Genomic DNA, 72089 nt, shown 5'->3' on the forward strand with positions numbered 1-72089 from the left:
ATATCCACTAAAGAAATAGAAGCAGTCATTAATAGTCTCCCAACCAAAAAAAGCCCAAGACCAGATGGGTTTAGTGCAGAGTTCTATCAGACCTTTAAAGAAGATCTAATCACAGTTCTTCACAAACTATTCCACAAAATAGAAATAGAAGGTACTCTACGCAACTCATTCTATGAAGCCAAAACTACTCTGATACCTAAACCACAAAAGACCCAACAAGATAGAGAACTTCATACCAATTTCCTTTATGATTAGCGATGCAAAAATCTTCAATAAAGTTCTCGCTAACCGAATCCAAAAACACATCCAAACAATCATCCAACCTGACCAAGTATGTTTCATCCCAGGCATGCAGGGATAGTTCAATATTCGGAAATCCATCAACGTAATCTAGTATATAAACAAACTCAAAGACAAAACCCACATGATCATCTCGTTAGATGCGGAGAATGCATTTGACAAAATCCAACACCCATTCATGATACAAGTCTTGGAAACATCAGGAATTCAAGGCCCATACCTAAACATGATAAAAGCAATCTACAGCCAACCTGTAGCCAACATCAAAGTAAATGGTGAGAAGCTGGAAACAATCCCACTAAAATCAGGGACTAGACAAGACTGCCCACTTTCTCCCTACTTTTTCAACATAGTACTTGAAGTCCTGGCCAGAGCAATTAGACAACAAAAGGAGATCAAGGGGATACAAATTGGAAAAGAGGAAGTCAAAATATCACTTTTTGCAGATGATATGATAGTATATATAAGTGACCCTAAAAATTCCACCAGAGAACACCTAAACCTGATAAACAGCTTCGGTGGATATAAAATTAACTCAAACAAGTCAATGGCCTTTCTCTACACAAAGAATAAACAGGCTGAGAAAGAAATTAGGGAAACAACACCCTTCTCAATAGTCACAAATAATATAAAATACCTTGGCGTGACTCTAACTAAGGAAGTAAAAGATCTGTATGATGAGAACTTCAAGTCTCTGAAGAAAGAAATTATAGAAGATCTCAGAAGATGGAAAGATCTCCCATGCTCATGGATTGGCAGGATCAATATAGTAAAAATGGTTATCTTGCCAAAAGCAATCTACAGATTCAATGCAATCCCCATCAAAATTCCAATTCAATTCTTCAATGAATTAGAAAGGGCAATCGGCAAATTCATCTGGAATAACAAAAAACCTAGGGTAGCAAAAACTCTTCTCAAGGATAAAAGAACCTCTGGGGGAATCACCATGCCTGACCTAAAGCTGTACTACAGAGCAATTGTGATAAAAACTGCATGGTAGTGGTATAGCGACAGACAAGTAGACCAATGGAATAGAATTGAAGACCCAGAAATGAACCCACACACCTATGGTCACTTGATCTTTGACAAGGAAGCAAAAACCATCCAATGGAAAAAAGACAGCATCTTCAACAAATGGTGCTGGCACAACTGGAATTTATCATGTAGAAGAATGCGAATTGATCCATTCCTATCTCCTTGTACTAAGGTCAAATATAAGTGGATTAAGGAACTCCACATAAAACCAGAGAAACTAAAACATATTGAGGAGAAAGTAGGGAAAACCCTCGAAGATATGTGCACAGAGGAAAAATTCCTGAATAGAATAGCAGTGGTTTGTGCTGTAAGATCGAGAATTGACAAATGGGACCTCATGTAACTGCAAAGCTTCTGCAAAGCAAAAGACAACATCAATAAGGCAAAAAGGCCACCAACAGATTGGGAAAATATCTTTACCTATCCTAAATTAGATAGGGGACTAATATCAAATATATATAAAGAACTCAAGAAGGTGAACTCCAGAAAATCAAATAACCCCATTCAAAAATGGGGCTTAGAGCTAAACAAAGAATTCTCACCTGAGGAATACCGAATGGCAGAGAATCACCTGAAAAAATGTTCAGCATCCTTAATCATCAGGAAAATGCTAATCAAAACAACCCTGAGATTCCACCTCATACTAGTCAGGATGGCTAAGATCAAAAATTCAGGTGACAGCAGATGCTGGCAAGGATGTGGAGAAATAGGACCACTCCTCCATTGTTGGTGGGATTGCAGGCTTGTACAACCACTCTGGAAATCAGTCTGGCGGTTCCTCAGAAAATTGGACATAGTAGTACTGGAGGATCCTGCAATACCTCTCCTGGGCATATGTCCAGAAGATGTTCCAACCGGTAAGAAGGACATATGCTCCACTATGTTCATAGCAGCCTTATTTATAATAGCCAGAAGCTGGAAAGAACCCAGATGCCCCTCAACTGAGGACTGGATACAGAAAATGTGGTACATTTACACAATGGAGTACTACTCAGCTATTAAAAAGAATGAACTTATGAAATTCCTAGGCAAATGGATGGACCTGGTGGTATCATCCTGAGTGAGGTAACCCAATCACAAAGGAACTTACACAATATGTACTCACTGATAAGTGGATATTAGCCCAGAAACTTAGGATACCCAAGATATAAGATAAAATTTGCTAAACGCATGAAACTCAAGAAGAACGAAGACCAAAGTGTGGACACTTTGCCCCTTCTTAGAATTGGGAACAAAACACCCATGGAAGGAGTTACAGAGACAAAGTTTGGAGCTGTGTCAAAGGGATGGACCATCTAGAGCCTGCCATATCCAGGGTTCCATCCCATAATCAGCTTCCAAACGCTGATACCATTGCATAACCTGCAAGCGTTTGCTGGAAGGACCCTGATATAGCTGTCTCTTGTGAGACTAGGCAGGGGCCTAGTAAACATATAAGTGGATGCTCACAGTCAGCTATTGGATGGAGCACAGGGCTCCCAATGGAGGAGCTAGAGAAAGTACCCAAGGAGCTAAAGATATCTGCAACTCTATAGGTAGAACAACATTATGAACTAACTAATACCCCGGAGCTCTTGACTCTAGCTGCATATGTATCAAAAGATGGCCTAGTCGGCCATCATTGGAAAGAGAGGCCCATTGGGCTTGCAAACTTTATATTCCCCAGTACAGTGGAATGCCAGGGCCAAAAAGTGGGAGTGGGTGGGAGGGTATGGGGGACTTTTGGGATATCATTTGAAATGTAAATGAGGAAAATACCTAATAAAAATATATAAAAAAGAAACAGCCTATAAAAATAAAATTAAAAAAAATAAAGGGGAAGCAAAATACCTAAGGAAAGTGTTACAGAAAGAAAGTGTGGAACAGAGACTGAAGGAATGACCGTCTAGAAACTGCCCCATCTAGAGACTGGGAATCCATCCCATTTATATTCTTCAATCACAGACTCTATTGTAGATTCCAACAAGCGCTTGCTGAGAGAAGCATATTATAGCTGTCTCTTAAGATGTTCTATCAGTGCCTGACAAATAAAGATGTGGATGCTTGCAACCTACCATTGGACTGAGCGCAGGATCCCCAATGAAGGAGCTAGAGAAAGGACCCAAGGAGCTGAAGGTGTTTTCAGTTCCACAGGATGAACGAAAATATGAACTAACCAGTAATCCCAGAGCTCCCAGGACTAAACCACCAGCCAAAAAATACACATGGTGGGATTCATATCTTCAGCTTCATATGTAGCAGAGGATGGTCTAGTTAGTCATCATTGGAGGAGAGGCCCTTCATCCTGTGAAGGCTCTATGACTCAATGTAGGGGAATGACAGGGCCAGGAAGCGGGAGTGGGTGGGTTAGTGAGCAGAGGGATCAGATGGGGGGAGGTATTTTCAGGGGGAAAACCAGATAATTGGATAACATTTCAAATGTAACTAAATAGAATATCTGATAAAAGTGTAAAAAAAAAAACAAAAAAAAAAAACAAACAAAAAGAAAACAAAGATAAAAAGACTCATAATACTTATTAAGCAAAGGAAAATTAAAATGATTAGAAAGAACACATCACTTAGAAATCTCATAATTTTTGAACTTAGGAAATTAGTCTGAACAGGTGAGAGGGTGCGCCAGAGAACCTGACAGCTTCTGGAACAGGCGGAAGCACAGAGGCGCTGAGGCAGCACCCTTTGTGGGCTGGGGACAGCCAGCCACCATCCGGACCGGAGGACAGGTGCCCGCCCGGCTGGGGAGGCGGCCTAAGCCACAGCAGCAGCGGTCGCCATCTTGGTCCGAGACCCACCGAACTTAGGAAATTAGTCTGAACAGGTGAGAGGGTGCGCCAGAGAACCTGACAGCTTCTAGAACAGGCAGAAGCACAGAGGCACTGAGGCAGCACCCTTTGTGGGCCGGGGACAGCCAGCCACCGTCTGGACCGGAGGACAGGTGCCCGCCCGGCTGGGGAGGCGGCCTAAGCCACAGCAGCAGCGGTCGCCATCTTGGTCCGGGACCCGCCGAACTTAGGGAATTAGTCTGAACAGGTGAGAGGGTGCGCCAGAGAACCTGACAGCCTCTGGAACAGGCAGAAGCACAGAGGGGCTGAGGCAGCACCCTGTGTGGGCCGGGGACAGCTGGCCACCTTCCGGACCGGAGGACAGGTGCCCGCCCGGCTGGGGAGGCGACCTAAGCCACAGCAGCAGCGGTCGCCATCTTGGTCCGGGACCCGCCGAACTTAGGAAATTAGTCTGAACAGGTGAGAGGGTGCGCCAGAGAACCTGACAGCTTCTGGAACAGGCGGAAGCACAGAGGCGCTGAGGCAGCACCCTTTGTGGGCCGGGGACAGCCGGCCACCCTCCGGACCGGAGGACAGGTGCCCGCCCGGCTGGGGAGGCGGCCTAAGCCACAGCAGCAGCGGTCGCCATCTTGGTCCCAGGACTCCAAGGAACTTAGGAATTTAGTCTGCTTAGGTGAGAGTCTGTACCACCTGGGAACTGCCAAAGCAACACAGTGTCTGAGAAAGGTCCTGTTTTGGGCCTTCTTCTTCGGCCAGGAGGAGGTCCAAATACAAGATATCTGCGCACCTTCCCTGTAAGAGAGCTTGCCAGCAGAGAGTGCTCTGAGCACTGAAACTCAGAGGAGAGAATCTGTCTCCCAGGTCTGCTGATAGACGGTAACAGAATCACCAGAAGAACAATCTCTAAACAGAGTCAACTATAACTACTAACTCCAGAGATTACCAGATGGCGAAAGGTAAACGGAGGAATCTTACTAACAGGAACCAAGACCACTCACCATCACCAGAACCCAGCACACCCACTTCGCCCAGTCCAGGGAACCCCAACACACCTGAGAACCTAGACCTAGATTTAAAAGCATATCTCATGATGATGGTAGAGGACATCAAGAAGGACTTTAATAAATCACTTAAAGAAATACAGGAGAACACTGCTAAAGAGTTACAAGTCCTTAAAGAAAAACAGGAAAACACAATCAAACAGGTAGAAGTCCTTACAGAAAAAGAGGAAAAAACATACAAACAGGTGATGGAAATGAACAAAACCATACTAGACCTAAAAAGGGAAGTAGACACAATAAAGAAAACTCAAAGCGAGGCAACACTAGAGATAGAAACCCTAGGAAAGAAATCTGGAACCATAGATTTGAGCATCAGCAACAGAATACAAGAGATGGAAGAGAGAATCTCAGGTGCAGAAGATTCCATAGAGAACATCGGCACAACAATCAAAGAAAATGGAAAATGCAAAAAGATCCTAACTCAAAATATCCAGGAAATCCAGGACACAATAAGAAGACCAAACGTACGGATAATAGGAGTGGATGAGAATGAAGATTTTCAACTCAAAGGTCCAGCAAACATCTTCAACAAAATTATTGAAGAAAACTTCCCAAATCTAAAGAATGAGATGCATATGAACATACAAGAAGCCTACAGAACTCCAAATAGACTGGACCAGAAAAGAAATTCCTCCCGACACATAATAATCAGAACATCAAATGCACTAAATAAAGATAGAATACTAAAAGCAGTAAGGGAAAAAGGTCAAGTAACATATAAAGGCAAGCCTATCAGAATTACACCAGATTTTTCACCAGAGACTATGAAAGCCAGAAGAGCCTGGACAGATGTTATACAGACACTAAGAGAACACAAACTGCAGCCCAGGCTACTATACCCAGCCAAACTCTCAATTATCATAGAGGGAGAAACCAAAGTATTCCACGACAAAACCAAATTCACGCATTATCTCTCCACGAATCCAGCCCTTCAAAGGATAATAACAGAAAAAAACCAATACAAGAACGGGAACAATGCCCTAGAAAAAACAAGAAGGTAATCCCTCAACAAACCTAAAAGAAGACAGCCACAAGAACAGAATGCCACCTTTAACAACTAAAATAACAGGAAGCAACAATTACTTTTCCTTAATATCTCTTAACATCAATGGTCTCAACTCGCCAATAAAAAGACATAGACTAACAAACTGGCTACACAAACAAGACCCAACATTTTGCTGCTTACAGGAAACTCATCTCAGAGAAAAAGATAGACACTACCTCAGAATGAAAGGCTGGAAAACAATTTTCCAAGCAAATGGTATGAAGAAACAAGCAGGAGTAGCCATCCTAATATCTGATAAGATTGACTTCCAACCCAAAGTCATCAAAAAAGACAAGGAGGGACACTTCATTCTCATCAAAGGTAAAATCCTCCAAGAGGAACTCTCAATTCTGAATATCTATGCTCCAAATACAAGAGCAGCCACATTCACTAAAGAAACTTTAGTAAAGCTCAAAGCACACATTGCGCCTCACACAATAATAGTGGGAGACTTCAACACACCACTTTCACCAATGGACAGATCATGGAAACAGAAACTAAACAAGGACACACTGAAACTAACAGAAGTGATGAAACAAATGGATCTGACAGATATCTACAGAACATTTTATCCTAAAACAAAAGGATATACCTTCTTCTCAGCACCTCATGGTACCTTCTCCAAAATTGACCACATAATAGGTCACAAATCAGGCCTCAACAGATTCAAAAATATTGAAATTGTCCCATGTATCCTATCAGATCACCATGCACTAAGGCTGATCTTCAATAACAAAATAAATAACAGAAAGCCAACATTCACATGGAAACTGAACAACACTCTTCTCAATGATACCTTGGTCAAGGAAGGAATAAAGAAAGAAATTAAAGACTTTTTAGAGTTTAATGAAAATGAAGCCACAACGTACCCAAACCTTTGGGACACAATGAAAGCATTTCTAAGAGGGAAACTCATAGCTATGAGTGCCTTCAAGAAAAAACGGGAGAGAGCACATACTAGCAGCTTGACAACACATCTAAAAGCTCTAGAAAAAAAGGAAGCAAATTCACCCAAGAGGAGTAGACGGCAGGAAATAATCAAACTCAGGGGTGAAATCAACCAAGTGGAAACAAGAAGAACTATTCAAAGAATTAACCAAACGAGGAGTTGGTTCTTTGAGAAAATCAACAAGATAGATAAACCCTTAGCTAGACTCACTAAAGGGCACAGGGACAAAATCCTAATTAACAAAATCAGAAATGAAAAGGGAGACATAACAACAGATCCTGAAGAAATCCAAAACACCATCAGATCCTTCTACAAAAGGCTATACTCAACAAAACTGGAAAACCTGGAATGGACAAATTTCTGGACAGATACCAGGTACCAAAGTTGAATCAGGATCAAGTTGACCTTCTAAACAGTCCCATATCCCCTAAAGAAATAGAAGCAGTTATTAATAGTCTCCCAGCCAAAAAAAGCCCAGGACCAGACGGGTTTAGTGCAGAGTTCTATCAGACCTTCAAAGAAGATCTAACTCCAGTTCTGCACAAACTTTTTCACAAGATAGAAGTAGAAGGTATTCTACCCAACTCATTTTATGAAGCCACTATTACTCTGATACCTAAACCACAGAAAGATCCAACAAAGATAGAGAACTTCAGACCAATTTCTCTTATGAACATCGATGCAAAAATCCTTAATAAAATTCTCGCTAACCGAATCCAAGAACACATTAAAGCAATCATCCATCATGACCAAGTAGGTTTTATTCCAGGGATGCAGGGATGGTTTAATATACGAAAATCCATCAATGTAATCCATTATATAAACAAACTCAAAGACAAAAACCACATGATCATCTCGTTAGATGCAGAAAAAGCATTTGACAAGATCCAACACCCATTCATGATAAAAGTTCTGGAAAGATCAGGAATTCAAGGCCAATACCTAAACATGATAAAAGCAATCTACAGCAAACCAGTAGCCAACATCAAAGTAAATGGAGAGAAGCTGGAAGCAATCCCACTAAAATCAGGGACTAGACAAGGCTGCCCACTTTCTCCCTACCTTTTCAACATAGTACTTGAAGTATTAGCCAGAGCAATTCGACAACAAAAGGAGATCAAGGGGATACAAATTGGAAAAGAGGAAGTCAAAATATCACTTTTTGCAGATGATATGATAGTATATATAAGTGACCCTAAAAATTCCACCAGAGAACTCCTAAACCTGATAAACAGCTTCTGTGAAGTAGCTGGATATAAAATTAACTCAAACAAGTCAATGGCCTTTCTCTACACAAAGAATAAACAGGCTGAGAAAGAAATTAGGGAAACAACACCCTTCTCAATAGCCACAAATAATATAAAATATCTCGCCGTGACTCTAACGAAGGAAGTGAAAGATCTGTATGATAAAAACTTCAAGTCCCTGAAGAAAGAAATTAAAGAAGATCTCAGAAGATGGAAAGATCTCCCATGCTCATGGATTGGCAGGACCAACATTGTAAAAATGGCTATCTTGCCAAAAGCAATCTACAGATTCAATGCAATCCCCATTAAAATTCCAACTCAATTCTTCAACAAATTAGAAGGAGCAATTTGCAAATTCATCTGGAATAACAAAAAACCGAGGATAGCAAAAACTCTTCTCAAGGATAAAAGAACCTCTGGTGGAATCACCATGCCTGACCTAAAGCTTTACTACAGAGCAATTGTGATAAAAACTGCATGGTACTGGTATAGAGACAGACAAGTGGACCAATGGAATAGAATTGAAGACCCAGAAATGAACCCACACACCTATGGTCACTTGATCTTCGACAAGGGAGCCAAAACCATCCAGTGGAAGAAAGACAGCATTTTTAACAATTGGTGCTGGCACAACTGGTTGTTATCATGTAGAAGAATGTGAATCGATCCATACTTATCTCCTTGTACTAAGGTCAAATCTAAGTGGATCAAGGAACTTCACATAAAACCAGAGACACTGAAACTTATAGAGGAGAAAGTGGGGAAAAGCCTTGAAGATATGGGCACAGGGGAAAAATTCCTGAACAGAACAGCAATGGCTTGTGCTGTAAGATCGAGAATTGACAAATGGGACCTAATGAAACTCCAAAGTTTCTGCAAGGCAAAAGACACTGTCTATAAGACAAAAAGACCACCAACAGACTGGGAAAGGATCTTTACCTATCCTAAATCAGATAGGGGACTAATATCCAACATATATAAAGAACTCAAGAAGGTGGACCTCAGAAAATCAAATAACCCCCTTAAAAAATGGGGCTCAGAACTGAACAAAGAATTCTCACCTGAGGAATACCGAATGGCAGAGAATCACCTGAAAAAATGTTCAGCATCCTTAATCATCAGGGAAATGCAAATCAAAACAACCCTGAGATTCCACCTCACACCAGTGAGAATGGCTAAGATCAAAAATTCAGGTGACAGCAGATGCTGGCGAGGATGTGGAGAAAGAGGAACACTCCTCCATTGTTGGTGGGATTGCAGGCTTGTACAACCACTCTGGAAATCAGTCTGGCGGTTCCTCAGAAAATTGGACATAGTACTACCGGAGGATCCAGCAATACCTCTCCTGGGCATATATCCAGAAGAAGCCCCAACTGGTAAGAAGGACACATGCTCCACTATGTTCATAGCAGCCTTATTTATAATAGCCAGAAACTGGAAAGAACCCAGATGCCCCTCAACAGAGGAATGGATACAGAAAATGTGGTACATCTACACAATGGAGTACTACTCAGCTATTAAAAAGAATGAATTTATGAAATTCCTAGCCAAATGGATGTACCTAGAGAGCATCATCCTGAGTGAGGTAACACAATCACAAAGGAACTCACACAATATGTACTCACTGATAAGTGGATACTAGCCCAAAACCTAGGATACCCACGATATAAGATACAATTTCCTAAACACATGAAACTCAAGAAAAATGAAGACTGAAGTGTGGACACTATGCCCCTCCTTAGAAGTGGGAACAAAACACCCATGGAAGGAGTTACAGAAACAAAGTATGGAGCTGAGATGAAAGGATGGACCATGTAGAGACTGCCATATCCAGGGATCCACCCCATAATCAGCTTCCAAATGCTGACACCATTGCATACACTAGCAAGATTTTACTGAAAGGACGCAGATGTAGCTGTCTCTTGTGAGACTATGCCGGGGCCTAGCAAACACAGAAGTGGATGCTCACAGTCAGCTAATGGATGGATCACAGGGCTCCCAATGGAGGAGCTAGAGAAAGTACCCAAGGAGCTAAAGGGATCTTCAACCCTATAGGTGGAACAACATTATGAACTAACCAGTACCCCTGAGCTCTTGACTCTAGCTACATATGTATCAAAAGATGGCCTAGTCGGCCATCACTGGAAAGAGAGGCCCATTGGACACGCAGACTTTGTGTGCCCCGGTACAGGGGAACGCCAGGGCCAAAGGGGGGGAGTGGGTGGGTAGGGGAGTGCGGGTGGGTGGGTAAGGGGGACTTTTGGTATAGCATTGTAAATGTAAATGAGCTAAATACCTAATAAAAAATGGAAAAAAAAATTGAAACTTAAAAAAAAAAAAGAAATCTCATAATTTTCATTCCTAGTATTATCTATAAAATAATGAAAAATATCTGCTAGAAAGATCTTTCATGGAACTTGTCTATATGTTTAACACAGTGTAATGAGTATATTGGAATTTTGGCTTCTTTATCCAACAAAAAATGTGATAAGCTGCAAAGAGGTTCAGTGAATGTGTGACATTTATAGCTGTGAGGACTTTTCAGAGTGCATAAAAATTCAAGCATTCAGAGTCATGGTTTTTGTTGTCTGTTGGTTGTTCAGTATTTGGTTGCAGTTTGTGAGTAATCAGGCTTAAAGAGAAAAAAGAAGAAAAGGAATAAATTCAGAGTTTTCTTTTCAAAAAAAAAAAAAAAAAGAAAAAGAAAAAGCAAGAAAGTAATCCTTCAACAAACCTAAAAGAAGACAGCCACAAGAACAGAATCCTAACTCTAACAACAAAAATGACAGGAAGCAACAATTGCTTTTCCTTAATATCTCTCTCTTAATATCAATGAACTCAATTCCCCAATAAAAAGACATAGACTACCAGACTGCCTACACAAACAGGACCCACCATTTTGCTGCTTACAGGAAACCCATCTCAGGGAAAAAGACAGACTCACCTCAGAGTGAAAGGCTGGAAAACAAATTTTCCAAGCAAATGGTCTGAAGAAACAAGCTAGAGTAGCCATTCTAATATCGAATAATATCGACTTCCAACCCAAAGTTATTAAAAAAGACAAGGAGGGGCACTTGATACTCATCAAAAGTAAAATCTTCTGAAAAGAAACTCTCAATTCTGAATATCTAAGCTCCAAATGCAAGGGCAGCCACATTCATTAAAGAAACTTTAGTAAAGCTCAAAGCACACATTGCACCTCACACTATAATAGTGGAAGACTTCAACACCCCACTATCATCAATGGACAGATCCTTGAAACAGAAACTAAACAGAGACATAGTGAAACTAACAGAAGCTATGAAACAAATGAATTTTAAAATATCTACAGAACATTTTATCCTAAACCAAAAGGATATACCTTCTTCTCTGCACCTCATGGTGCCTTCTCCAAAATTGACCATATAATTGGTCATAAAACAGGCCTTAACAGATACAAAAATATTGAAATTGTCCCATGCATCCTATCAGATCACCATAGATTAAGGCTGATCTTCAATAACAACATGAATAATAGAAAGCCAACATTTATGTGGAAACTGAACAACACTCTTCTCAATGATACCTTGGTCAAGGAAGAAATAAAGACAGAAATTAAAGACTTTTTAAAGTTTAATGAAAATGATGCCAAAACATAGTTTTACTTGCACGTTTTGTGTCAACTTGACACAGCTAGAGTTATCACAGAGAAAGGAGCTTCAGTTGAGGAAATTACTCAATGTGATACAACTGTAAGGCATTTTCTCAAATAGTGATCAAGGGGGAAAGGCCCCTTGTGGGTGGGCCCATCTCTGGGCTGGTAGACTTGATTCTATAAGAGAGCAGGCTGAGAAAGCCAGGGGAAGCAAGCCAGTAAAGAACATCCCTCCATGGCCTCTGTATCAGCTCTTGCTTCCTGACCTGCTTGAGTTCCAGTGCTGACTTCCTTGGTGATAAACAGCAGTATGGAATTGTAAGCTGAATAAACACTTTCCTCCCCAACTTGCTTCTTGGCCATGATGTTTCTGCAGGAATAGAAACCCTGACTAAGACAATCCCCAAACTTATGGGACACAATGAAAGTATTTCTAAGAGGAAACCTCAAAGCTCTGAATGCCTCCAAAAAGTAACTAGAGAGGAGCACACACTAGCAGCTTGACAGCACACTTAAAAGTTCCAGAACAAAAGGAAGCAAATTCACCCAAGAAGAGTAGATGGGAAGAAATAAACTCAGGCTTGAAATCAACTAAGTGGAAACAAAAAGAACAATTCAAAGAATAAACCAAACTAGGAGATGGTTCTTTGAGTAAATCAACAAAATAGATACACCCTTAGCCAGACTAACTAGCGGGCATAAGGACAGTATCCTAATTAACAAAATCAGAAATGAAAGTACCCAAAGAGCTAAAGGGGTCGGGAACTCTATAGGATGATCAACAATATGAACTAACCACTACCCCACAGAAATGAGTCTCTATTTGTATATGTAGCAGAGGATGGCCTTGTCGGCAATCAACGGGAGGAGAGGCCTTTGGTCTTGGGAAGATTATATGCTCCAGTACAGGGGTGGTTATCATGTAGAAGGATGTGAATTGATCCATTCTTATCTCCTTGTACTAAGATCAAGTCTAAGTGGATCAAGGAAATCCACATAAAAGCAGAGACACTTAAACTTATAGAGGAGAAAATGGGGGAAAGCCTCGAAGATATGGGCACAGGTGAAAAATTCCGGAATAGAAGAGCAATGGCTTGTGTTTTAAGATCGAGTAATGACAAATGGGACCTCATAAAATTGAAAAGGTTCTGTAAAGCAAAAGATACTTTCAATAAGATAAAAAGCGACCAACAGATTGAGAAAGGATCTTTACCTATCCTAAATCAGATAAGGGAATAATATCCAATATATAAAGAACTCAAGAAAATGGACTCCAGAAAATCAAATATCCCCATTAAAAATGGGGCACAGAGCTAAACAAAGAATTCTCAACTGAGGAATACCGAATGGCTGAGAAGCACTTGAAAAAATGTTCAACATCCTTAATCATCAGGGAAATGGAAATCAAAACAACCCTGAGATTCCACCTCACACCAGTCAGAATGGCTAAGATAAAAATTTTATGTGACAGCAGATGCTGGAAAGGATGTGGAGAAAGAGGAACACTCTTCCATTGCTGGTGGGATTGCAAGCTGTTACAAACATTCTGGAAATCAGTCTGGGGGTTCCTCAGAAAATCGGGCATTGTACTACCAGAGGATTCAGCAATACATCTCCTGGGCATATATCCAGAAGATGTTCCAACAGGTAATAATAACAAATGCTCCACTATGTTCATTGCGGCCTTATTTATAAGAGGCAGAAGCTGGAAAGTACCCAGATGTCCCTCAACAGAGGAATGGATACAGAAAATGTGGTACATTTACACAATGAACTACTACTCAGTCATTAAGCACAATGAATTTATGAAATTCCTAGGCAAATGGATGGACCTGGAGGGTATCATCTTGAGTGAGGTAACCCAATCACAAAAGAACTCACATGATATGCACTCACTGATAAGTGGATTTTAAGCTCAGAAACTTAGAATACCCAAGATACCACTTGCAAAACACATGAAACTCAAGAAGAAGAAAGATCAAAGTGTGGACACTTTGCTCCTTTTTAGATTTGGGAACAAAACACCAACGTAAGGAGTTACAGAGACAAAGTTTGGACCTGAGATGAAAGGATGGACCATCTAGAGACTCCTGCACCCGGGGATCCATCCCATAATCAGCCTCCAAATACAGACATTATTGCATATGCCAGCAAGATTTTGCTGAAAGGACACTGATATAGCTGTCTCTTGTGAGGCGATGCCAGTGCCTGGCAAACACAGAAGTGGATGCTCACAGTCATCTATTAGATGGAACACAGGGGCCCCAATGGAGGAGCGAGAGAAAGTTCTCAAGGAGCTAAAGGAGTCTACAACCCTACAGGTGGAACAACAATATTAACTAACCAGTACCCCCACAGCTCATGTCTCTAGTTGCATATGTAGCAGAAGATGGCCTAGTCGGCCATCTTTGGGAAGAGAGGCCCCTTGGTATTGCAAACTTTATATGCCCCAGTACAGGGGAATGCCAGGGCTAAGAAGTGGGAGTGGGTGGGGAGGGGAGTGGGGGGGGGTAGGGTATGGGGGACTTTTGGGATAGCATTTTAAATGTAAATGAAGCAAATACCTAATTAAAAAAAGAAAAAGAAAACTACAAACATGAGCAGTGGAGATGCAGTTGAAAGTGAGCACTGGGGTTCCACAGGACCCAAACTAGTTTACTCCACCCTGATGGTTCTGTACCTCCAGTATCATGGGCTCTAATGAACTCTTCTAGATGCTTTGGGCACTATTGCCATCTTCTGATTCTATTACCCTATTCTGGTTACTGTGCGCACTGCACCAGAAGCTGTCACCAAGAAGCTATTGGCTTCGTTTTGGATGTTGTGGGTACTGGATCACCCTTTTCAGGGTGTTTTGTGTACTGCATGGGGTACTATCACCTTCTGGATATTTTGGGCACTGTATAGGCAACTATCACCTTCTTCTGGCAACACTGAATAATGCATGCGAAGCTGTGGTCATTTCCTGGATGCTTTGTGTAATGCACAGGGCTCTATCTCTCCTCTGTATGGTTTTAATATTGCAGATGGCTGTAACAGCCACTTCTGGCCACTGTGAGTATTGCACAGGAAGCTAGCTCCCTCTTCCAGTTGCTTTGACTACTGCGTGGGAAGTTATCACACACTTTTTGTGATGCTGAAGGTATTTCGTAAAAAACTTTCACTCTCCTTTTGGCCATTTGGATATGTCATGGGGTGCAGGTACTGAGTGGGAATTAATCGCTGAGTAATGCACAGGAAGCCATCGCCTGCTTCTGGTTATTTTGAGTATGGCATAGGGAGCAATTGCCCTCTTTTTGGATAGCTCCATCAGAAGTTATCACCCTCTTCTGGATGTTTTGTATACTGCATGGAAAATTATATCCTCTTGGCTACTCTGAGTACTACATACAAAGTTATCACCCTCATTTTGGGTGTTATAGAAATTGCATCATAATATATCACACTCATTTGATTGCTTTGGGTTCTACATTAGGCTCCATCACCCTCTTCTGGTTGCTACTGGCACTGCATGGGAAAATATTACTGTCTTCTGGATCCTTTGGGTATTACATGGGGACTCCATTGATTTGTTTCGTATGCTTAGGCTAAGACAAGGGGCTCTAATGAACTCTTTTTTGTTTTGTTTGTTTGTTTGATTTTGTTTGTTTGGTTTTTTTTTTTTTTTTTTTTTTTTTTTTTTTTTTTGAGACAGGGTTTCTCTGTGTAGCCCTGGCTTTCCTGGAACTCACTTTGTAGACCAGGCTGGCCTCGAACTCAGAAATCCACCTGCCTCTGCCTCCCAAGTGCTGGGATTAAAGGCATGCACCATCACTGCCCAGCTGCTCTACTGGACTCTTGTGTATGCTTTGAGTAGTACATAGGGTTTTATTGCTTCTTTTGGCTACTGAGAGTTGTAAACAAGAAGCTATTGCTGGATATGGCATGGGAAATTCTCTCCCTTTTTCCCAGTGCTGTGAAGCTATTGTCCTTTTCTGGCTACTTAGAGTACTTTATGGGGGGAGGGGGGGTGTCTAAATATCTCCTCTGAGTGCTTTGGGTACTGCAGAGGGCTCTATTGCCCTCTTCTGGACACTACAGGTACTACATAGGAAACTATCCCAGGGGACTGCAAGGGATGCTATCTCCCTCTAATGGCTGCTTTGATTAGTGTTTGGGAAGCTATTGCCCTCTTTTTAGATTTTGCAGATACTGCATCAGAAGCAATCTGTAGCCTCCCCCAGCCTTGAGCAGGCTGACTCAGATCTATTCTGCCACTGTGAATGAGACCACCTAGGGTAGAGTCTTCCTTCTATTGTTCTGACACCTGTGCTGCTCTTCTCCAAGGGGCCTCTACCCCTTGAGAAGCTGAACCTGTGTTCCTGAGATATTCCTGAGATAGCTGAAAACTTGGTGACTGACAATCTACTGCTAAAAATGCTGGCAGACTAATTGATACAGGCATAGCAACAAAGCATCAAGAAGCCTGGCTTGGCAGGGGATGGGCCTTCCCTCTTTATGGGCACAGACCCTTAGTAAGCATTGGACCTTGATCAGGAATCTTTCTTGGTCTCGTTTCTTCTCTCTCTGTTTCCTCCCTTACAGCTCCAGCCTCCCACTCAGGAACCCAATTCCTGTGGCCATGAGCTGCTACAGCTATCACCATCTTTTGGTCATTTTTGACAACTATATGGTGCTCTATTGCTTTCTTCAAAATGCTTTAGGTCCTGCAAAGAAAGATATCTCCCCTTTTTAAATGCTTTGGGCTCTTCTGTTCACTGTGGGTACTGCGTACCAAGGTATAGACCTCTTCTGGATGCTTTGGTTACAGCATGGGGCTCTATTTACTTCTTCTGGATGCATTGGGTATTGCTTGGAAAGTTGTCACCCTCTTTGATATGCACAGAGAACTACATGGGGCTCTATCCGCCTTCTTCAAGATGTTTTGAATCCTGCATGGGAAGCTATTGCTCTTTCCTAAATGGTTTGGGTACTTCATGGTGCTCCATAGTAGGGACTCCATGGCAAGGTATTGCCCTTCTATGGATGCTTTTGGTATAGTATGGAGCTCTATCACCCTCCTCTGAGCACTGTGGGTACTGAAAAGGAAGGTATTTCTCTCATTTAGATGCTATGGATACTACATGGGGTGATTAGTTCACTTCTCTGGACACTTTGAATACTGCATGAAAGTCTATTTCCTTTTTCTAGCCACTGTGAGTACTGCATGGGAAGATATCTCACTCTCTGGCTGCTTTGAATCCTACCATCCTCTTTTCAGATGATATATATAATTCATCAAAAGCTATTGCCTTCTTCTGGATGTTTTACATGCTGTGTTGGAATTTATTGTCTACTTTTGGATGCTTTAGGTACTGCATGGGACACTATCATCGTCCTTGTGTTCCTTTGGGTAATTTACAGGTCACTATCACCCTCTTCTGGGCATGCCTAACGGCTGGCTTATAATGTAGAAGTATAAGCCAAACAAACCCTTTCCTTCCCCAAGTTGCATTTCGTCATGGTGTTTCATCCCAGCAGTAGAAACCCTAAGACAAAGGTACAGGAAACTTACATAGGACAACATTAACTATGTCCCAAATAACTATTTATTGAATCAGTAATAAAATATTTTCCTCCAAGGGCAGATATAAGACCAAGTACTTTTGATACTGAACCCTACCAATCATATAAAAAAGAAACAAGCATACTTTTTGTTATTCTATTTTAAGACTCCAAAGATGAAGACAATTTACTGAACAGATTTGGTTGAGGTCAAGCCCAACACACTAGTTGAAAAAAGCAGATGCAAAAACAGTAGGACTATGGGAAGTATCCAGGGTAATTATCTCAATTTATACATAAAGTTCATATTATTGATTTTAAGAAATCAGTTGGTGATGAAAAATACTGACTGGTAGGCAAAACCTAACTTGCAACATATATGTGCATATATAGGAGGGAGAAAGTGTGTGGATATGTTTGCAAAAGTAAGATAAAATATCTTCAAAAGTCTTAAATATAAAATAGAGCATAAGGGAGTATGGGTACTATGTAAATATGATGCAACAAAGAAATGCCAGTGTTGGATAGTGAATGGTTTAGCTGGGTTGGGGAGTGGAGTTGGAGGGCACACAAGAAGATATGAGAGTGTTAATCAAAAAATTGTTTGAAAATTGATCAAGAATACTGCTAACTTGTTAGCTCATTAAAATCTAAAATAATAATAATGTTATTAAAAATCTTTGTGTTACTGAATAGAGCTGTACTTTGAAATAAACCTGATTAATATTTATCATAATGGAATCTTTAATGATGTATAATTAGTACAATTAATATATGCTATTTCAACCTGAAACATATTAAATGAGGAAAAGTTGGACATTTTCTCTCTATGACCTGAAAAAGACAAGTATGTATGATTTCTTTTCCCATTAAACCTTTAATTAAGTTTTATTTGAGTTTTTACATTAGTCACCACACCTCTCCCAAGGCCATGAAATTTCTAACAGAGAAAGCCTGATTCTGAGAATGACAGAAATTTCCCACCAATAAAAGGGAGAATTAGCAAGATCCATCCCTCACCACTAAGAAAGTCTCAGAATTTCTCGTGTCTCATTTCCCCACTGTCTTTCCTTGCAACTGAATGCACACAAGAATCCATAGATTATTAAATCAATAGAAAGAAAACAAAACAAAAAAGCAAGCAAATAAACCCGAACATTGTGTACAATAGACCTGGCCGGGGGTGGGGTGGGGTGGGGTGGGGTTGTAATATCAAAGAAAAGAAAAAATAAAAAACGGTAAGCATTTGTTGTTTCTTGAGTAGGGAATGTAAGCAGGCTACTACTGAAAAGGAGACACTTCTTCATAGACTTAGAAAGAGCAATTTTCAAATTCATTTGGAATAAGCAAAAACCCAGGATAGCAAAAAATATTCTCAACAATAAAAGGACTGCGGTGGAAATCACCATCCCTGACCTCAGGTTGTACTACAAAGCAATAGAGATTTAAAAGACTGCATGTTATTGGTACAGACTGAGGCAGGTAGATCAATAGAATAGAATTGAAGACCCAGAAGTGAACCAACATACACAAATTCCCCTGGTCTTTGACAATGAGCTAAAACCATCCAGTGGAAAAAAAGACAGCATTTTCAAAGAATGCTGCTGGTTCAACTGACAGTCAGCATGTAGAAGAATGCAAATGCTTCCATTCTTATCTCCTTATACAAATCTCAAGTCCAAGTGGACCAGTGACCTCCACATAAACCCATATACACTGAAACTAATAGAAGAGAAAGTGGGGAAGATCCTCCAACACATGGGCACGGGGGAAATTTTCCTGAACAGAACACCAATGGCTTATGCTCTAAGATGAACAATCAACAAATGAGACCTCATAAAATTGCAAAGCTTCTGTAAGACAAAGGATACTCTCAATAGGAAAAAAGACAACCAATCTATTGGGAAAAGATCTTTACCAATCCTACATCAGATAGAGGGCTCATATGCAAAATATACAAAGAATTCAAAAAGTTGGACTCCAGAGAATCAAATAACCCTATTAAAAATGAAGTACAGAAATAAAGAGAGAATTCTCAACTGAGAAATTTCAAATGGCCAAGAAGCACCTAAAGAAATGTTCACCATCCTTAGTCATTATGGAAATGCAAATCATAACAACGCTGAGATTCCACCTACCACCAGTCAGAGTGGCTAAGATAAAAAACTTAGGTGACAGCTGGGCAGTGGTGGTGCATGCCTTTAATCCCAGCACTTGGGAGGCAGAGGCAGGTGGATTTCTGAGTTCGAGGCCAACCTGATCTACAGAGTGAGTTCCAGGACAACCAGGACTACACAGAGAAACCCTGTCTCAAAAAACCAAAACCAAAACCAAAACCAAAAACAAGAAAAAACAAACAAAACAAAAACAAAACAAAACAAAACAAAAAAACCTCAGGTGACAGCAGGTACTGTCAAGAATGTAGAGAAAGAGGAACACTCCTCCTTTGTTGGTGGGATCGTAAGGTGGTATAACCATTCTGGAATTCAGTCTGATGGTTCCTCACAAAATTGGACATAGGACCTACCTGAGGACCTAGTTACACCACTCCTGAACATACACCCAAAACATGCTCCAACATATAACAAGGACACATACTCCACAATGTTCATAGTAGCCTTATTTATAATAGCCAGAATCTGGAAACTACCCTGATGTCCTTCAACATATGAATAGATAGAGAAAATATGGTACATTTACACAATGGAGAACTACTCAGTTATTTAAAACAAAGACTTCATGAAATTCTCAGGCAAATGAGTGGAATTAGAAAGTATCATCCTGATTGAGGTAACCCAGTCACAAAAGAAAACACATAGTGTGCACTCAATGATAAGTGGATATTAACCCAACATCTCAAAATACCCAAGATACAATTCACAGACCATATGAAGCTCAAGAAGAAGACTCAAGTATGGATGCTTCAGACCATCTTAGAAGGGAGAACCAAATACTCATGGAAGGTAGAGGATGGGAGGGACTGGGAAGGAAGAGAGGAGAAGGAGAGACACCAGGGTGCAGGATCAATTGTGGTAGGAGAGAGGGATGATATACAGAGGGTCAGGAAACTGAACAGAGGTTTGTAGCAATGGGTGATGTGGAACTAGGGATAGCCACCAGCAAGTCCCAGATGCCAGTAAATTAAGAGGCTTGCAGGTCCCAAAAGGAATGTGATTAGCTGAAATGCCCAACAAAGGGGAGGATGAACATGTAGAGACCATATCCAGAACTTATGCAAAATCCCGGGTTTGGGAGATGTAGCCACCCACTCATCTTCAAATTTTTAACCCAGAACGGAACCTGTCTAAAGGTAGTATGGGAACAAAGTATGGATCAGAGTCTGAAGAAAAGACCATCCAGAGACTGCCCGACCTGGGGATCCATCACATACACAGACACCAAACCAAGACCCTATTGGGGATGCCAAGAAGTGCTTGCTTACAGGAGCCTGATATGGTTGTTTCCTAGGAGCTCTGACATAGACTTACAAATACAGAAGCAGGTATTCACAGTCAACAATTCAACTGTGCATGGGGACTACAATACAGGAGCTGGAGAAGGGACTGAAGGAGCTGAAGGGCTTTGCAGTCACATAGGAGGAACAACAATATGAACCAACCAGTACCCCCAGAGCTCCCAGGGACTAAACCACCAACCAAAGAGTACACATGGAGGGACCCATGGCTCCAGCAGCATATGTAGCAGAGGGTCGCCTTGTCTGGCATCAGTGGCAGGGAGGCCCTTTTGTCCTGTGAAGCCTCAATGCCCCAGTGTCAGAGAATGCCAGGGTGGTAAGGTGGGAATGGGTGGGTGGTTGTAGGAGCACCCTCAGAAGGAGTTGGAGGAAGATGGTATAGGGTTGTCCAGAGGGGAAACCAGGAAAGGGGATAGCATTTGAAATGTAAATAAATAAAATAACCAATTAAAAAAAAAAGAAAGGAGACAGACTTTTAGCCAAGTTCTACTCAAAGGTCAGACATCAAAGAGTGCTAAGATTGGCCATGACTTCAATAACAGAATCCATTGTGTCAATATTTTCTATATTTTGACTCTGTCCTTTGAAGCACCTACATTTTCCATTCTTTCTTCACTTTTCTGAGGTAGACAAAATGTGTTGATTAGGAACTTAATAGGTAAATTACTGGAAATGGAAGCAAATATGTATGTATCACACATGTATATATGTGTCATATATGTATAAATTAGAATATATAAACATGAATATAAAATATATCTATATTTATATAAGATAAATATACGAATGAATATAAATCCACAGATTTAAAATACATAAAAACCAATATCCATATATAAATTATTTATAAATAAAAACATAAGAACATAAGAAATGTGGTGTGTGTGTGTGTGTGTGTGTGCGTGCATGTGTTCAATATCAAAGTTCAAACAGACAAAGATAATCTTCAAGTTACTTAAGAATAAATGAATGTTTTGACATGAGGCAGAATTTGTTTTTATCTTTCCAAATCTCCAGTTTATGCTGTGTTATATCATCTTTTCTGTAATCAGGTAGAAGGGAGAGAAACTCACTTCACTTAATAAATAAGGAAGGAAAGCTTTCATTTTGATAAAACTGTTGGAAACATGGAACAATGAACCTTAGTTTGTGCAAAATTGTAGGTAATTTTCCAGAAGGATACTCAGAAAATAAGATTAATGTGTTGTTGTTACTGGGTCTGGAAGAGAAATGAGAAGGACTTTAACGAGTGCACATACAGTCTTAAGTAATTTCCCACTTTGGCAGTATTAAATAACAGCTCTTCTTCTTTGATTTTCTTTGCATTTTATCCAACATTATCTTTATTCCAAATGACATTAGAATTCTGGAGGAAAGTAGAGATTTCACAAGAAATGAATGGATGAAAATAAATATGTTTGTAGGTCAGCCCAATCTTGCTCCAGTTCAACTGTGTTATCTCTTAAATAATCAAACACAGAGAAGAAGGAATGAATCAAGAAAAAATATGTAAAAATATAATAAGGATCACATTTGTATGGGGTATAATAAAAAAGAAGAACATACATCAAGAACCTTTCTGAACATGGGATGGGTGAATATTTCTTATTTAAAGCCTTGGAACATTGGCAACTAGTTTTAAGTCATGCATTTGGGTGAATATTTGCAAATCCATCCACAGGTCAAAGTTCTCAATGGAGAAAACTTTGAGAATTTCTCAGACACAATCATGAGAAAATTAGCAGCTGACTTTTCATTGCATAAATGATTTAGAGACACAGTTGTCCAAAAAATACACTTATAGCAATCAAAAACAAAGGTGTGTGTATATATTATTGAATATATAAAGTAATGTTAGCAAAAGCAATGCTGATTACCAGGACATAGTATCAACAAATGTACCCACAAAACAATGGGAATTTTACATCATTAAAAATCTTCACATCTTGATGAAAATATCAAATTATAAAAATATTTAAAATCATGAATCTAAATTGCAAATTCCTGCCCAGAAAGGAAAACAGTACACTTCTTCACAAAGGTTTTTACAAGAATGCCCCAGAATGTTGTAGAACATTCTAGAACACTCTAGAATGTTCCAGAAATATATGTCCATTGATATTCAATTGTATAAAAACTTGTTAATATCCATACGGTAACCTGTGATCAAAGGGTCTGATTGATGGAAAATTTGTCATCATTGAAATAGCCTGAGTCAAATAAGTTCATTTCTTTAAAGTGTTCCAAATGAGAAACTTGGACTTTAGGGACATGGATCTTTGTGTTTTCTGACAGCTAGCCCAAGTCCACAGAAGTCTAAAAGGTCAATTTCATGGCTTTACTCAAGTTAATCTTATTTCAAAAGTAGCAGAAAAACAGAATTGTCATCACAGTTGTTTCCACCACCAGGATATGCTGGGATTTCACCACAGGCAATCCATGCCAATCTCAGGCCAATAATCAATACTATATAAGGTGGAGATGGTTCTGGGTCTCCCCATCACCTGCCCTTGGTCTCTGAACTCCTTCGGAAGGAGAGAATCCAGGCTCTACCATGGTGAAGTTCCTGCTAATTGCGATTGCATTAGGTGTATCCTGTGCACATCATGAATCTCTTGATATCAGTCCCTCAGAGGTGTGTGCATTTGGGGATAAAGGGTCTGGGGTGTTTATGTACACTCTGTAGTTGGTTTGAGCATATATATCATATACTATAAATGGTATGGCATTACATATTATATGTGATATATATAGCATATATACATTATCTGAATCCTATCTGTAATGCAGTCCTAGTGTACTTTCAACTCTTTGCATGTTTTCAATGACTTCTGTCTAGTATGAAAGAAGGTTAAGAAGAGAAAATTACAGATTGGACTTTGCATTGTTATTGATTGACAAAGTGTGAACTGTATCCTGTGTTCCATATTCTAGTGTGAATGAGTGATGACACAATCTCCTAATCTACTCTCTAGCAGGGAGACATCTGCATTTTACTTGGGTTTATTTGGTGACTTATGGAATTGTTGACATGTAATAATTAGGACAAATGTTGCTAAAAAAAGGGAACAGATTGACTAACCAACTTTTGCAATGGTGTCTGTCCTATTTAGGTTAATGGGGACTGGCACACCCTTTACATAGCTGCAGACAAGGTGGAGAAAGTAAAGATGAATGGAGACCTGAGAGCGTACTTTGAGCATATGGAGTGCAATGACGACTGTGGGACACTCAAAGTCAAATTCCATGTCCAGTAAGTGACATTCACCTGATGCACATGGACAGGACTGAGAAACTGGGCACATGAATGTCAGTGTGAAATTTTCACTGACACTTGGGTCATGTGAAAAAATGGAATTGATCTCCTGGGCATATTCATTCTGAGTTGTGTCCTTGACTTAAGGAACACTGGCTGCAATGTGTTCTACAGTTTTACAGGGTTGGGTAATTCTGGTTGAAACTAGTCATGAACAGGAAATGTGGGTAGAAAATGAGGACAGTGTCTTCCCCTGGAAGCCTGGATTTACTTTCCATGTCAATCATAACCCCAGAGTGTTGGTGTCAGTCTTCAGATGTGGGTTTATTTAAACAAATTAAACACTTCCCAAAGACAGTTAATACTACCACACAATAAGGAAATATGAGCAACCTGAAAGAGTAAATTCAGAAGCAAGTTTTTGATTTTTATTTCTGAAGGATGAATGGCAAGTGTCAGACACACACTGTTGTGGGAGAAAAACAAGAAGATGGGCGGTACACTACTGACTGTGAGTATGTAATCAATTAATGGGATGCATAATCTAATTGAGAGAGGGGGGGAGGGACAGAAAGACAGAGAGACAGAGAGAAATTTTGCAAGGTTTGACAAGGCCGTACAACTAAAGGGCCAGGATCCTAGAACAATTTCATCTGATAATTTTTGATGCAACTTCCAAAATCCTAACTAAACTTCCAGACATTTATGTTATCAGTTAAGGTGTATTACACACATTCATACAAAAGTATTATTAGAGACATTTTTGTGCCTATTATTTAAGTATAAATGACATTTAGAAGGCAGTCCCATAAAGCTACAGGACTGATTTCTTAAGGGTTTAATATATGGAAAACTATACATTTGCTACACACACACAAACACACACACACACAGACAGACATACATAGACACATTTGTGGTTGTTTTTAAAAATTTTTTGAGACAGAGTTACTCTGCATAGCCCTGGCTGTCCTATAACTAGTTCTGCGACAAGGCTAGCCCCAGAGATCCTCCTGATTGCTGGGATTTGATGTTTGAGTCACCATCCCTGCTACAGTGTGGTATTTTAATATTAGCGTTGTGTTCACTTTTTAAACAGGCTGTGGAGACATAAGGTAATTATGAACTTATTTTTTTTTTTCATTTTTTGAGACAGGGTTTCTCTATATAACCCTGGCTGTCCTAAAACCCACTTTGTAGACCAGGCTGGCCTCGAACTCAGAAATCTACCTGCCTCTGCCTCCCAAGTGCTGGGATCAAAGGCGTGCACCAGCATTCCTGGCTAATTATGGACATTCTTTTTAAATTCAAAAAAATATTTTAATTAATACAAGAGTGTCTCTACCACTTAGTAATTCTCATTTACAATTTTAAACCATTGTAAATGACATTTGTCAAATAATTGAAAAAGAAATAAAAATATCATAGATTTCATATGTAAAATAATAGTGAAACCTCCAATGATTCTACTGATTTCTAAGCTGATTCTCTTTTAATTGCAGACTCTGGTAGAAATTCGAAGTTGTAATGAAGGAAGATGGCGCCCTTTTCTTTCACAACGTTAATGTGGATGAGAGCGGACAGGAGACAAATGTGATTTTAGTTGCTGGTGAGAGTGGTCCCTCTTGTAGGGTTTCTATCGATATGATAAGCACCATGACCAAAAGCAACTTGGGGAAGAAAGGGTTGATTTGGCTTAAGCTCCTATAACACAGTTCATTTTCAAAAAGAAGTCATTGCTTCTCAGCCATTCAAGTCTCCGTAGTTAAGAATTATTTGCTTAGTTTGTACCCCAGTTTTTGGCTAGGTTGTCTGGTTTTCTGGAGTCTAATATATGAGTTCTTTGTATGTTTTGGATATTAGCCCTCTATTGGACGTGTGGTTTGTGAAGATTCTTTCCCAATCTGTAGGTTGCTGTTTTTCCTACTAACAGTGTCCTTTGTCTTGAAGACACTTTTCAGTTTTATGAGGTTCCACTTGTCAATTGTTGATCTTAGAGCTGAGCCATTGGTTCAGAAATTTTTTTCCTGGGCCAATACCTTCCAAGCTATTTCCTACTTTTTCTTCTATTAGATTCAGTATATATGATTTTATGTGGAGGATTTTGATCCACCTGGACTTGTGCTTTGTACAGGGTGAGAAATATGTATCAATTTGTATTCTTCTTCATACAGACCGCCAGTTAGACCAGCACGATTTGCTGAAGATGCTCTCTTTTTTCTACTATATGGTAGTATCTTCTTAGTCAACAATCAAGTGTCCGTGTGTGTGTGTGTGTGTGTGTGTGTGTGTGTGTGTATTTTGGGGTCTTCAATCCTATTCCAATTATTGACCCATCTGTCTCTGTACCAAACAGGCAAGAACTTGAAGGCAGGAACTGATGCACAGGGCATGGAGGGGTGCTGCTTACTGGCTTGCTCCCCAGGTCTTGTTCAGCATGCTTTCTCTTAGCACCCAGGACCATCTCCTCAGAGGTGGCACTACCCATAGTCTAGGCACCCTACCATCAAACTCTAACAAAGAAAACTGTGCTGCTGAGTTTCCTACAGTGGGGTGGACACTTCCACATCAACTGTCAATTTAGAAAATGAGTCTACAAGGTTTCTCACAGAGCAGTCTGAGGGTAGCACTTTCTTAATTGAGGTTAACTCTTTACAGATGACCTTGCTTGGTGTCATGATAAAATATATATATAAAAGAACCCAACCATCTTGCTTTGTTTATCAAAGTTGTGAGGGGCAATGGAGGAAGCAGAGGCAATTTGGGGGCTTGGGCCTGGAGGCAGGGGACTGGAGGCTGGGTACTGGGTACTGGAATCTGGTAGTGAGGTTGGGTAAGTGGTGAAGTGGGGTGGTGTTGGAGTTGTCATTGATTTCAGGTTCATGAGCCTGTTCAGCCTGATTTCACTGCTTATTTTGATAATTATCAATTATCCAAGGCATGGACTCCAGAATCTACACAGAAGTAAGGCAGAAGTCAGCATGGACAAACATTTAGTTCAAGTATTTCAAACACCAGGATTATGTACAGGCCTTTTTGGAAATAAATATACGGTCATATGGAAAGTATGAATAATTATAATAGTAGTAGTAGGAGTATTAATAGTGATGATGACAATAACAACAATAACAATACCACCACAAATAACGATATTATTCATTAGGGTGTGGACTATCATAGTTCAGCTTCATTAAATGTGTTCTTTTTACTTTAGAGATCTTAGGTTGATCAGAATGAGACTGATGGGGATGAGGGAGGGCCCACAAAGTAAGATGTTTCCATGCGTCAATATCACACAACCCATTATATTTCCATCTGTTCTGAACCACCCAGTATTGTAAGCTACACTTTTTCTTCCTTTCTGCTTTATGTGATGTAGGAAAAGGAGAGACCCTGAGCAAAGCACAGAAGCAGGAGCTTGGGAAGCTGGTCAAGGAATACAATATTCCAAAGGAGAATATCCAGCACTTGGCACCCACAGGTAACAACTTTGTGCTTCACACACCAAACTAATGCACCTGAAGATATCCAGGATAATTATCATTTCAGTCGTCTAAATCAGATTTTTTAAATTATTTAAAGTCACTGGAGATATTAAGGAGCTCTAACTATGTCTTTTGTTTGTGGTTATTTCCTTCCTTTCTGTCTCTCACAGACACTTGTAACCAATAAAGACACAATATGGGTGAGTACAACAGGGCAGCAGAGCCTGTTAATATTTTAATCTGCTAAAAATTCATTCTTTAGTCTATTAGTTATGCATTTAGTAGAGGAATTCTATTTATAATTCTAATTACATATATAATCCAAGGTGGCAAAGCTATCGTTTATGTTGCTGTTAATATTTATAACATGGAATAAGCAACTCTCCTATACCAAAGTGTTGATTTCTTTTATCGTAAAGGTGATGGGTAAGAATTTTAGGAAACTTGACTATTGAAAATAAGTGATATTTGTGACAGTCAAGAGTGTAGCATGAATGTGGAAATACTGTAAATGTACATGAACTTTGTAAAGTCTCCTTAGACACAACCTTGCACATAGGTGTTATGGTAGATTACATTTAGACAGAAAACTCTCAGTTTAAATGCCAGAATAGAGTTATGGAAGTCAACCAAGAACAAACCTAGGTCTAACCCTGTGACATGTGTCATTTTTAAAATCAAACCTTTCACCATATTCCGTGTCGATTAATTTTTGTTTTTCATTTACAATCTCAGAAAGCTCATGTCAGAAGCACCAGCTCATGCACATCTTACTGTTTTGTTTGTTTGTCTTGTTTTTTACTTTTGAAGCTTCACAGATGACAGCAAGATCAGAAGTATTTCCCACATCACCTCTTTCATGAAATCAGAATCATGACAATGAAGAGAGCTCATCCTTTTCTTAGTTTTTCTTTTCATCTTTCCTATGAAGCCAGAATCTCTGCTTCATGGATTTGTTTCCCATACTCCTACCATGGTACTGATTCTTTTGTTGATAAAATAAATTGATTTTTCATGCACACATTCTGTCTTCAATCAATGTGATGTAATACACAATGTCTGAATTAGGGGGTATATATTTGTGAAGAGACACCATGACCAAGGCAACTCTATTAAAGGCAAACATTTCATTGTGGTCACCTTACAGGTTCAGAGGTTCATATATTATCATCATGGCAGAAAGTATAGCAGTCTGCAGGCAGACATGGTGCTGGGGAAGGAGCTGAGAGTTTTACATCAAGATCCAAAGGCAGCCAGGAGAGTCTTTCTTTTGCAGGCAGCCAGCAGGAGACTCTCTTCCTCATTTGGCAGAGCTTGGGCATAGGAGCCTCAAAACCCACTCACACAGTGTCACACATGTTCCAACAAGGTCACAGCTACTACAAAACTGACACACCTTCTAATATTGCCAATCCCTATGCGTAAGCATATTCATTCATTCTCTCTCTCTCTCTCTCTCTCTCTCTCTCTTTCTCTTTTGACTCCAGATTTTATACCCCTCCTTGTCCACCCTGCGACTGTTCCACATACCTCCTCCCCATCCCTCTGTCTTTATGAGTATTCCCCCACCCCCACCCCACCCCACCAAACCTCTAAACATCCTGGGGCCTCTTCTCTCTCAAGGGTTAGGTTCATCTTCTCTGCCTAAACCTTGTCCTACCTGACCTTTACTGTGTATGTGTTGGGGGCTTCATATCTACTGGTGTATGTTGCCTGGTTCGTGGTCCAGTGTCTGAGAGATCTACGGGGTCCAGGTTAATTGAGACTGCTGGTCCTCCTACAAGGTTGCCCTCCTCCTCAGCTTCTTCCAACTTTCCCCTAATTTAACCACAGGTGTAAGCTGCTTCTTTCCATTGTTAGGGTGCAAATATCTGCATCTGACTTTCAGCTGCTTGTTGAGTCTTTCGGAGAAGAGCCCTTTTTGTGAGCAATCCATATCATCAGTAATTGTGTCAGGTCTCAGTGCCTCCCCTCGAGCTGGATCCCACTTTGGTCCTGTTGCTTTGCCTACTTCTCCTCAGGGTCTCAACTTCCATCTCTGCAGTTCTCTCAGAAAAGAACAATTGTGGGTCAGAATTTTGACTGTGGGATGGCAACACTAAGCCCTCACTTGATGCCCTGTCTTTCTGCTGGAGGTGGGTTCTACAAGTTCCTTCTCTCCAATGTAGGGCATTTCATCTAAGGTTCTTATCTTTAAGTTCTGAGAGTCTCTCACCCCCCAGGTCTCTGTTACATTCTGGAGGGTCCTCTAAACCTCCTACCTCCTGAGGTTGCATGCTTCCATTTTTTTCTGCTGGCCAAATATATTCTAACAATTACACACAGCAAAGAAAATGTGCACTCTGACTATTCAAAAATCATATGGTTTGGGATGGCTCAGTGGTTCAGAGTACTGGCTGCCCATGAAGAAGACCTGGGTTCAGTTTTTAGCAACCATATGGTAATGCACAACCGTCTGTAACTCTAGGTCCATAGCACTCTGCTCCATCTTCTGGCCTGGGAAGGTACTGAAGTCAATTGGTATAGTTGCACTTATGCAGACACTTAAATATACACATAATTAAAAAATAAAATACATTTAAAATGTGATTTCCTGGGATGGGGCTGCCTGCTGTTATTCCAGGGCTAATGAAGCAGAGATCGATGTATTTCTGAGTTTGAGGCCACCCTGGTCTATATTTTGAGTTCAAGGATAACCATGGGTAAATAATGAGAATGTATTTCAAAACAAAATAACAAATCAAAACTGCAACAAAAACCAAACTAGTGAATAATACCAAAAGAAATAATTTTAATGGAGAATAACTACATATTTCAGTAATGTCTCATTAGTAGACTGAATAAATTATCCATAATATTATGCACACTATATTCAGGATGTGATTTAAACGTTCTATGATATATATTTTAGTATGTGAGGCTTTGTTGCAAGAATGGCTTAAGAGTCAGAAGGTGTCCTGTTTTTTAATTAATCAGAAGACAGGAGTCCTTTCACCTTCTTGAATATGTCTTTGGTACTGATTTATTGTCCTCCTCAGGCCAAGAAGCTACAGCCTTTCTTGGGGTGTTTTGATTTTCCATGGAACTCTATTACCCTCTTGCTGAGGCTTTGGGTGCTACACGGGACTCTATCCCCCTCTTCTGGGTGTTTTGAATACTGCATTGGAACTTATCACCTTTTGGATGCTTAGGTACTGAATGGGACACTATCATCCTCTTCCAGATGCTTTGGGTACTTCCTGGGGCTCTATTGCCCTCTTTTGGCTGCAGCAGTCCATAGGAAGTTTTCTTCCACTTTTAGATGCTCTGAGTATTGCATCAGAAGATATCACATGCTTCTTGCGTTTGTGAATACTGCAGGCTATTTTGTCCTCTTCTGGATGCTTTGTGCTCAGTATGTTCAACTATTATCCTATTTTTGCAGGTTTTAAAACTGTTGTACTCATCTGGGCACTGCAGGTACTACAGTCACCCGATACACAAACAGATACATATACATAATTAATACTGAATTAAATAATTTTTAATATAGGATTAAAAACTGAATACAATTACACCCCTCTGGAGTAGACATATTGTAAATACACCTATGTAAGAAAATATAGTGATGTTTAATTGTGTTTGCTATTCCAAGACATGCTAACAAATATTTATTAACATGTCATTATATAAAAATTACATTTGAATATCACCTGCTACTATAAGGAATGATAATGGATTATTCAAACCATAACACATGTACCTATTAAAATAATTGTGTTTGTTTTTTCATATCTGTAACTCAAAATTCCAAGAGACCTGATGCCCCTTTCTGCCATCTGCAACCACCAGGAGTGCACATATCGCTCATATAGGCATGCAAACAGATTATACATGCTCATAAAATTAAATATTTTTAAATTGTGTTTCATAAATAAAAAGCAATGGCTCAAATTCTAACATTCAAATTGTGGGGAATTCTAAAAGACAATAAATATTTCATTAGTATTAACACATTGAATTTGAGATCTTTGGACATGACCTAGAAGAAGTCATTGTTTCTAGTGCAGAATGAAAGCTGGACTGCAACAACAAAAACTGAAACAACAGAAAGCCTACACACTCATGGAACCTGAACAATATTCTACTCAATGATCTCTGGGTCACAGAAGAAATAAAGAAAAATGTGAAAGACTTTCTAGAATTCAACAAAAGGCACAGCATACCCAAATTTACGGGACAAAATGAAAGCAGCATTGAGAGAAATGTTCATAGCAGTAAGTGTCTTCATAAAGAAATGAGAAAATACTCGTATCAGCAATTAAAAAGTACACTTAAAAGCTCTAGATAAAAGAATGCAGGAAATAATCAAAATTAGGGCTGAAATCAATCAGTTAGAAATTAATAAAACAATATAAGTATCAATGAAACCAAGAGGTGGTTTGTTGAGAAAATCAACAAGGTAGGCAAACCTCGAGCCAAGCTAACTACATGACAGAGAGACATTATCAAAGTAATCAAGATGAGAAATGAGAAGTGTGTGATTAAAAAAAATAATGTAAAAAATTAAAAGAATTATTAGGTCTTATTTCAAAAGCCTGAACTCCACAAAATTGGAAAGTCTTAACTAAACAGATGAATTTTTTAGACAGATACTTCTTACTAAACTTAAATTAAGATCAGGTAAACTATTTAAACAGATGTATAACCCCTGAGGAAATCGAAGCAGTCATTAAAGTGTCCCAGCTTAAATAATACAAGAGCCAAATGGATTTATTGCAGAAGTATTAGACATTTAAAAAAGAGCTAATAGCTATGTTCCAGAAAATAGAAACCGAAGAAACACTGCGAAACTCATTCAATGAGGCCACAGTCACCCTGATACCTAAACCACACACTGACTCAACAAAGAGTGAGAAATTCAGACCAAGTTCACTTATGAACTGTGGAGAGCCATGCTGCGAGCAATCACGTGCGTGACGTGAGCAACCGCCATTACAAGATGGCGCTGGCCTAACTAGTAAACAAGCCTTATGCGCAAGTGCAAGAGTGAACTCAGGCCTAGTCACTGCCCATCTCGCGGCATAGTAATGGGGTGATGGGCGAGCAATGAATCAGGAGCTGTCATGCCACATCAGGTGCTGAAACGTCATGCTGCGGGCTATATAAGCAGTGCCATTTTCCAGGTTCGGGGTCTTCCCTCCTGATAAGTAAGTAATAAAAGCTTTGCTGCAGAAGATTCCGGTTGTCCTGAGTATGTTCTTGCCGGGGGGGACAGTGGGGACAAAAGCTCGGGCAATAATGAACATTGCTGCAAAAGTACTTCATAAAATACTCTCAAACCAAATCCAGGAATACATCAAAAACATCATCCACTATGAGAAAGTAGGTTTCATCCCAGGGATGCAGACACGATTCAATATACAAAAATCCATCAATGTAACCCACCATATAAACAGAATTAAAACCAAAACATGATCATCTCAAGAGACGCTGAAAAAGACTTTTACAAAATCCAATACCCCTTCATGTTAAAAGTCTTAGAGAGATCAGGTTTACAAGACACTTACCTAAGCATAATATAAGCAATGTAAAACAAGCCAGTAGACAAAATCAAATTAAGTGGCAAGAAACTTAAAGCAATCCCATTACAATCAGTGACAAGACAAGTCTGACCACTCTACCCCTGTCTATTCAATATAGTACTTGAATTCCTAGCTACAGCAATAAACAATTAAAAGCGATCAAGGGGATAGAAGCCACAAAGGAAGAATTCAAATTATTTGCGGATGATATGATAGTATAATATAAAATTCTACCAGAGAGATCCTACTGATAAATACTTTAAGCAAAGTCGTTGGATAAAAAATTAACTAAAAAATTCAAGATCCCTCATTTATACAAATAATGAATAGTTTGAGAACTCTAACAAAGCAAATGAAAGAACTATATGATAAGAGCTTCAAATCATTGAAGAAAGAAATTGAAGGAGATATCAGAAGATGGAAAGATCTCTCATGCTCATGCATCAGTAGGATTAACATTGTAGAAAATGGCCATCTTACCAAAGGAATTTACAGGTGTAATGTAATTTCTATCAAAATTCCAAAACAATTCTTTAAAGTTGTTGACAGAGCAATTCTCACCTTCATATGGAAAAACAAAAAAATCCCAGGGTAGCTAAAACAATTCTGAACAATAAAAGATCATCTGGAGGTGTCACCATCCTTGAAGTCAAGCTGTACTACAGAGCAATAGTAATAAAAACTTCAAATAGTGGTATAGGAACAGGTTGTTTAATGGAATCAAATCAAAGACACTGATATAAACCCATACACCTACACACACTTGTTGTTTTTCTTTGTTTTTGTTTTTTGTTTTGTTTTTTTGACAAGAAAGAAAAACCTACAAGGGAAAAAACAAACATTTTCAACAAATGGTCTGGTCTAACTGGATGACTGCATATAAAAATCCAAATAGATCTATATCAGTCACCATGCACAAAACTCAAGTCTAAATGGATCAAAGACTTCAGTGTACAACTGGATACACTAAATCTAATAGAACAGAAAGTGGGGAATGACCTTGATATCACTGGTATAGGAGACAAATTCCTGAACAGAATACCGGTGTATTGGGCTCTAAGATTATGAATTGATAAATGGGACCTCATGAATTTAAGAAGCGTCTATAAGACAAAGGGCATTGTCAATAGGTCAAAACAGCAACCTACAGATTGGGAAAAGATCTTTACCATCTCTACTTCTGATAGAGGGCTAATATCTAATATATAAATAGATCTCAAGAATTTAGATACCAACAACCCAAAAACCCAATTAAAAATAGAGTAAAGAACTAAACAGAAAATTCCCAGCAGAGGAATCTCGAATGGCCTAGAAGCACTTTAAGAAATGTTCAGCATTCTTACATGAAAATGCAAATCAAAACAACTCTGCTCTTCCATCTTACACCTGTTCAAATGGCTAATATAAAACTCAAGTGATAGCACATGCTGGAGAAGATAAGTAGTAAGGGAACACTCCTCCATTGCTGGTAAAAGTTCAAACTTATACAAATTTGGAAGTAAACTGGTGGTTTCTATCTCAAACAATGAATTTATGAAATTCCTAGGCAAATGGATGGATCTGGAGGGTATCATCCTGAGTGAGGTAACCCAATCACAAAAGAACTCACTGATATGTACTCACTGATAAGTGGATATTAGCCCAGAAACTTAGAATACCCAAGATACAATTTGCAAAACACATGAAACTGAAGAAGAAGGAATAGCAAAGTGTGGATACTTCGTCCCTCCTTAAAATGGGGAACAAAATACTCATGTAAGGAGTTACAGAGACAAAGTTTGGAGCTAAGATGAAAGGATGGACCATCCAGAGAGTACCCCACCTGGGGATCCATCCCATAATCATCCAGCAAACCCAGACACTATTGCATATGCCAGCAAGATTTTGCTGAAAGGACCCTGATATAGCTATCTCTTGTGAGGCTATGCCAGTGCCTGGCAAATACAGAAATGGATGCTCAGAGTCATCTATTGGATGGAACACACGGCCCCCAATGGAGGATCTAGATAAAGTACCCAAGGAGCTGAAGGGGTCTGTATCCCTATAGGAGAAACAGCAATATGAACTAACTAACCAGTATCCCCTGAACTTGTGTCTCTAGCTGCATATGTAGCAGAAGATGTTCCAATAGGCCATCACTGGGAGAAGAGGCCCTTGGTCTTGCAAAGATTATATCCCTCAATACAGGGGAATACCAGGCCCAGGAAGCAGGAGTGGGTGGGTTGGAGAGCAGGGTGGGGGGAGGGTATGTGTCTTTTGGGATAGCATTTGAATTGTAAATGATGAAAATATCTAATAAAAGAGAAAGAAATTATATTAAAATCAGAAAGAGAAAATGGTCAAGTAACATATAAAGGCAAAACTACCAGAATTACACCAGACTTCTCACCAAAGACTAAAAGCAAGATGATCCTTGGCAGATGTCATACAGATCCTCAGAGAACATAAATGCCCGCACAGACTACTATACCCAGCAAAACTCTCAATTACTATAGACAGAGAAAACAAGATATTCCATGACAAAACCAAATTTACACAATATCTTTCCTCAAATCCAGCCCTACAAAGGATAATGGATGGAAATCACCAACACAACGAGGGAAATTTACCCTATAAAAAGCATGAAAGTAGTCTTCTTTCAACAAACAAAAAAGAAGATAGCCACACACACATAATTAAACCTCTAATAACAAAAATAACAGGAAGCAACTATCACTGGTCCTTGATATCTCTTAACATCAACAGACTCAATTCTCCAATAAAAGATATAGGATAGCAAATTGGATACATAAATAGGACCCAACATTTTGCTGCATACAGGAAACCCATTTCAGTGTCAAAGAAATACACTATCTCAGAGTAAAGGGCTGGAAAACGATTTTCTAACCAAATGGTCCCAAACAACAAGCTGGAGTAGATGTTCTAATATAGAATAAAATCAACTTTAAACCAAAAGTTTTCAAAAAGGATAAAGAAGGACAAAACTTTCAATTCTGAACATCCATTCTTCAAATTCAAGGGCACCCACATTCATAAAAGAAACTGTAGTAAGGCTCAAAGCACACATTTCCCCTCACAATAATAGGAGACTTCAACACTTCACTCTCAGCAATGGACAGATCATGAATACACAAACTAAACAGAGACACAATGAAACTAACAGAAGTTATGAACCAAATGGATTTAACATATAAAACATTTCATCCTAAAACAAAAGAATACAATTTCTTTGAAGCACTTCATGGTACCTTCTCCAACACTGACCATATATTCGGTCACAAAACAGGCCTCAACAGATACAAATACATTGAAATTATCCCATGTATTCTATCAAATCACCACAGACTAAGGGTGCTCTTCAATAGCAACAAAAACAACAGAAAGCCCACATGCACATAGAATCTGAACAATGCCCTGCTCAATGATAACTTGGTCAAGGAAAGAATAAAGAAGTTAAAGACTTTTTAGAGTTTGGTGATAATGAAGCCACAATATACCAAACTGATGGGACACAATGCAACCAGTGCTCAGAGGAAAACTCAGCTGTAAGTGCTTCCACAAAGAAACTGAAGAGAGCATACACTAGCAGCTTAACAGCACACCTGAAAGTTCTAGAATTTAAAGAAGTAAATTCACCTAAGAGGAATAGACTGCAGGAAATAAACAAACTCAGGGCTGAAATCAACCAAGTAGAAACAAAAAGAAGTTTACAAAGAATCCACCAAACCAGTATCTGGTCCTTTGAGAAAATCAACAAGATGAACCCCCAGCCAGACTAAACAGAAGATACAGAGAAAGTATCCAAATTAACCAAATCAGAAATGAAAAGAAAGACAAAACAACAGAAACTGAGAAAATGCAAAAAGTTCTCAGATCCTACTACAAAAGCCTATATTCAACAAAACTGGAAAATCTGGATGAAATGGACAATTTTCTAGACAGATACCAAATAGCAAATACAGAACAGAATCGGATAAAGCATCTAAACAGTCCATAAACGCTAAAGTAATAGAAGAAGTCACTAAAAATCTCCAAACCAAAAGAAGCTCAGGACCAGATATTTTAATTGCAGAATTCTATCAAACTTTCAAAGAAGACCTAATATCAATACTCTTAAAACGATTCCACAAAATAGAAACAGAAGGAACACTACACAATTCATCCTATGAAGCCACAGTTACACTGAGTATTCTCCCTTGGAGACAGAACTCTTTCTGTCTGATTAAGAACTTTTCAGTTTCCTTTCATAGAGGACTTCATAAGAGTTTGTTTGTTTGTTTGTTTGTTTTTACTTCTATCATGTTTAATGTTCCATATAGATTTTAAAAACTGGTTGAGCGCATATTATTTTAGCTTCAGAAGATATAATGTATATTTAAGAGGTATTTAACTATTATAAATTATTTTCATTTTATGAAGTCCCATTTGTCAATTCTCGATCTTACAGCACAAGCAATTGCTGTTCTATTCAGGATTTTTTTCCCCTGTGCCCATATCTTCAAGGCTTTTCCTCACATTCTCCTCTATAAGTTTCAGTGTCTCTGGTTTTATGTGGAATTCCTTGATCCACTTAGACTTGACCTTAGAACAAGGAGATAAGAACGGATCAATTCACATTCTTCTAAATGATAACAATAACATTTGTTGAAGATGGCCTAGTCGGCCATCAGTGGAAAGAGAGGCCCATGGGTGGCGCAAACTTTATATCCCTCAGTACAGGGGAATGCCAGGGCCAAGTGAGAGTGGGTGGGTAGGGGAGTGGGTGGGGGACTTTTGGGATAGCACTGGAAATGTAAATGAAGAAAATACCTAATTAAAAAAAAAAAGAAGAAAATGCTGTCTTTTTTTCCACTGGATGGTTTTAGTTCCCTTGTCAAAAATCAAGTGACCATAGGTGTGTGGGTTCATTTCTGGGTCTTCAATTCTATTGCATTGGTAAGGCAAAAGACACTGTCAATAAGAAAAAAAGGCCACCACAATTTGGGAAAGGATCTTTACCAATCCTGAATCAGATAGGGGACTGATATACAATATATATAAAGAACCCAAGAAGGTGGACTGCAGAAAATAAAATAACCCCATTTAAAAATGGGTCACAGAGCTAAACAAAGAATTCTCAACTGAGGAATATCGAATGGCTGAGAAGCACCTGTAAAAATGTTCAACATCCTTAATCATCAGGGAAATACAAATCAAAACAACCCTGAGATTTCACCTCACATCAGTCAGAATGGCTAAGATAAAAAATTCAAGTGACAGCAGATGCTGGCAAGGATGTGGAGAAAGAGGAATACTCCTTCATTGCTCGTGGGATTGCAAGCTTGTACAACCACTCTGGAAATCAGTTTGGTGGTTCCTCAGAAAATTGGACATAGTAGTACCGGAGGATCCAGTAATACATCTCCTGGGCATATATCCAGAAGATGATCTAACTGGTAATAAGAGCACATGCTTCACTATGTTCATAACAGCCTTATTTATATAGCCAGAATCTGGAAAGAACCCAGATGTCCCTCAACAGAGGAATGGATACAGAAAATGTGGTAAATTTACATCATGGAGTACTACTCAACTATTAAACGAATGAATTTATGAAATTCCTAGGCAAATGGATGGACTTGGAGGGTATCACCCTGAGTGAGGTAACCCAATCACAAAAGAACTCACAGGATATGCACTCACTGATAAGCGGAAATTAGCCCAGAAACTTAGAATACCCAAGATACAATTTGCAAAACACATGAAACTCAAGAAGGAAGACCAAAGTGTGGATACTTCATCTCTTACTTAGCCAGTTAACATCTCCTGGAAGCTTTTGAAAATAAAATTTTGAAGCAAATCATTTTTTTCCTTCCTAGATTTTCAGTATCACTATTTTCTAATATATAACTAAAAACCCAAAGTATTAAAAGATATTGCCTCTAATTATTACCTGGTGTTATAGCTACTCCCCAGAACTGAAAAGCTCATTGTGTGACAGCAAAGATTTAAAGTTACCTTCAGAGGGAAGCACCTTGGGGGCAGAGTTGGCAGACCCCCCTCTCCCAAGGTCCCTAGAGGACTCTCCAAGCGAACATTGGACCACCAGTGAGTGGAGCACAACTTCTGCTCCATTCCAATTGCATGGGACCAGCATTAGGGAAGCAGAAAACCCGGCCTGACCAGGGTCACAAGTCCCTTCTGGTCAGTGGCAGCACCGGGTCGCCTTGGGCACGGAGTTGGTGTACACCCACAAGGTCCTGAGAGGACAGCTTCTGAGGCAGACCCCATTGCAGGCTCCAGACATCCGGGCACCTTCCCTGCCAGAGGACAGGTGTCCTCGCTGCCCGGGAGAGTTTTGCCAGAACACCTGGGGAAGCCATCTTGGATCCCTCTGAGACTTGTCTGGACAGATGAGAGAATGGACTATGGAACCTAACAGCTTCTGAGACAGGCCCTTTTCAGGCCTTCATCTTCTGCCAGGAGACAGGTCGGAATGCCAGATATCTGTGGACCTTCCATGCAAGAGGAGAGCTTGCCTGCAGAGAGTGCACTAACCACTGAAACTCAGGAGAGAGATGGTCTCCCAGGTCTGCTGATAAAGGCTAACATAATCATGAGAGGAACTAGCTCTAACCAGAGACTATTATAACAACTAACTCCAGAGATTACCAGATGGCGAAAGGCAAACGTAAGAATCCTACTAACATGAACCAAGACCACTCATCATCATCAGAACACAGCACTCCCACCTCACCCAGTCCTGGGCACCCCAACAAACCCAAAAACCTAGACCCGGATTTAAAAGTCTATATCATGATGATGGTAGAGGACATCAAGAAGGACTTTAATAACTCACTTAAAGAAATACAGGAGAACACTGAAAAGAGTTATAAGTCCTTAAAGAAAAACAGAAAAAACACAACCAAACAGGTAGAAGTTCTTAAAGAAAAACAGGAAAGCACATCCAAACAGGTGATGGAAATGAACAAAACCATACTAGACCTAAAAAGGGAAGTAGACACAATAAAGAAAACACAAAGTGAGGCAACACTGGAGATAGAAACCCTAGGAAAGAAATCTGGAAACATAGATGCCAGCATCAGCAACAGACTACAAGAGATGGAAGAGAGAATCTCAGGTGCAGAAGATTCCATAGAGAAGATCGGATCAACAATCAAAGAAAATGCAAAATGTAAAAAGATCTTAACTCAAAACATCCAGGAAATCCAGGACACAATGAGAAGACCAAACCTACGAATAATAGGGGTTGATGAGAAAGAAGACTTTTCAACTTAAATGGCCAGCAAATTTCTTTAACAAAATTATAGAAGAAAAATTCCCAAACCTAAAGAAAGAGATGCCCATGAACATACAGGAAACCTACAGAACTCCAAATAGACTGGACCAGAAAAGAAATTCCTCCCAACACATAATAATCAGAACAACAAATACATTAAATAAAGATAGAATATTAAAAGCAGTAAGAGAATAGGGTCAAGTAACATAAAGGCAGGCCTATCAGAATTACACCATATTTTCACCAGAGACTATGAAAGCCAGAAGATCCTGGACAGATGTTATACAGACACTAAGAGAACACAAATACCGGCCCAGGCTACTATACCCAGCCAAACTTTCAATTACCATAGATGGAGAAACCAAAGTATTTCATGACAAAACCAAATTCACACATTATCTTTCCACGAATCCAGCCCGTCAAAGGATAATAACAGAAAAAAACCAATACAAGGACGTAAACCATGCCCTAGAAAGAGCAAGAAAATAATCCTTCAACAAACCTAAAAGAAGACAGCCACAAGAACAAAATTCTAACTCTAACAACAAAAATGACTGGAAGCAACAATTATTTTTGCTTAATCTCTCTCTTTTAATATCAATGGACTCAATTCCCCAATAAAAAGACATAGACTAACAGACTGCCTACACAAACAGGACCCAACCGTTTGCTGCTTACAGGAAACCCATCTTAGGGAAAAAGACAGACTACCTCAGAATGAAAGGCTGGAAAACAATTTTCCAAGCAAACAACCTGAAGAAACAAGCTAGAGTAGCCATTCTAATATCGAATAAAATCGACTTCCAACCCAAAGTCATCAAAAAAGACAAAGAGGTGCACTTTATACTCATCAAAAGTAAAATCTTCCAAGATGAACTCTCAATTTTGAATATCTATGCTCCAAATGCAAGGGCAGCCACATTCATTAAAGAAACTTTAGTAAGGCTCAACTCACACATTGCACCTCACACAATAATAGTGGGAGACTTCAAAACCCCACTTTCATCAATGGACAGATCCTGGAAACAGAAACTAAACAGAGACACAGTGAAAAAAAACAGTAGCTATGAAACAAATTGATTTAACAGATATCTACAAAACATTCTATCCTTAAAGAAAAGGAAATACCTTCTTCTCAGCACCTCATGGTACCTTCTCCAAAATTAACCATATAATTGGTCATAAAACAGACCTTAACAATACAAAAATATTGAAATTGTCCCATGCATCCTATAAGATCACCATGGAATAAGGCTGATCTTCAATAACAACATAAATAATAGAAAGCCAACATTCACGTGGAAACTGAACAACACTCTTCTCAATGATACCTTGGTCAAGGAAGGAATAAAGAAAGAAATTAAAGACGTTTTAGAGTTTAATGAAAATGAAGCCACAACATACTCAAACTTATGGGACACAATGAAAGCATTTCTAAGAAGAAAACTCATAGCTCTGAGTGCTTCCAAAAAGAAATTAGAGAGCACAAACTAGCAGCTTGACAACACACCTAAAAGCTCTAGAACAAAAGGAAGCAAATTCACCCAAGAGGAGTAGACAGCAGGAAATAATCAAACTCAGGGGTGAAATCAACCAACTGGAAACAAGAACTATTCAAAGAATCAACCAATCGAGGAGCTGATTCTTTGAGAAAATCAACAAGATAGATAAACCCTTAGCCAGACTCAGTAGAGGGCACAGCTACAGCATCCTAATTAACAAAATCAGTTATGAAAAGGGAGACATAACAATAGTTCCTGAAGAAATCCAAAACACCATCCAATCCTTCTACCAAAGTTAAACCAGGATCAGGTAAATTATCTAAATAGTCCTATATCCCCTAAAGAAATAGAATCAGCCATTAGTCGTCTCCCAACCAAGAAAGGTCCAGGACCTGATCGGTTTAGTGCAGAGTTCTATCAGACTTTCAAAGAAAATCTAATTCGAGTTCTGCACAAACTATTCCACAAATTAGAATCAGAAGGTACTCTACCCAATTCATTCTATTAAGCCACAATTACTGTGATACCTAAACCACAGAAAGACCCAACAAAGATGGAGAAATTCAGACCAATTTCTCTGATGAATATCAATGCACAAATCCTCAATACAATTCTCGCTAACTGAATCCAAGAACACATCAAAACAATCAACCATCCTGACCAAGTAGGTTTCATTCCAGGGATGCAGGGATGGTTTAATATATGGAAATCTATCAATGTAATCCACTATATAAACAAACTCAAAGACAAAAACCACATGATCATCTCGTTAGATGCAGAAAAAGCATTTGACAATATCCAACACCCATTCATGATAAAAGTTTTGGAAAGATCAGGAATTCAAGGCCCATTCCTAAACATGATAAAAGGAATCTACAGCAAACCAGTAGCCAATATCAAAGTAAATGGTGAGAAGCTGGCAGCATTCCCACTAAAATCAGGATCTAGACAAGGCTGCCCACTTTCTCCCTACCTATTCAGCATTGTACTTGAAGTATTAGCCAGAGCAATTCGACAACAAAAGGAGGTCAAGGGGATACCAATTGGAAAGGAAGAAGTCAAAATATCACTTTTTGCAGATGATATGATAGTATATATAAGTGACCCTAAAAATTCCACAAGAGAACTCCTAAACCTGATAAACAGCTTCGGTGAAGTAGCTGGATATAAAATTAACTCAAACAAGTCAATGGCCTTTCTCTACACAAAGAATAAACAGGCTGAGAAAGAAATTAGGGAAACAACACCCTTCTCAATAGTCACAAATAATATAAAATACCTTGGCGTGACTCTAACTAAGAAAGTGAAAGATCTGTATGATAAGAACTTCAAGTCTCTGAAGAAAGAAATCAAAGAAGATCTCAAAAGATGGAAAGATCTCCCATGCTCATGGATTGGCAGGATCAATATAGTCAAAATGGCTATCTTTCCAAAAGCAATCTACAGATTCAATGCAATCCCCACCAAAATTGCAATTCAATTCTTCAACGATGTAGAAATGGCAATCTGCAAATTCATTTGGAATAACAAAAAACCTAGGATAGCAAAAACTCTTCTTAAGGATAAAAGAATCTGGTGGAATCACCATGCCAGACCTAAAGCTGTACTACAGAGCAATTGTGATAAAAACTGCATGGTACTGGTATAGCTACAGACAAGTAAACCAATGGAATAGAATTGAAGACCCAGACATGAACCCACACACCTATGGTCACTTGATCTTTGACAAGGGCACTAAAACCATCCAGTGGAATTAAGACAGCATTTTCAACAAATGGTGCTGGCACAACTGCTGGTTAACATGTAGAACACTGTGAATTGATCCATTCCTATATCCTTGTACTAATGTCAAATCTAAGTGGATCAAGGAACAACACATAAAACCAGAGACAGTGAAACTCATTAGAGGAAAAAATGTGGGAAAGCATTGAAGATATGGACACAGGGGAAAAATTCCTGAATAGAACAGCAAACAAACATAAATAGACAGACATATGGACAAATGGTGCACCAATGACAAACAATAGACAGAGAGGAAATAGAAGTTAATGTCTAAAAGGGACCCAGATATCCTAACCAGAACTAAGAATATCTCCATAGGTCCCAGAGAGGAAGCAGGGTGTCTCCTCATTTCCTTCTGTCCCTAGGAGAGTTCTGAAATAGCTTATTTTCATTTTCTTTCTTTTTTGCTAAAAAATTCCACACAGGGGATAACTGCTTTTCTGAAACTTATTCTCTCTCTTTCTCTCTCATGTTCATATTCTACTTCTGTATCTCCTTCTTCTGAGAATTCTGCCAGAGAAGGGAGAGGAGACACAATGGTAGCTTCTGATAGTTACTCCTCAATAACAAAAGATAGTTGCAGGGACCACATTGGGACCCTCATTCGGTAGTTTATCATTTAAATCTCTGCCTACCTTTCACCATTTTTTACACTGTATCTCTACTCCATGTATAATAAACCATGGACATGCCTGGTCTATGAAAATAAAAAAGTTTATCAAATCTTTCTTTTTAACTCTAACCCCTCTTTCCCTGAGAGACATCTTTAAGCCTTTAATGAAGGCTGCCTCTTTAGTTTAGTTCTCATTTCTCAGTGGAGATGAATCACTTACTGAGGGCTACTCTCTCCCATTAGCTGTGGGAGTGGTCCTTCACTACTTATTTTTTCTTGGGGTCATGACGAACTTCTCTGGGGGAGTCAAACTCCGTAATCTACACCTAAGATAAACGATCTGAACCTCGGCCATATGTTGAGGCACCACTTGTACCGTCCAGCAGGACCCAATTATTCGTGGGTGCGAGGGGGACCACAAACCTGAAGAGAAATGAGCGAGAAAGAAGACTGAGACCAAGGAGGATTCCTGTCAAGGTCTCAGTTTATTAGGCTGAAACACCAGGTATTAAGCACACACCAAGGGGAATAGGGAGGGGTTGAGGGGGAATTAACAAATTACAAATAAGTGGGCATCTGGGGACATGAAGGCCGAATCGAGACTGCAGGCAGGAGGAAATTCCTAGTCTTATCTCTGGAATGTAGATCCCTCCTTAACAGGCCCAGGTGTCAGGCTGGGCTCAGCACATAACTCATGTACTTAAAAGCCTTGGGAGCCAGGAAGAGATGAGGAAGTGGGGACTATAATTCAAATTTAGGGTCTCTGGTGCCGGGAAGGGATAGGGAGGAGGAGGTGATGACTGGCTCCTTAGCACAAGGCCATTTGGCTTATTAGGGTGGTGGCATATTAGGATGGGAAGCTGTGAAAGGCCTACTTTATTACGGTATGGTCTCCAAAAGACTTGTTTAATTTAATTTTATATCCAGCTACTTCACTGAAGCTGTTTATCAGGTTTAGGAGTTCTCTGGTGGAATTTTTAGGGTCACTTATATATACTATCATGTCATCTGCAAATAGTGATAATTTGATTTCTTCCTTTCCAATTGGTATCCCCTTTTTTCTGATTTTGTTGTTGAATTGCTCTGGCTAGGACTTCAAGTACTATGTTGAACAGGTAGGGGGAAATTTGGCAGCCTTGTCTAGTCCCTGATTTTAGTGGGATTGCTTCCAGTTTCTTACCATTTATTTGATGTTGGCCTCTGGAATGCTGTAGATTGCTTTAAACATGTTTAGGTATGGACCTTGAATTCCTGATCTGCCAAGTCTTTTACCATGAAGGGGTGTCTGTCTAGAAACTTGTCCATTTCATCCAGGTTTTCCAGTTTTGTTAAGTATAGCCTTTTGTAGAAGGATCTGATGGTGTTTTGGATTTCTTCAAGAACTGTTGTTATGTCTCCCTTTTCATTTCTGATTTTGTTAATTAGGATGCTGTCCCTGTGCCCTCTACTGAGTCTGGCTAGGGGTTTATCTATCTTGTTGATTTTCTCAAAAAACCACCTCCTTATTTGGTTGATTCTTTGAATAGTTCTTCTTTTTTCCACTTGGTTGATTTCGCAGCTGAGTTTGATTATTTCCTGCTGTCTACTCCTCTTGTGTGAATTTGCTTCCTTTTGTTCTAGAGCTTTTAGATGTGTTGTCAAGCTGCTAGTGTGTGCTCTCTCTAGTTTCTTTTTGGAGGCACTCAGATCTATGAGTTTTCCTCTCAGAAATGCTTTCATTGTGTCCCATAAGTTTGGGTATGTTGTGGCTTCATTTTCATTAAACTCTAAAATGCCTTTAATTTCTTTCTTTATTTCTTCCTTGACCAACGTATCATTGAGAAGAGTGTTGTTCAGTTTCCAAGTGAATGTTGGCTTTCCCTTATTTATGTTGTTATTGAAGATCAGCCTTATTCCATGGTGATCTGATAGGATACATGGGACAATTTCAATATTTTTGAATCTGTTGAGGCCTGATTTGTGACCTATTATGTGGTCAATTTTGGAGAAGGTACCATGAGGTGCTGAGAAGAAGGTATATCCTTTTGTTTTAGGGAAAAATGTTCTGTAGATATCTGTCAGATCCATTTGTTTCATCACTTCTGTTAGTTTCAGTGTGTCCCTGTTTAGTTTCTGTTTCCATGATCTGTCCATTGGTGAAAGTGGTGTGTTGAGGTCTCCCACTATTATTGTGTGAGGTAAAATGTGTGCTTTGAGGTTTACTAAAGTTTCTTTAATGAATGTGGCTGCCCTTGTATTTGGAGCATAGATATTCAGAATTGATAGTTCCTCTTGGAAGATTTTACCTTTGATGAGTATGAAGTGCCCCTTCTTGTCTTTTTTGATAACTTTGGGTTGGAAGTCGATTTTATTTGATATTAGAATGGCTACTCCAGCTTGTTTATTTAGACCATTTGCTTGGGAAATTGTTTTCCAACCTTTCGCTCTGAGTTAATGTCTGTCTTTTTTGCTGAGATGGATTTCCTGTAAGCAGCAAAATGTTGGGTCCTGTTTGTGTAGGCAGTCTGTTAGTCTATGTCTTTTTATTGGGGAATTGAGTCCATTGATATTAAGAGATATTAAGGAAAAGTAATTGTTGCTTCCCATTCCTTTTGTTGTTAGAGTTGGCATTCTGATCTTGTGGCTGTCTTCTTTTAGGTTTGTTGAAAGATTACTTTCTTGCTTTTTCTAGCGTATAGTTTCCAACCTTGCATTGTTTTTTTTTCCTGTTATTATCCTTTGAAGGACTGAATTCGTGGAAAGACATTGTGTGAATTTGGTTTTGTCCTGGAATACTCTAGCTTCTCCATCTATGGTAATTGAAATTTTGGCTGGGTATAGTAGCCTGGTCTGGCATTTGTGTTCTCTTAGTGTCTGTATAACATCTGTCCAGGATCTTCTGGCTTTCATAGTCTCTGGTGAAAAGTATAATTCTAATAGGCCTGCCTTTTTATGTTATTTGACCTTTTTCTCTTACTGCTTTTAATATTCTATCTTTATTAGTGCATTTGTTGTTCTGATCATTATGTGTTAGGAGGAATTTTTAAATTTTATTTATTTTTCTTTTTTTTTAATATATTTTTAGGTATTTTCCTCATTTACATTTCCAATGCTATCCCAAAAGTCCCCTATACCCTCCCTCCACTCCCCTACGCACCCACTCCCACTTTTTGGCCCTGGTGTTCCCCTGTACTGGAGCATATAAAGTTTGCAAGTCCAATGGGCCTCTCTTTCCAATGATGGCCGACTAGGCCATCTTTTGATACATATGCAGCTAGAGTCAAGAGCTCTGGGGTACTGGTTAGTTCATATTGTTGTTCCACCTATAGGGTTGCAGATCCCTTTAGCTCCTTGGGTACTTTCTCTAGCTCCTCCATTGGGGGCCCTATGATCCATCCAATAGCTGACTGTGTGCATCCACTTCTGTGTTTGCTAGGCCCTGGCATAGTCTCACAAGAGAGAGCTCTATCTGGGTCCTTTCAGCAAAATCTTGCTAGGGTGTGCAATGGTATCAGCGTTTAGAAGCTGATTATGGGATGGATCCCTGAATATGGCAGTCTCTAGATGGTCCATCCTTTTGTCACAGCTCCAAACATTGTCTCTGTAACTCCTTCCATGGGTGTTTTGTTCCCAATTCTAAGAAGGGGCAAAGTGTCCACACTTTGGTCTTCGTTCTTTTGAAGTGACGACTGCCCTGCTCTTCTGTTACCTGCTGAGAGGCTGAACCTGTCTTACTGAAACATTCCTGAATAAGCAACCAGCCTTGCTAGTGCTGATAGAATGGCTCCAGGCACTAAGAGTGGACTGGCTGGGGGATGGGCCTTCCCCCTTATAAGGAAGGTCTCTTAGTAAACTTGCGAGTCTTGAACAGAAACATGTCTTGGTCTCCATTAATTTATCTCACAGTCTAAGTCTCTTTCAGCCCCAGCCTGCCTCCCAGGTGTACCTGGTTCATATAGGATGCGGGCTAGCATACAACACTTACACACACACACACACACACACACACACACACACACACACATCATATACATCATATACATGTACATATTTTTCCTAAATACAACCTATTCAGTCTGTGTAATTTTTCTCATATGTATATTTTCTCAGTCGACAATTTGCTATTGGAAAAACAGCTGATTCTCTCTTTCTTGGTGAAGACTTTTCCTGGTATCACAATTCATTAGTTACCTGTAGTTCATTAAGTAATGTTGAGGCCTTGTGGTCTTTCTTCAATTTTATCATGTTCATGATTGTCCTATCTGAGCTAAGTTTTAGGTATACTTGAGGTGAGATTTTGAAGTATAGCTTCTAATATTACTAAGAGACTTGATCTTACAATCAACTCTTCATTCCTCTGGTTTTTTGAAAATTTTTATTAGAAATTTTTTCATTTACATTTCAAATGCTATCCTTAAATTCCCCTATACCCTCACCCCACCCTGCTCCCCTACCCACCCACTCCCACTTCTTGGCCCTGGCGTTCCCCTGTACTGGGGAATAAAAAGTAATTTCTCTAGCTCCTCAATTGGGGGCCCCATCTTCCATCCAATAGATGACTGTGAGCATCCACTTCTGGATTTGCCAGGCACTGGCATAGCCTCAGAAAAGACAGCTATATCAGGGCCTTTTCTGCAAAATCTTGCTGGCATATGCAGTAGTGTTTGCATTTGGTTCCAGAGTGGTTGTACAAGCTTGCAATCACACCAACAATGGAGGAGTGTTCCTCTTTCTCCACATCCTTGCCAGCATCTGCTGTCACCTGAATTTTTGATCTTAGCCATTTTGACTGGTGTGAGATGGAATCTCAGGGTTGTTTTAATTTGCATTTCTCTGATGATTAAGGATGTTGAACATTTTTCAGGTGCTTTTCAGCCATTCGGTATTCCTCAGGTGAGAATTCTTTGTTTACCTCTGAGCCCCATGTTTTAAGGGGGTTATTTGATTTTCTAGAGTCCACCCTCTTGAGTTCTTTATATATATTGGATATTAGTCCCCAATCTGATTTAAGATAGGTAAAGATCCTTTCCCAATCTGTTGGTGGTCTTTTTGTCTTATTGATGGTGTCTTTTGCCTTGCAGAAGCTTTGCAGTTTCATGAGGTCCCATTTGTCAATCCTCGATTTTACAGCACAAGCCATTGCTGTTCTATTTAGGAATTTTTCCCCTGTGCCCATATCTTCAAGGCTTTTCCCTACATTCTCCTCTATAAGTTTCAGTGTCTCTGGGTTTATGTGAAGTTCCTTGATCCACTTAGATTTGACCTTAGTACAAGGAGATAGGAATGGATCGATTGGCAATCTTCTACATGATAACCACCAGTTGTGCCAGCACCATCTGTTGAAAATACTGTCTTTCTTCCACTGGATGGTTTTTGCTTCCTTGTTAAAGATCAAGAGACCATAGGTGTGTGTGTTCATTTCTGGGTCTTCAATTCTATTCCATTGGTCTACTTGTCTGTCACTATACCAGTATAATGCAGTTTTTATCACAATTGCTCTGTATACAGCTTTAGGTCAGGGATGGTGATTCCACCAGAGGTGCTTTTATCCTTGAGAAGAGTTTTTGCTATCCTAGGTTTTTTGTTGTTCCAGATCAATTTGCAGATTGCTCTTTCCAATTCGTTGAAGAATTGAGTTGTAATTTTGATGGGGATTGCATTGAATCTGTAGACTGCTTTTGGCAAGATAGCCATTTTTACAATGTTGATCCTGCCAATCCATGAGCATAGGAGATCTTTCCATCTTCTGAGATCTCCTTTAATTTCTTTCTTCAGAAACTTGAAGTTCTTATCATACAGATCTTTCACTTCCTTAGTTAGATTTACGCCAAGATATTTTATATTATTTGTGACTATTGAGAAAGGTGTTGTTTCGGTAATTTCTTTCTCAGCCTGTTTATTCTTTGTGTAGAGAAAGGCCATTGACTTGTTTGAGTTAATTTTATATCCAGCTAGTTCAACGAAGCTCTTTATCAGGTTTAGGTGTTCTCTGGTGGAATTTTTAGGGTCACTTATATATACTATCATATCATCTGCAAAAAGTGATATTTTGACTTCATCTTTTCCAATTTTTATCCCCTTGATCTCTTTTTGTTGTCGAATTGCTCTGGCTAGTACTTCAAGTACTATGTTGAATAGATAGGGAGAAAGTGGGCAGCCTTGTCTAGTTCTTGAATTTAGTCAGATTGCTTCCAGCTTCTCACCATTTACTTTGATGTTGGCTATTGGTTTGCTGTAGATTGCTTTTATCATGTTTAGGTATGGGCCTTGAATTCCTGATCTTTCCAAAACTTTTTTTCTGAATGGGTGTTGGATCCTGTAGAATGCTTTTTTCCGCATCTAACGAGATGATCACGTGGTTTTTGTCTTTGAGTTTGCTTATATAATTTATTATGTTGATGGATTTCCGTATATTAAACCATCCTTGCATCCGTGGAATTAATCCTACTTGGTCAGGATGGATGATTGCGTTAATGTGTTCTTGGATGCGGTTAGCCAGAATTTTATTGAGTACTTTTGCATTGATATTCATAAGGGAAATTGGTCTGAAGTTCTCTATCTTTGTTGGATCATTCTGTGGTTTAGGTATCAGAGTAATTTTGACTTCATAGAATGAGTTGGGTAGAGTACCTTCTACTTCTATTTGGTAGAATAGATTGTGCAGAACTGGAATTAGATCTTCTTTGAAGGTCTGATAGAACTCTGCACTAAACCCATTTGGTCCTGGGCTTTTTTTGGCTGGGAGACTATTAATGTCTGCTTCTATTTCATTAGGTGATATGGGACTGTTTAGATCGTTAACTTGATCCTTTTTTAACTTTGGTACCTGGTATCTGTCTAGAAACGTGTCCATATCGTCCAGATTTTCCAGTTTTGTTGAGTATAGCCTTTTGTAAAAGTATCTGATGGTGTTTTGGATTTCTTCAGGATCTGTTGTTATGTCTCCCTTTTCATTTCTGATTTTGTTAATTAGGATGCTGTCCCTGTGCCCTATAGTGAGTCTAGCTAAGGGTTTATCTATCTTGTTGATTTTCTCAAAGAACCAACTCCTCGTTTATTTACTTCTTTGAATAGTTTTTCTTGTTTCCACTTGGTTGATTTCGCAGCTGAGTTTGATTATTTCTTGCTGTCTACTCCTCTTGTGTGAATTTTCTTCCTTTTTTTCTAGAGCTTTTAGATGTGTTGTCAAGTTGCTAGTGTGTGCTCTCTCTAGTTTCTTTTTGGAGGCACTCAGAGGTATGCGTTTCCCTCTTAGAAATTCTTTCATTGTGTTCCATAGGTTTGGGTATGTTGTGGCTTCATTTTCATTAAATTCTAAAAAGTCTTTAATTTCTTTCCTTATTCCTTCCTTGACCAAGGTATCATTGAGAAGAGTGTTGTTCAGTTTCCTCGTGAATTTTGGCTTTCCATTATTTATGTTGTTATTGATGATCAGCCTTAGTCCATGGTGGTCTGATAGGATGCATGGGATAATTTCAATATTTTTGTATCTTTGGAGGCCTGTTTTGTGACCAATTATATGGTCAATTTTGGAGAAGGTCCCGGGAGGTGCTGAGAAGAAGGTATATCCTTTTGTTTTATGATAAAATGTTCTGTAGATATCTCTTAAGTCCATTTGTTTCATCACTTCTGTTAGTTTCACTGTGTCCCTGTTTAGTTTCTTTTTCCAGGATCTGTCCATTGATGAATGTGGTGTGTTGAAGTCTCCCACTATTATTGTGTGAGGTGCAATGTGTGCTTTGAGCTTCACTAAAGTGTCTTTAATGAATGTGGCTGCCCTTGCATTTGGAACATAGATATTCAGAATTGAGAGTTCCGCTTTGAGGAATTTACCTTTGATGATTACGAAGTGTTTCTCCTTGTCTTTTTTGATAACTTTGGGTTGGAAGTTGATTTTATTTGATATTAGAATCGCTACTCCAGCTTGTTTCTTCAGACCATTTGCTTGGAAAATTGTTATCCAGCGTTTTACTTTGAGGTAGTGTCTGTTTTTTCCCTGAGATGGGTTTCCTTTAAGCAGCAGAATGTTGGGTCCTGTTTGTGTAGGCAGTCTGTTAGTCTATGCCTTTTTATTGGAGAACTGAGTCCATTGATATTAAGAGATATTAAGGAAAAGTAATTGTTGCTTCTTGTCATTTTTGTTGTTAGAGTTGGCATTTTGTTCTTGTGGCTGTCTTATTTTGGTTTGTTGAGGGATTACTTTCTTGCTTTTCCTAGGGCATGGTTTCCATCCTTGCATTGGTTTTTTTCTGTTATTATCCTTTGAAGGGCTGGATTCATGGAAAGATAATGTGTGAATTTGGTTTTGTCATGGAATACTTTGGTTTCTCCATCTATGGTAATTGAGAGTTTGGCCGGGTGTAGAAGTCTGGGCTGGCATTTGTGTTCTCTTAGTGTCTGTATAACATCTGTCCAGGCTCTTCTGGCTTTCATAGTCTCTGGTGAAAAGTCTGGTGTAATTCTGATGGCCTTCCTTTATATGTTACTTGACACGTATCCCTTACTGCTTTTAATATTCTCTCTTTATTTAGTGCATTTGTTGTTCTGATTATTATGTGTCGGGAGGAATTTCTTTTCTGGTCCAGTCTTTTTGAAGTTCTGTAGGCTACTTGTATGTTCATGGGCATGTCATTCTTTTTTTTTTTATTTTATTTTTTTTCATGTCATTCTTTAGGTTTGGGAAGTTTTCTTCTATAATTTTGTTGAAGATATTTGCTGGCCCTTTAAGTTGAAAATCTTCATTCTCATCAACTCCTATTATCCGTATGTTTGGTCTTCTCATTGTGTCCTGGATTTCCTGGATGTTTTGAGTTAGGATCTTTTTGCCTTTTGTATTTTCTTTGATTGTTGTGCAGATGTTCTCTATGGAATCTTCTGTACCTGAGATTCTCTCTTCCATCTCTTGTATTCTGTTGCTGATGCTTGCATCTATGATTCCAGATTTCTTTCCTAGGGTTTCTATCTCCAGTGTTGCCTCACTTTGCGTTTTATTTACTGTGTCTACTTCCCTTTTTAGGTCTTGGATAGTTTCATTCAATTCCATCACCTGATTGGTCATGTTTTCCTGCATTTCTTTAAGGAATTTTTGTGTTTCCTCTTTAAGGTCTTCTACCTGTCTAGCTGTGTTCTCCTGTATTTCTTTAAGTGAGTTATTAAAGTCCTTCTTGATGTCCTCTACCATCATCATGAGATATGCTTTTAAATCCGTGTCTACCTTTTCGGGTGTTTTGGGGTGCCCAGGACTAGGTGGGTTGGGAGTGCTGTGTTCTGATGATGGTGAGTGGTCTTGATTTCTGTTAGTAGGATTCTTACGTTTGCCTTTTGCCATCTGGTAATCTCTGAAGCTAGTTGTTATAGTTGTCTCTGGTTAGAGCTTGTTCCTCAGGTGATTATATTAGCCTCTATCAGCAGACCTGGGAGACTAGCTCTCTCCTTAGTTTCAGTGGTCAGAATACTCTCTGCAGTCAAGCTTTCCTCTTGCAGGGAAGGTGCCCATATATCTGGTGTTTGAACCTGCCTCCTGGCAGAAATTGTATTCCACTCACCAGAGGTCTTAAGACCTGTGGAGGGTCCTGTGAGGACCTTGGGGGTGTCCAGTAACTCCGTGAGCAAGGAACCCTGGTGCTGGAATGGACCGGAAGGGACTTGTGCCCCTGATCAGGCCGGGTTATCTGCTTCCCTAGTTAATACAGTCTCAGTTCCCACGCGATTGGATTGGAGCAGACTCTGTGTTCCACTCACCAGAGGTCTTAAGATCCCATGGGGGATCCTGTGTGGGTCCTTGCGGGTGTTCAGAGACTCTGCGGGCAAGGAACCCCGGTGCTGGAGTGGACCGGAAGGGCACTTGATTATTTCTTCTTCTTCCCCTTTTTCTCTTCCACATCACCCTATCCCCCCTTCATGCCTCCCCACTCTTCCTCTCTCTCTTCCCCCCACTCCTCTTCTTTTTCAGCTTTTCCAGACAGGGTTAATAACAGCCCTGGCTATAGTGTAACTTTTTTTTTATTGAATATTTTATTTCAGCTCACTAGTCAGAAGTAACAGGAAGAGAAGTTACTTAGAGAATTGATTATAGAATTTATTACTAAGTTGTAAAAAGTTTCGTATGAGAGCGATTTAAGGGGAAAAGCAGAAAGATCCTAAGTGGGTGTATTAGTCAGGGTTTTCATTCCTGCACAAACATCATGACCAAGAAGCAAGTTGGGGAGGAAAGGGTTTATTCAGCTTACACTTCCATACTGCTGTTCATCACCAAGGAAGTCAGGACTGGAACTCAAGCAGGTCAGAAAGCAGGAGCCGATGCAGAGGCCATGGAGGGATGTTCTTTACTGGCTTGCCTCCCCTGGCTTGCTCAGCCTGCTCTCTTATAGAACCCAAGACTACCAGCCCAGAGATGGTCCCACCCACAAGGGGCCTTTCCCCCTTGATCACTAATTGAAAAAATGCCTTAGAGTTGGATCTCATGGAGGCATTTCCTCAACTGAAGCTCCTTTCTCTGTGATAACCCCAGCTGTGTCAAGTTGACACAAAACTAGCCAGTACAGTGGGGAAAAGGAAAAATTCTTTAAGTAGGGAAAGGGAATAGGGAAAGGGAAAAGATTCTAGTCTAAGTGGGGAAAGGCAAAAAAGTCTCCTCTATTGATTCTGCTAATCTCTTTGTCCTCAGTATTTATATATCTTTCAGAATACATGATCACATGTTACAAAGTTCACCACAACTTTACACAAAAAAATCAACTCATAAATTGAAATAGAGGTTTACAACAGCTAATGTTTACATGCATATCCATTACGAGTAATTATCCAGCTAAACATCCATCACCTGTCTCAACTCTACATGTTCACTGAAAGTTTAAAACTTATTAGTGAAGTTTTGTATAGATAAACCCAGTCGATATTTTATCTTCTGTCCTAACACCTATAATAAATTGTTAGTTCCCTTTTAATGACCTTTGGTTAATTGTTTTACAACCTCTTGGAATGTACCCTGAGTATGAGGAAGTCTGATTACCATCTAAGAGAAATTAACTGGTGACACTTGGGAGACTGGCAGAGTTCTATTTGCAGCTTTGATTATCAGAAAAGGACCTAATAGCAGTCCCATTAATAAAAGAGCTTAATAATCACAGATATAATCTTAGGAATTCTTATAGGATCATCATTAAGATTTAAGTCATCTATTTGTCTATATATCATCACTACAATTTAGTACATCTTTGTAGATCTGCAGAGATCTGCTCCAAAGGGGTGTGCTCCTACTTAGTGATTGTTATATATGTTTAATAATAACAGTAAAAGCATATTAATAGCAGGAATTCTTGCTAAAATAAGTCTCTCACAGCCTTGCTTAATGAGGGCTTACCTGTCACAGATTATATAGTAATCTGTGGCAGGCCACTTCAGGATGATAACCTGCTAGATATTAACTTGTCTCATTATGGCTCCTGATATTGGAGCATCTTTTGGGTATTTGCCCAGGAGTGGAAAAGCTGGGTCCTTGGGTAGTACTATATCCAATTTACTGAGGAATCTCCAGACAGATTTGCAATCCCATCAACAATGGAGGAGTCTTCCACTTTCTCCACATCCTTGCCAGCATCTTCAGTCACCTGAGTTTTTGATTTTAGCCATTCTGCCTGATGTGAGGTGGACTCTTAGGGTTGTTTTGCATTTCCCTGATGACTAAGGATGTTGAACATTTCTTTAGGTGATTCTTGGGCATTTCGTATTTCTCAGTTGAGAATTATTTGTTTAGATTTGGACCCCATTTTTTTTTCTGACTCCAGACATAGGCCTTGTGGTCTGCCCCACAAGTGACAATACGGTCGCTCTTAGGAGCCCAGTCAATACCTGTGATATGCCCGTTATGTTCCTTCAGCTCGTGCATTTTCATCTACTGACTCCCATTCTTCTTATAGATGTGCACTTCATGGTTATTGGGGTTCGGGGCGATCTGGGTATGATCCCTGTTCCAGGCATGGCAGGTGATTAGCTCCAGCAGAAATTGATGCAGAGACATGATTCTTAAGTGTTTTCACAGGTCAGAAAGCTGAGGTTGGGGAGGTCTGGAGGTCCGGAGCAGATGATTTATGGACTCTGGTCAGTCGACGTGAACTGCTGGACCCCATTTTTAAATAGGGTTATTTGGTTCTCTGGAGTCTAACATTTTGAGTTCTTTATATATATTGGATATTAACCCTCTATCGATGTAGGATTGATAAAGATCTTTTCCTAACCTGTTAGTTGCCATTTTGTCCTGTTGACAGTGTTATTTGTCTTACAGAAGCTTTGCAATTTTATGTGTTCCTATTTGTCTTTTGTTGATCTTAGAGCATAAGCCGTTGTTGTTCTGTTCAGGAAATTTGCCCCTATGTTCATATGTATGAGGCTCTTCCTATTTTTTTTTCTTCTATTAAGTTGAGTGTATCTCCTTTTATGTGGAGGTCCTAGTCTACTTGGATTTGAGCTTTGTACAAGGAGAGGAGAATTGATAGATTTGCATTCTTCTACATTTTGACCACAAGTTGAACCAGCACCATTTGTTGAAAATGCTGTCCTTTTTCCCACTGGATGGTTTTAGCTCCCTTGTCAAAGATCAAGTGACCATAGGTGTGTGAGTTCATTTTTGGGTCATCAATTCTATTTTATTGATCTACCTTCCTGTCTGTGTACCAATACCACACATTTTTTTTTATCACTATTGCTCTGTAATACAACTTGAGGTCAGGGATGGTGAACCACCCAGAAGTTCTTTTATTGTGGAGAATAGTTTTTGCAATCCTGTTTTTTTGTTATTCCAAATGAATTTGAAAACTTCTCTTTCTAACTCTAAGAACTGGGTTGGAGTTTTGATGGGGATTGCATTGAATCTGTAGATTGCTTTTGGCAAGTTTGCTATTTTTACTATATTAATCCTGCCAATCCATGAGCATGGGTGATCTTTCTATCTTCTGAGGACTTCTTTGATTTCTTTCTTTAGAGACTTGAAGTTTTGTCATACAAATCTTTCACTTGTTTGGTTAGAGTCACACCAAGACACTTTATATTGTTTGTTTGTTATATTATTTTGAAAGGTGTTGTTTCCATAATTTCTTTCTCAGTCTGTTTATCCTTTGAGAATTGAAAGGCCACTGATTTTTTGAGTTAATTTTATAAACTTAAAATTTTATAAACTCCATCCTCTCTGCTGAAGTTGTTTCTCAGGTGTAGGAGTTCTCTGGTGAAATTTTTGGAGTCACTTAAGTATACTATCATATCCTTTGCAAATACTGATATTTTGTCTTCTTCCTTTGCATTTTATATCCTGTTGAACTCCTTTTGTTGTCTAATTTCTCTTGCTAGGACTTTATTGAATAGGTAGGGAGAGAGTGGGAAGCCTTGTCTTGTCCCTGATTTTAGTGGGATTTCTTCATGTTTCTCTCCATTTAGTTTGATGTTGGCTACTTGTTTGCTGTATATTGCTTTCACTATGTTTAGGTGTGGGTCTTGAATTCCTGATATTTCCAAGACTCTTATAATGAAGGGGTGTTGAATTGTGTCAAATGCTTTCTCAGGATCTAATGAGATGATCATGTTTTTGGTTTTTTTTCTCTAAGTTTGTCTCTAAATAGTGGATTTCATTGATGGATTTCCTTATATTGATCCATCCCTGCATCACCAGAATGAAGCCTACTTGATAGTGGTGAATGATGGTTTTGATGTGTTTTTGTATTAGATTTGTGAGAACTTTTTGCATCAATATTCATAAAGAAAATTGGTCTGAAGTTCTCTTTCTTTGTTGGTTCCTTGTGTGGTTTAGATATAAGCACAATAGAGACGTCATAGAATGAATTGAGTAGTGTTCCTATTGTTTCTATTTTGTTGAATAGTTTGAAGATTTTTTGTATAAGGACTTCTTTGAAGGTCTGATATACACCATCTGGTCTAGGGCTTTCTTCTTCTTCTTCTTCTTCTTCTTCTTCTTCTTCTTCTTCTTCTTCTTCTCTCTCTCTCTCTCTCTCTCTCTCTCTCTCTCTCTCTCTCTCTCTCTCTCTCTCTCTTTTGGTTGGGAGACTATTAATCACTATTTCTATTTCTTCCGGGAATATGGAAGTGTTTAGGTCATTAATCTGATCCTGATTTTAACTTTGTCCATTTCATCCTGATTTCCTAGTATAGGCTTTTATAGTAGGATCTGATGATTTTTTGAATTTCCTCTATTTCTATTGCTATGTTCCCCTTTTCATTTCTGATTTTGTTAATTTGGAGACTGCCTCTGTGGCCTCTAGTTAGTGTGTTGATAGGTTTATCTATGTTGTTGATTTTCTCAAAGGGCCAGCTCCTGGTTTTGTTGATTCTTTGTATAGTTCTTTTTGTTTCCACTTGGCTGATTTTAGCCTTGAGTTTGATTATTTCCTGCCATCTACTCCTCTTGGGTATATTTGCTTCTCTTTGTTTTAGAGCTTTCAGGTATGCTGTTAAGCTTCTAGTTTATGCTGTCTCAAGATTCTTTTTTGTCAGCACTCAGAGCTGTGATTTTTTTCCTCTTAGCACTGATTTCACTGTGTCTCATAAGTTTGGGTATGTTGTGCCTTCATTTTCATCAAATTCTAAAAAGTCTTTAATTTCTTTGTTTCTTCCTTGACCAAGCTATCATTGAGTAGAGTGTTGTTCAGCTCTCATGAGTATGTGGACTTTCAATTGTTTATGTTTGTACAGAAGATCAGCCTCATTCTGTGCTGATCTGATAGGGTGCATGGGGTTTTTACAATCTTCTTTTATCTGTAGAGGCATGTTTTGTGACCAATTATATGGTCAGTTTTGGAAAGGCAATATGAGGTGCTGAGAAGTTATATTCTTTTGTTTTAGGATGAAATGTTCTATAGATACCTGTTAAATCCATTTGGTTCATAACTTCTGCTAGTTTCACTGCATCTCTGTTTAGTTTCTTTTTCCATGATTCACTTAAGAGAGTGGGGTGTTGAGGTTTTCCAGTATTATTGTGTGAGGTGCAATGTGTGCTTTGGGCTTTAGTAAAGTTTCTTCTATGAGTGTTGTCCTTGCATTTGGAGCAAAGATGTTCAGAATTGAGAGCTCATTTTGACTGACATTTCCTTTGACAGGTATGAAATGTACTTCCTTATTTTTTTTATAATTTTTGGTTGAAAATCAATTTTATTCGATATTAGAATGGCTGCCCTAGCTTGTTTCTTGGGACCATTTGATTGGAAATTTTTTTCCAGCCATTTAGTCTGAGAAATTCTCTGTCTTTGTCACTGAGTTACATTTCCTGTATGCTGCAAAATGCTGGGTCCAGTTTATGTATCTAGTCTGTTAGTCTATGTCTTTTTATTGGGGGTTTGGATCCATTGATGTTAAGAGATATTAAGGAAAAGTGATTGTTGCTTCCTGTTATTTTTTTGTTTGTTTTTGTTTTTGTTTTTTGAGACAGAGTTTCTCTGTATAGCCCTGGCTTTCCTGGAACTCACTGTGTAGTCCAGGCTGACCTTGAACTCAGAAATTGGCTTGCCTCTGCCTCCCAAGTGCTCCTTGTTATTTTTGTTATTAGAGGCAGAATTATGTTCTTGTGGCTGTCTTCTTTAGGGTTTGTGGAAAAATTGATTTCTTGCTTTTTGTAGGGTATAGTTTCCCTCCTTGTGTGGGAGTTTTCCCTTTATTATCCTTTGAAGGGCTGGATTTGTTGAAATATATTGTGTAAATTTGGTTCTGCCATGGAATATCTTTGCTTCTCCATCTATGGTAATTGAGAGTTTTGCTGGGTATAGTAGCCTGTGCTGGCATTTGTGTCCTCTTAAGGTTTGTATGGCATCTGCCTAGGATCTTCTGGCTTTTATAGTCTTTGGTTAGAAGTCTGGTGTAATTCTGATAGGTCTATTTTTACATGTTACTTGACCATTTTCCCTTACTACTTTTAGTATTCTTTCTTTGTTTAGTGCATTTGGTGTTTTAATTATTATGTGATAGGAGGAATTTCTTTTCTGATCCAGTCTATTTGGAGTTCTGTAGGTTTTTGTATGTTCATTGCCATCTCTTTCTTTCTTTTTTTTTGTCTTTCTTTTCATTTTTTATTAGGTATTTAGCTCATTTACATTTCCAATGCTATACCAAAAGTCCCCCATACCCACCCACCCCTACTCCCCTACCCACCCACTCCCCCTTTTTGGCCCTGGCGTTCCCCTGTACTGGGGCATATGAAGTTTGCGTGTCCAATGGGCCTCTCTTTCCAGTGATGGCCGACTAGGCCATCTTTTGATACATATGCAGCTAGAGACAAGAGCTCCGGGGTACTGGTTAGTTCATAATGTTGTTCCACCTATAGGGTTGCAGATCCCTTTAGCTCCTTGGGTACTTTCTCTAGCTTCTCCATTGGGAGCCCTGTGATCCATCCATTAGCTGACTGTGAGCATCCACTTCTGTGTTTGCTAGGCCCCGGCATAGTCTCACAAGAGACAGCTACATCTGGGTCCTTTCGATAAAATCTTGCTAGTATATGCAATGGTGTCAGATTTGGATGCTGATTATGGGGTGGATCCCTGGATATGGCAGTCTCTACATGGTCCATCCTTTCATCTCAGCTCCAAACTTTGTCTTTGTAACTCCTTCCATGGGTGTTTTGTTCCCAATTCTAAGGAGGGGCATAGTGTCCACACTTCAGTCTTCATTATTCTTGAGTTTGATGTGTTTAGCAAATTGTATCTTATATCTTGGGTATCCTAGGTTTTGGGCTAATATCCACTTATCAGTGAGTACATATTGTGTGAGTTCCTTTGTGAATGTGTTACCTCACTCAGGATGATGCCCTCCAGGTCCATCCATTTGGCTAGGAATTTCATAAATTCATTCTTTTTAATAGCTGAGTAGTACTCCATTGTGTAGATGTACCACATTTTCTGTATCCATTCCTCTGTGGAGGGGCATCTGGGTTCTTTCCAGGTTCTGGCTATTATAAATAAGGCTGCTATGCACATAGTGGAGCATGTGTCTTTCTTACCAGTTGGGGCATTTTCTGGATATATGCCCAGGAGAGGTATTGGTGGATCCTCCGGTATTACTATGTCCAATTTCCTGAGGAACCGCCAGACTGATTTCCAGAGTGGTTGTACAAGCATGCAATCCCACCAACAATGGAGGAGTGTTCCTCTTTCTCCACATCCACGCCAGCATCTGCTGTCACCTGAATTTTTGATCTTAGCCATTCTGACTGGTGTGAGGTGGAATCTCAGGGTTGTTTTGATTTGCATTTCCCTGATGATTAAGGATGTTGAACATTTTTTCAGGTGCTTCTCTGCCATTCGGTATTCCTCAGGTGAGAATTCTTTGTTCAGTTCTGAGCCCCATTTTTTAATGGGGTTGTTCGATTTTCTGAAGTCCACCTTCTTGAGTTCTTTATATATGTTGGATATTAGTCCCCTATCTGATTTAGGATAGGTAAAGATCCTTTCCCAATCTGTTGGTGGTCTTTTTGTCTTATTGACGGTGTCTTTTGCCTTGCAGAAACTTTGGAGTTTCATTAGGCCCCATTTGTCAATTCTCGATCTTATAGCACAAGCCATTGCTGTTATGTTCAGGAATATTTCCCCTGTGCCCATATCTTCAAGGCTTTTCCCCACTTTCTCCTCTATAAGTTTCAGTGTCTCTGGTTTTATGTGAAGTTCCTTGATCCACTTAGATTTGACTTTAGTACAAGGAGATAAGTATGGATCTATTCGCATTCTTCTACACGATAACAACCAGTTGTGCCAGCACCAATTGTTGAAAATGCTGTCTTTCTTCCACTGGATGGTTTTAGCTCCCTTGTCGAAGATCAAGTGACCATAGGTGTGTGCGTTCATTTCTGGGTCTTCAATTTTATTCTATTGGTCTACTTGTCTGTCTCTATACCAGTACCATGCAGTTTTTATCACAATTGCTCTGTAGTAAAGCTTTAGGTCTGGCATGGTGATTCCACCAGAAGTTCTTTTATCCTTGAGAAGAGTTTTTGCTATCCTAGGTTTTTTGTTATTCCAGAGGAATTTGCAAATTGCTCCTTCCAATTCGTTGAAGAATTGAGTTGGAATTTTGATGGGGATTGCATTGAATCTGTAGATTGCTTTTGGCAAGATAGCCATTTTTACAATGTTGATCCTGCCAATCCATGAGCATGGAAGATCTTTCGATTTTCTGAGATCTTCTTTAATTTCTTTCTTCAGAGATTTGAAGTTTTTATCATAGAGATCTTTCACTTCCTTAGTTAGAGTCACACCAAGATATTTTATATTGTTTGTGACTATTGAGAAGGGTGTTGTTTCCCTAATTTCTTTTTCAGCCTGTTTATTCTTTGTATAGAGAAAGGCCATTGACTTGTTTGAGTTAATTTTATATCCAGCTACTTCACCGAAGCTGTTTATCAGGTTTAGGAGTTCTCTGGTGGAATTTTTAGGGTCACTTATATATACTATCATATCATCTGCAAAAAGTGATATTTTGACTTCCTCTTTTCCAATTTGTATCCCCTTGATCTCCTTTTGTTGTCGAATTGCTATGGCTAATACTTCAAGTACTATGTTGAAAAGGTAGGGAGAAAGTGGGCAGCCTTGTCTAGTCCCTGATTTTAGTGGGATTGCTTCCAGCTTCTCTCCATTTACTTTGATGTTGACTACTGGTTTGCTGTATATTGCTTTTATCATGTTTAGGTATGGGTCTTGAATTCCTGATCTTTCCAAAACTTTTATCATGAATGGGTGTTGGATCTTGTCAAATGCTTTTTCTGCATCTAACGAGATGATCATGTGGTTTTTGTCTTTGAGTTTCTTTATATAATGGATTACATTGATGGATTTTCGTATATTAAACCATCCCTGCATCCCTGGAATAAAACCTACTTGGTCAGGATGGATGATTGCTTTAATGTGTTCTTGGATTCGGTTAGCGAGAATTTTATTGATGATTTTTGCATCAATATTCATAAGAGAAATTGGTCTGAAGATCTCTATCTTTGTTGGGTCTTTCTGTGGTTTAGGTATCAGAGTAATAGTGGCTTCATAAAATGAGTTGGGTAGAGTACCTTCTACTTCTATTTTGTGAAATAGTTTGTGGAGAACTGGAATTAGATTTTCTTTGAAGGTCTGATAGAACTCTGCACAAAACCTGTCTGGTCCTGGGCTTTTTTTGGCTGGGAGACTATTAATAACTGCTTCTATTTCTTTAGGTGATATGGGACTCTTTAGATGGTCAACTTGAACCTGATTCAACTTTGATACCTGGTATCTGTCCAGAAATTTGTCCATTTCGTCCAGGTTTTCCAGTTTTGTTGAGTATAGCCTTTTGTAGAAGGATCTGATGGTGTTTTGGATTTATTCAGGATCTGTTGTTATGTCTCCCTTTTCATTCCTGATTTTCTTAATTAGGATGCTGTCCCTGTGCCCTTTAGTGAGTCTAGCTAAGTGTTTATCTATCTTGTTGATTTTCTCAAAGAACCAACTCCTCGTTTGGTTAATTCTTTGAATAGTTCTTCTTGTTTCCACTTGGTTGATTTCACCCCTGAGTTTGATTATTTCCTGCCGTCTACTCCTCCTGGGTGAATTTGCTTTCTTTTTTTCTAGGGCTTTTAGATGTGTTGTCAAGCTGCTAGTATGTGCTCTCTCCCATTTCTTCTTGGAGGCACTCAGAGCTATGAGTTTCCCTCTTAGAAATGCTTTCATTGTGTCCCATAGGTTTGGATACGTTGTGGCTTCATTTTCATTAAACTCTAAAAAGTCTTTAATTTCTTTCTTTATTCCTTCCTTGACCAAGGTATCATTGAGAAGAGTGTTATTCAGTTTCCACGTGAATGTTGGCTTTCCATTATTTATGTTGTTATTGAAGATCAGTCTTAGGCCATGGTGGTCTGATAGGCTACATGGGACAATTTCAATATTTTTGTATCTGTTGAGGCCTGTTTTGTGACCAATTATATGGTCAATTTTGGAGAAGGTCCCGTGAGGTGCTGAGAAGAAGGTATATCCTTTTGTTTTATGATAAAATGTTCTGTAGATATCTGTCAGGTCCATTTGTTTCATAACTTCTGTTAGTTTCACTGTGTCCCTGTTTAATTTCTGTTTCCACGATCTGTCCATTGAAGAAAGTGGTGTGTTGAAGTCTCCCACTATTATTGTGTGAGGTTCAATGTGTGCTTTGAGCTTTACTAAAGTGTCTTTAATGAATGTGGCTGCCCTTGCATTTGGTGCGTAGATATTCAGAATTGAGAGTTCCTCTTGGAAGATTTTACCTTTGATGAGTATGAAGTGTCCCTCCTTGTCTTTTTTGATAACTTTAGGTTGGAAGTCGATTTTATCTGATATTAAAATGGCTACTCCAGCTTGTTTCTTCAGTTCATTTGCTTGGAAAATTGTTTTCCAGCCTTTCACTCTGAGGTAGTGTCTGTCTTTTTCCCTGAGATGGGTTTCCTGTAAGCAGCAGAATGTTGGGTCCTGTTTGTGTAGCCAGTCTGTTAGTCTATGTCTTTTTATTGGGGAATTGAGTCCATTGATATTAAGAGATATTAAGGAAAAGTAATTGTTGCTTCCTTTTATTTTTGTTGTTAGAGTTGGCATTCTGTTCTTGTGGCTGTCTTCTTTTTTGTTTGTTGAGTGATTACTTTTTTGCTTGTTCTAGGGCGTGATTTCTGTCCTTGTATTGCTTCTTTTCTGTTATTATCCTTTGAAGGGCTGGATTCATGGAAAGATATTGTGTGAATTTGTTTTTGTTGTGGAATACTTTGGTTTCTCCATCTATGGTAATTGAGAGTTTGGCCGGGTATAGTAGCCTGGGCTGGCATTTGTGTTCTCTTAGTGTCTGTATAACATCTGTCCAGGCTCTTCTGGCTTTCATAGTCTCTGGTGAAAAGTCTGGTGTAATTCTGATAGGCCTTCCTTTATATGTTACTTGACCTTTCTCCCTTACTGCTTTTAATATTCTATCTTTATTTAGTGCATTTGTTGTTCTGATTATCATGTGTCGGGAGGAATTTCTTTTCTGGTCCAGTCTATTTGGAGTTCTGTAGGCTTCTTGTATGATCATGGGCATCTCTTTTTTTATGTTTGGGAAGTTTTCTCCTATTATTTTGTTGAAGATATTAGCTGGCCCTTTAAGTTGAAAATCTTCATTCTCATCAATTCCTATTATCCGTAGGTTTGGTCTTCTCATTGTATCCTGGATTTCCTGGATGTTTTGAGTTAGGATCCTTTTGCATTTTATATTTTTTTGACTGTTGTGTCGATGTTCTCTATGGAATCTTCTGCACCTGAGATTCTCTCTTCCATTTCTTGTATTCTGTTGCTGATGCTCGCATCTATGGTTCCAGATCTCTTTCCTAGGGTTTCTATCTCCAGCGTTGCCTCGCTTTGGGTTTTCTTTATTGTGTCTACTTCCCTTTTTAGTTCTAGTATGGTTTTGTTCATTTCCATTACCTGTTTGGATGTGTTTTCCTGTTTTTCTTTAAGGACTTCTACCTGTTTGGCTGTGTTTTCCTGCTTTTCTTTAAGGGCCTGTAACTCTTTAGCAGTGCTCTCCTGTAATTCTTTAAGTGACTTATGAAAGTCCTTCTTGATGTCCTCTATCATCATCATGAGAAATGTTTTTAAATCTGTGTCTAGATTTTCGGTTGTGTTGGGGTTCCCAGGACTAGGTGGGGTGGGAGTGCTGTGTTCTGATGATGGTGAGTGGTCTTGATTTCTGTTAGTAGGATTCTTACGTTTGCCTTTCGCCATCTGGTAATCTCTGAAGCTAGCTGTTTTAGTTGTCACTGTTAAGAGCTTGTTCTTCAGGTGACTCTGTTAGCCTCTATAAGCAGACCTGGAGTGTAGTACTCTCCTTAATTTCAGTGGGCAGAGTATTCTCTGCAGGCAAGCTCTCTTCTTGCAAAGAAGGTACCCAGATATCTGGTGTTCGAACCAGACTCCTGGTAGAAGTTGTGTTCCACTCACTAGAGGTCTTAGGATCCCGTGTGGAATCCTGTGTGGGCCCTTGCGGGTGTCAGGCGACTCCGCTGGCAAGGTAGCCCGGGGCTCGAGTGGAGTGGAAGGGGCTTGTGCCCCAGATCAGGCCCGGGTAGCCTGCTTCCCTATGTACTGCAGTCTCAGGTTCCGCGCGATTGGATTGGGGCAGGCGCTGTGTTCCACTCACCAGAGGTCTTAGGATCCTGTGGGGAATCCTGTGTGGGCCCTTGCAGGTGTTGGGCGAGACTCCACTGGCAAGGTAGCCCGGGGCTCGAGTGGAGCGGAAGGGGCTTGTCACCATCTCTTTCTTAAGTTAGGGAAGTTTTCTTGTATAATTTTGCTGAAGATATTTACTGGCCCTTTAAGTTGGGAATATTTGCTCTCTTCTAATACCTATGATCCTTAAGTTTGATCTTCTCATTGTATCCTGAATTTCTTGGATGTTTTGGGTTAGGAGCTTTTTGCTCTTTGCATTTTCTTTGACTGTTGTGTCAATGTTTTCTATGATATCTTCTGACACCTGAGATTCTCTCTTTTATCTCTTGTATTCTGTTGGTCATGCTTGCTTCTATGGCTCTTGACTTCTTTCCTAGGTTTTTTATCTCTAGAGTTGTCTCCCTTTGTGATTTCATTATTGTTTCTACTTCCATTTTTAGATCCTGGATGGTTTTGTTCAATTCCTTCACCTGTTTGGTTCTGTTTTCCTGAAATTATTTAAGGGATCTTTGCATTTCCTCTTTAAGGGCTTTTGTTTACCTGTGTTCTACTGTATTTCTTTCAGGGATTTATTCATGTCTTTCTGAAAGTCCTCTACCATCATCATGAGATGTGTTTTTAAATCAGAATCTTGCTTTTCTGATGTGATCGGGTATCCAGGACTTGTAGGGGGAGAACTGTGTTCTGATAATGCCAAGTAGCCTTGGTTTCTTTTGCTTATGATCTTGTACTTGTTTCTTTCCACTGGTTATCTCTAGTGCTACCTGCCCTTGTTTTCTGTGACTGGATGCTATCTCTTCTTTCATCCTAGTTGTGTTAGAACTCCTTAGACTCTAGCTGTCTCTGTGATCCTGTTATTCTGGTGTCCTGTGATCCTGAGATCCTGGGTGTGTCAGGGCTCCTGGGAGTCAAGTTCCCTCTTGCATACTGAAATCTTGGTGTGAACAAGCTCCAGAGATCCTGTTATGTTAGAGCTCCTGGGAGTTTAATTTCCTTTGGGTGCTATGGGACTGGGTGCAGAGCTAATGCCCAAGGTCTTCTCAGGGCACAAGCTCAGACCGGGAGAAACCTGTGCCACTGGCTGGTCAGGGGTTTCTGTGGTTCTAGATCTCTGGGGTCCCAGTTACTTCAGATGTTGGGGCAGATGTTGTGGCCCCCTTACCTGGGATCCTGGGTGTGTTAGAGCACCTGGGAGTCAAGATTCCTCTGGGTGTTGTGGAACTGGGCGCAGAGCCAGCCTGGTTACTTCTTTATCTCCACAGAATATTTTTGATTAATGAAGTTCCACTTGTCAATTGCTTGTCTTAATTTATAGCTGATATGTTTGTCTGCAAGGGGAGGCATGGATGAGGAGGTGGCTCACATGGTTGTACATTTTTTTATGTGATCTATGGGCTATTGATATGTTTTGCTTTAGGGAGAGTTCTTTCCTTTACTTATGTATTGAATGATGAGGCTACTGTAGCCCAAGGGTTAGTTCCAAAGCAATGGTCATATGGATTGGCCTGCATAAGCTCATTGGGTCATGAAACAAAACCAAAAGACATGAATCCAATTAAAGAACTTATTAAGGGACAAGGGGTTTAGAGAAGCTTAGGATTTAGATGTGAAAGGTCTAATACATGAGTAAACAGAATTCTTTATATATGTAGTAAAATTTCAAAGAATGATTATTTTGCCTATTTTATTGTTCCATTTATATGAAGATCAATAAGGTTATATCAGTGACAATTTTTAATGGGCAACATTAATTTAAATAGGGCATAAAATAAGCTTCCAGTATAATGGGCTATTTTATATCTTGATCTGTATAGTGGATACATGAATGAATTTGCATGTAATATCCATGTTTCACATTTAAAAATTATTTTATTTACATTCAAAATATTACCCCCTTCCAGGTTCCTCCACCAAGATTTCTTCACTCCTCCCCTTTTGCCTCTGAGAAGGTGCTCCTTCAGTCCACCTACCCCTTCAACCAACCACCCACATCCACTTCACCACCTGCATACCCCTTCCCCAGGGCATCAAGTCTCTGCATTATTAGATGCATATTCTCCTACAGAGGCCAGATAAGGCAGTCCTCTGCGACATAAGTGCTTGGGACTACCAACTAGCCCATGTATGGTCTTTTGTAGGTGGCTTAGGCTATAGGAGTTCCCAAGGGTTAGGGTTAGTTGATATTGTCGGTCTTTCTATTGGTTTGTCATCTCCTTCAGCTTTGTCTTCATTGTAATTCTGAGTGGTGGTGATACATGCCTTTAATCCCAGGCCGAGACAGACAGATCTCTGAGTTCAAGGCCAGCCTGATCTACCATGGTAATTCCAGGACATCCCAGGCTAAACAGAGAAACCTGTCTCAAAGATAAAGTAATACATTATAAGAAGTGATATTTTTGTCTCATATGATTATCAAAGTGCTGCATTAAGTATACACCAGAAACATACTCCTTGACTTTTTCAATAAAATGGTATGTCTTTTACTATTTCCAAATTAATACATGGATTTGGTCACCAGAGCTTCATAAATATATGCTTTCTGTTAAATACAAACTATGATTTAAAAAAAAAATCAACCACAATGATTCTGAAAAGTAAATGCTGTTTAATTTTCAGATGAGGAACAAATTTCTTCTGGGTCCCCAACTTCAAGCTGTGCCTTTGGCTTTGGATTCCTGTATAATCTGAGGCAATTTGCATTATTCATTAGGATTGACATTGAATCAGGATAGGTTTATTTTATTATTTAATTCTTTCTGCTTCTTTCCTCTTCTGTATGGCAGGAATATTCCCTGGACATTTGCAGTGTCCTTGGTGGAGGAAAAACACACTGAATCTGTATTTACTACTTCCCTACTAAGTCTTGGAGTTGCAAATATCTAAAGATTCATAAGGTTTCCTCTCTTCTTCACCTTCTTTGTAAATCTTAGGATAAAATATGAATTCAGTGGTGTTTTAGCTAAAGTACTTTCCTAAGTTCAGTGTCCATATTTGTAGACATTAAGATATTAGTTTTTAAACTTTTATCCTTTCCCCACATTTTTAAAGATACTTTATTTACATTTAAAATGTTATCCTCTTTCCTAGTTTCCCCTCTGAAATTCCCCTAACCCCTTCCCCCTCCTCCAACTCCCCATCCCACCCACTCATGCTTCCTGTCCCTGGCATTACCCTATACCTGGGCATAGAACCTTCACAGGACCAGGGACTTCTCCCTCTACTACATATGCAGCTAGAGCCATGAGTCCCACCACTTATTTTCTTTGATTGGTGGTTTAGTCACAGGGAGGTCTGGGGGTACTGTTTAGTTCATATTGTTGTTCCTCCAATGGGGCTGAAAACCCCTTCAGCCCCTTGGGTACTTTCTCTAGCGCCTACATTGGGGACCCTGTGCTCCATCTAATGGAAAACTGTGAGCATCCACTTCTGTATATGCCAGGCACTGGCAGAGCCTCCCAGGAGACAGCTATATCAGGCTCCTGTCAGCAAGCTCTTGTTGGCATCTGCAATAGTGTCTGTTGTTTATGGGATGAATTCCCAGGTGGGGCAGTCTCTGGATGGTCAGGCATTCAGTCTCTGCTCTGAATATTGTCTCTGTAACTCCTTCCAGGGGTATTTTGTTCTCCTCTTCTAAGAAGGAACAAAGTATCTACACTTTGGTCTTCCTTCTTCTTTAGTATCATGTGTTGTGCAAATTGAATATTGGGTATTCTGAGCTTCTGGGCTAATATCCACTTATCAGTGAGTGCATATCATGTTTGTTTTTTTTTTTTTTTTTTTTTTTTGTGAATAGGTTAAATCACTTAGGGTGATGTCCTCTAGTTTTATCCATTTGTCTAAGAATTTCATAAATACATTGTTTTTAATAGCTGAGTAGTACTCCATTGTGTAAATGTACCACATTTTCTGTATCCATATCTCTGTTGAGGGACATCTGGGTTCTTTCCAGTTTCTGGCTATTATAAATAAGGCTGCTATGAACATAGTGGTGCATGTGTCCGTATTACAAGTTGGAGCATCTTCTGGTTATATACCCGGGAGTGGTATTGCTTGATCTTCCAGTACAACTATGTTCAATTTTCTGAGGAACTGCCAAACTGATTTCCAGAGTGGTTGTATCAGCTTGCAATCTCACCAGCAATGGAGGAGTGTCTTTCTTCACATCCTGGCCAGCATCTGAGGTTTTGATCTTAGCCATTCTGACTGATGTGAGGTAGAATCTCAGGGTTGTTTTGATTTGCATTTTCCTGATGATTAAGGATGTTAATCATTTTTTTCAGGTGCTTCTCAGCCATTTGGTATTCCTCAGTTGAGAATTCTTTGCTTAGCTTTGTACCCCATTTTTAATGGGGTTATATGGTTTTCTGGAGTCCAATTTAGGATTGGTGAAAATCTTTCCCCAATCAGTTGGTTGCCATTTTTTCTTATTGACAGAGTCCTTTGCCTTACAGAAGCTTTGCAATTATATGAGGTCCCCTTTGTTGATTCTTTATCTTACAGCACAAGCCATTGGTGTTCTTCTCAGGAGTATTTTCACAGTGCCCATAGCTTTGAGGATCTTCCCCACTTTCTCCTCCATAAGTTTCAGTGTCTCTGGTTTTAAGTGGAGTTCCTTAATCCAGTTAGACTTGAGCTTTGTACAAGAAAATAAGAATGGATCAATTTGCATTCTACTACATGCCTATCTCCAGCTGTGCCAGCACCATTTGTTGAAAATGCTGTTTTTTTTTCTCTCTCCACAGGGTGGTTTTAGCACCTTTGTCAAAGATCAAGTGACCATAGGTGTATGGCTTAATTTCTGAGTCTTCAATTCTATTCTATTTATCTACCTGTCTGTCATTGTACCAGTACCATGCAGTTTTTATCACAATTGCTCTGCAGTACACCTTGAGTTGAGGGATGGTGATTCTATCAGGGGTTCTTTTATTGTTGAGGGTAGTTTTTGCTATCCTAGGTTATTTTTTATTTCAGATGAATTTGCAAATTGCCCTTTCTAACTTGGTGACGAATTAAATTGGAATTTTGATGGAGATTGCATTGAATCTGTAGATTGCTTTCAGCAAGATGTCCATTTTTATTATTATGTTAATCCTGCCAATCCATGAGTATAGGAGGTCTTTTCAACCACTGAGATCTTCGGTCTCTTTTTCCAGAGACTTGAAGTTCTTATCATACAGATCTCTCACTTCCTTAGTTAGTTAATTAATAACACCAAGTTTTTTTATATTATTTGTGACTATTTTTGAAGTGTGTTGTTTTCCTAATTTCTTTCTCAGCCTGTTTATCCTTTGTGTAGAGAAAGGCCACTGATTTGTTTGAGTTAATATTATATACAGCTACTTCACTGAAGTTGTTTATTAGGTTTAGGTGTTCTCTGGTGGAATTTTTGG

General features: G+C 39.4%; 1 pseudogene; it reads left to right on the plus strand.

Moving 5' to 3' along the window:
* Positions 23570-28829, plus strand: Gm14750 (predicted gene 14750; annotated as a pseudogene).

This window comes from Mus musculus, chromosome X, assembly GCF_000001635.26.
Source record: "Mus musculus strain C57BL/6J chromosome X, GRCm38.p6 C57BL/6J".
In the NCBI taxonomy this organism is placed as follows: domain Eukaryota; kingdom Metazoa; phylum Chordata; class Mammalia; order Rodentia; family Muridae; genus Mus; species Mus musculus.